Source organism: Martes martes (genome assembly GCF_963455335.1).
Source record: "Martes martes genome assembly, chromosome: 6".
NCBI lineage: Eukaryota > Metazoa > Chordata > Mammalia > Carnivora > Mustelidae > Martes > Martes martes.
The window spans coordinates 95161252-95233340 of NC_137893.1; the positions used below are offsets into that span (position 1 = coordinate 95161252).

Consider the following 72089-nt stretch of genomic DNA (forward strand, 5'->3'; position numbering starts at 1 on the left):
TCATTTGTGGCTTGTTTGCACTCTATTTAATCATATATATATATATATATATATATATATATATATATATATATATATGGTTTTGCTTTCTTTACAACTTTGAGATTTACTGTCTTCTAACACAAAGACCAAAATACACCCAGGACCAAGCAGATCACCCTATTTTATCCACCCTGTGAGATTATTCTCTCTCCATCCACCCCTTTTTATTTTTTTTTCTTTCTTTGTTTTTTCTTTTTCCTTTCTTTTTTTCTTTTCTGTTTTCTTTTCCTTACTTTCTTTTCTTTCTTTCTTTCTTTTCTTTGTTTTGTTTTTTGTTTTTTTTTTTTTTGGTTTGTGTGTGTGTGTGTGTTTGTTTGTTTGTTTCTGACCTCTTTGGTTTGTCTACTGTGTATATCTTTGGGTCATGGTTGATATTATTTGATTCTGTTCACTCATTCCATTCTTCTCTGGGAAAAATGACTAGAAGGAGGAATTAAGAACAACAACAACAACAAAAACGAACAGAGGTAATACTGTCTGTTACATATCTAATCAATATAGATATAAGTAAAATGTCAGAGCTGGAATTCAGGATAACAATTATAAAGTTAGTAACTGGGCTTGAAAAAAGCATAAAAGACACTAGAGAATCTCCTAGTGCAGAAAAGAGATCTAATCAAGTCAAAATTAAAAATGCTGTAACTGAGATGCAGTCTAAATTGGATGCTCTAACAGCTCAGGTAAATGAGGCAAAAGAGAAAGTAAGTGACAGAGAAGACAAGTTGATGGAAAGGAAGGAAGCTGAGGAAAAGAGGAAAAATACTAATTGTTCATGAGGGGATGTTTTGAGAAATCAGCGATTCTACAAAACAAAACAATACCAGAATTATTGGGTTACCCAAAGAAAAGAAAGTTTAGAGGGCCAGAAGGTATATTTGAAAGAATCATAGCTGACAATTTCCCTAATCTGGGGAAGGAAACAGGCATTCACATCCAAGAGATAGAGAGAATTTGTCCCCAAACCAATAAAAAGAGATCAACTTACTAACATATAATAGTGAAGCTTGGAAATTTCAAAGAGAAAGAGAAAATCCTGTAAGTACCTTGAGACAAGATATTCCTAACCTGCAGGGGCAGGGACATCAGACTGGCATCAGACCTATCTACAGAGACCTGGCAGGCCAAAAGGGCTGGCATGATATATTCAGGGTATTAAATGAGAAAAACATGCAACCAAGAATACTTTATCCAGCAAGGTTGTCATTCAGAATGGAAGGAGAGATAAAGAGCTACCAGAATATCTGAAAGAATATACAACCACCATGTCAAACTTGGAAAAAATATGAAGGGAGTCCTGCAAGCAAAGGGAAAGCCCAAGAGTAACACAGAGCAGAAAGAAACTGATAATCTTCAGAAAAAGGGACATTACAGGTAATACAATGGCACTAAATTCATATCTTCCAATAGTTACTCTAAATGTAAATTGACTAAATGTTCCAACCAAAAGACACAGGATATCAGATTGGTTAAAAAAGGAAAACTGATCCATATGCACTCTCAGGAGACTCATTTTAGACCTAAAGATACCTGCAGACTGAAAGTGGGGGTGGGGAAATATTTATCGTCCTAAAGGGCATCAGAAGAAAGCTGGGGTAGAAATCCTTATATCAGGGACGCCTTGGTGGCTCAGTGGGTTAGGCCTCTGCCTTCCGCTTGGGTCATGATCTCAGGGTCCTGAGATTGAGCCCCACATCAGGCTCTCTGCTCAGCGGGGAGCCTGCTCGCCCCCCCCCACCTGCCTCTCTGCCTACTTGTGATCTCTGTCTGTCCAATAAATAAATAAAATTAAAAAAAAAGAGAAATCCTTACATCAGACAAATTAGACTTTAAACCAAAGACTGTAGTAAGGAATGAAGAGGGACACTGTATCATACTTAAAGGGTCTACCCAACTAGAAGATCTAACAATTATAAGTATTTGTGCTCCTATTTTGGGAGCAGCCAGTTATTTCAACCAATTAATAACCAAATTAAAGAGGCATATTGATAATAATACAATAATAGTAGGGGACTTCAAAACCCCAATCATACCAATGGACAGATCAACTAAGCAGAAGATCAACAAGGAAACAAGGGCTTTGAATAACACACTGGACCAGAAGGACGTCACAGATATATATAGAGCATTCCATCCGAAAGCAACAGAATACATATTCTTCTTGGGTGCACTTCAAACTTTCCCCAGAATAGATCACATACTGGGTTTCAAATCAGGTCTCAACCAATACCAAAAGATTGGGATTATTCCCTGCATATTTCCAGACTGCAATACTTTGAAACTTGAACTCAGTCACAAGAGGAAATTTGGAAAGAACTCAAACACTTGGAGTTAAAAAGCACCCCACTAAAGAATGAATGGGTTAATCAGGAAATTAAAGAATTTAAAAATTCATGGGAAGTAATGAAAATGAAAACACAACTGTTGAAAACCTTTGGGATACAGCAAAGGTGGTCCTAAGAGGGAAGTACATTGCAATACAACCCTCTCAAAAAATTAGAAAAATCTCAAATATACAACCTAACCTTACACCTAAAGGAGCTGGAGAAAGAAGAGCAAGTAAAGCCCAAGCCAAGCAGGTGAAGAGAAATAATGAAGACTAGAACAGAAATCAATGAAATAGAAATCAGAAGTACAGTAGAACAGATCAACGAAACTAGGAGCTGGTTCTTTGAAAGAATTAATAAGATCGATAAATCCCTGGCCAGACTTGTGAAAAAGAAAAAAGAAAGGACCCAAATCAATAAAATCATGAATGAAAAGGGAGAGATCATGACCAACACCAAGAAAATACAAACAATTTTAAGAACATGTTATGAACAACCATATGTCAACAAACTAGGCAATATAGAAGAAATGGATGCATGCTTGGAAACTTATAACCTACCAAAACTGAAAGAGGAAGAAACAAAAAATCTGAACAGACTCATGACCAGCAAGGAAAGTGAAATAGTAATCATAAACTGCCCAAAAAACAATAATCCAGGGCCAGATGTCTTCCCAGAGGATTTCTACCAAACATTTAAAGAAGAACTAATACTTATTCTTCTGAAGCTATTTCAAAAAAAGAGAAATAGAAAGGAAAGTTAACAAACTCGTTCTATGAAGCCAGCATCACTGTGATCCCAAAACCAGATGGGTCCCATCAAAAAGAAGAATTACAGAGACCAATAACCCTGATGAACATGGATGCCAAAATACTTACCAAGAGAGTAGCCAATAGGATCCACCAGTACATTAAAAGTATTATTCACCAAGATCAAATGGGATTTATTCCTGGCTGCAACGATGGTTCAACATTCACAGATCAATCAACATTAATAAACAACACATCACATTAATAAAAGAAAGGACAAAAACCATATGATACAATACATGTTGAAAAAACATTTAATAAAATACAGCATACTTCCCTGATTAAAACTCCCCACAGTGTAGGGATAGAGGGCACATACCTCAATATCATAAAAGCCATCTACAAAAAGCTCACAGTGAATATCATGATCAATGGGCAAAAACTGACAGCTTTTCCCCTAAGGTCAGGAATATGACAGGGACGCCATGCCCACCGCCACCACTGTTGTTCAACATAGTACTAGAAGTCCTACCCTCAGCAATCAGACAACAAAGAGAAATAAAAGTCATCCAAACTGGCAAAGGAGAAGTCAAACTCTCACTCTTTGCAGATGATGTAACACTTTATGTGGAATCCCCAAAAGACTCCACTTTAAAATTGTCAGAACTCATACAAAAATTCAGCAAAGTGGCAGGATATAAAATCAATGTACAGAAATAAGTTGCATGTTTATACAGTAACAATGAGAGAGAAGAAAGAGAAATTAAGGAATCGATCTCACTTAAAATTGCACCAAAACCCATAAGACACATGGGAATAAACCTAACTGAAGAGGTAAAGTTTCTGTACTCTAAAAACTACAGAACACTTATGAAAGAAAATCCGTGCTCATGGATTGGAAGAACAAATACTGTTAAAATGTTTATACTGCCTAGAGTAATCTACACATTCAATGCAATCCCTATGAAAATACTAGCAACATTGTTCACAGGGCTGGAACAAATAATCTTAAAATTTGTATGGAACCAGAAAAGGCCCTGAATAACAAAAAAAAAAAAAAAAAAAAAAAAAAAAAAAGTTGAAAAAGAAAACCAAAGCTGGTGGTATCACAGTGGCAGACTTCAAGGTCTATTACAAAGCTATAATCATCAAGACAGTATGGTACTGGCACAGAAACAGACACCTAGATCAATGAAACTGAATAAACAGCCAGAAATGGACCCTCTATTCTATGGTTAACTGATCTTTGACAAAGCAAGAAAGAATATCCAATGGATAAAAAGACGGTCTCTTCAAAAAATGGTGCTGGGATAATTGGACGGCTACAGATGGAAGGATGAAACTGGACTAACTCCTTTCACCATGCACAAAAATAGACTCAACATGGGTGAAAGACCTAAATGTGAGACAGGAATCCATCAAAATCCTAGAGAACAATATATTGAAATAAAGGGATTGAATTTCCAAAAAAAAAAAAAAAAATCCTAGAGAACACAGGCAGCAACCTCTGTGACCTTTAGCCGCAGCAACTTCTTGCTACATATGTCTCTAAAGGCAAAGGAAAACAGCAAAAGTGAATTATTGGAACTTCATCAAGATCAAAAGCTTTTGCATGACAAAGGAAACAGCAAAACTAAAAGGTAACCTACGGAATGGGAGAAGATATTTGCAAATACCTTATCAGATAAAGGGTCAGTATCAACTTCTACAAAGAACTTATCAAACTCACCTCAAAACCAAAAAATCCAGTCAAGAAAGGGCAGAACACATGAACAGGCATTTCTCCAAAGAAGACATTCAAATGGCCAACAGACATATGAAAAAATGTTCCACATCACTTGGCATCAGGGAAATACAAATCAAAACTACAATGAGATACCACCTCACACAGGTCAGAATGGCTAAAATTAACAAGATAAGAAACAGCAAATATTGGCAAAGATGTGGAGTATCCCAAAGATACAAATGTAGTGATCCTAAGGGGCACCTGCACCCCAATGTTCATAGCAGCAATGTCCACAATAGCCAAACTGTGGAAAGAGCTGAAATGTCCATCGAAAGATGAATGGATAAAGAAGATGTGGTATATATATTCCAGTGTGTGTGTGTGTGTGTGTGTGTGCGCGCACACACACGCGCGCACAATGGAATATTACTCAGCCATCAGAAAGGATGAATATTTACCATTTACATCCAGATGGATGGAACTGGAGGGTATTATGCTTATCGAAATAAGTCAAAGAGAGAAAGACAATTATCATATGGTTTCATTCATATGTGGAATATAAGAAACAGCCCAGAGGATCATACTGCAAAGAAAGGGAAACTGAATGGGAAGTCATCATAGAGGGAGAAAAACCATGAGAGACTCTTACCTATAGGTAACAAACTGAGAGTCGCTGAAGGAGAGGTAGGCAGGGAGATGGGGTAATTGGATAATGGGTATTAAGGAGGGCACAAGATGTAATGAAATTCTCAACTGATACATTTTTGAACTGATTTGCACTGATATATTTTGAACACCAAGTCTGAAACTAATGATGTACTATGTGTTGGCTAAATGAATTTAAATAATTAAAAAAAAAAGAAAAAAAAAGAAAGTACATTCTGTTGGGGTGCCTGGGTGCCTCAGTCAGTTAGAAGTCTGCCTTTAGCTTAGGTCATGATCCCAAGAAGATGAAAAAGTGGACAAAAAACAAAACCCATCTATATGCTGCCTACAAGAGACTGATTTCAGACCTAAAGACACCATGTCAAACAGCATGGGCTGTTTGTTTTGCTTTTTTAAGGCCAAAGACTCAGGTTCCTACCTCTGGGCTTTACCAGAGACAGAGACCACTGATTTCTAAAAATTCCACACTTAAAACAGTCCTGCTGGTTGTAAGAATTCATGAAATCAGCCCCTCTTGATTTCAAAGGCAAATGCTATGAGGATTCGTCCTCCGTATTCATGACTTCCCCAGTATGAAATGTTTTTTGTCTTTCTTCATGTCACTGGCTCCCTCTCCACTGTGGCCAGCCATGGCCCATTTCATTCACAAACCATGTCTTCACAAGTCTTACCTTCTTTGATGTGGCCTCCTCTTTAGTTGTGGAGTTTGTTCTGCCCATCTTTGGATCATTTTCTGGGTTATTTACACTAGTGGGAATGTTATCTAGTTGTATCTGTGTTATATCTAAGCCAAACTTAGGCTCCTCCTCGCCTGCCCTCTTACCCCAGGGTTAGATACAAGCAGTCCAGTGGGGAGCAAGACTGGAAGCTAGGTCTCTGAATACCTAGCCAGTGCCCTTTTCCACACTAAATGTTTTTTTTTTTTTCTTCTCCTTTTTTTTTTTTTTTTTTTTTTTTTTTGTTCCCTGCATTGGCAGTATACTTAAAATGTGAACAAAGTAGTGCAAATTGAGAGTTTTGCTTTATTCCTGAGAGGAGATTCCAAATTGGAAAAATACTATAATACTATTTTCCCCTATAACATAGAGAGCATTCAGTAGTTCATATCTAGGTAAAGAGTTAGCTGGAGAATTTTGTAAAATATTTCTAATTAAGATGAAGAAGTTACCTTCTATTCCTAGTTTTTTGAAAATTATTTTCACTAAAGGTGTTGGTTTTTATTAAGTGCATTTTTTTGTATCTTTTTTGATGACCACATGATATCTTTATTTTGATATGGTATATACATTGATTGATTTTTGAATATTGAAACATTTCATTCCTGCAATAACCTCACTTTGTCATGGTGTATAATCTTTTTTATATGTTGGATCTATGTTCGTGAGAAACAGTAGTCTGTAGTTTCCTTTTCTTGTGTATCTTTGTCTGGCTATGGCATAAGTTAATGCTACCCTGAGTAGGGAAATAGTTTTCCTGTTTTCTGTCATGATATAAAGAAATATTATCCTGAGATTGCACAATCTAAATTTTATATTTAAGGTACATCCATAATCTAGTGAAATTTAAGTCAACCTCTCTTCTACTCAATAGTCTCTTAACTGGTTGCTAGCTTGCACTCTTGTTCTTTTACAATTTATACCTCATCATATAACTATCTTCTTTAATATATTCTCATGGCTTGTTATCCTACTTATAACAATATCCCAACTCTTTATGTATCCTAGAGCACAGCATGTGATTAAGTTTCTGCTAAGCTCTCTGGCCTGCTTTCAAAATGATCTTTACCTTGCTCATTCTCCTCCAGTCATTCTATGGTTCTTGCCTTTCCTCAAATATGCCAACTTTATTCCTACCTCAATAACTTTGCATTCACTATTCTGTTTTCTCCTTTAAATCATCTTATCCATTGTTCTCTTAACTTCTAGTGTGATTCTGACGCATAATTAGAGAGGATGTACCTGACATTCTTATTAACATTTTCCCAGTCTATCCTCACTATTCTCTATTCTGTTGCCCATTTTAGTTCATAGCACTTACTGCTTCCACTATTATCTTATTTATTTGCAAAGTAACTTCCTTCCTATTCCCCTTATGAAAGTGTGAACTCCATGGAGTTCAGAACTTGGTCTCTTTTGTTTTTCAAGGTCCCTAATTAAACACCTGAGACATTTTTCAATAAATATTTGTTGGATGCAGGAATGAAATGCATTACATTGTGAAGAGTATTATGAAAGAAAATACAAGGAACTATGAGAGAGAATGAGGTGAATTCTTCAGATTAAATGCACAGAGGAATCTCTTGGATAAAATGACATTAAATGTGAAGAAGTTATTCTAGCAAATAATAAAAGGATGACTCATCCAGACAGAGCTAACAGCAAACACAAATGCCTATAGGTAAGGAAAATCTTTTTTTTTTTTTTTTTTTTTTCACATATAGGTAAGGAAAATCTTAAGGAACTTGAGAGAAATAAGGTCATTGATCATTATTGGAGCATAGGAACTAAAAGAGAGTGGAATGAAGTGGGATTAGAAAGGAGCGTATAAAAAATCATTCAACTTCTTGCAGATTGGTGTAAAAGTATGAATATTATCTAAATACTTAAGAAGTCGACAGAAAGGTTTTGAAAGTAGACCAATTAGGAAGCATTTCTCTTTAGAGGTTAAGAAATGTGCTCCAAAAATAACATCCAGGAGCTACATTGGTGGTCTTGAACCTCTCCTTGCTTTCCCTTTACCCCATGACTAAACCTGTCCTTGAAATAATTTGTGAATCCTGACACTGCATAAGGATGTGAATCTAATATGACAAACCAATTATTGGTATATCTGAAAGGTCTATGAAAAAGATAAAATCAAATATTTAGCAATGAAATAAAGAAATTGACACTGGGTAAGGGAGTGGCTGAGAAAGAATAACCAGATAATCAGGAGAAAAAATTTCCAAGCATTATAGAGCCAAGAAAAAAAAAAAAAAAAAGGTGTTCTTGTTGTTGTTTTAAATGCATTTTTTATTTTGGAGTACTTTTAGATTTACAGAAAATTTGCTAAGATAGTACAGAGAATTCCCATATACCCTTCACCCAGCTTTAGTTTCCCCTAATAATCATCATCTTGCATTACTCTGGTACATTTGTCAAGGCTAAGTAATGGGTGTTACTATCAAAACCAATTCAGACTCTATTCAGATCTCACCATTTTTTTCCACTAATGACTTTTTTGTGTTCAAGGATCTGATCCAGGAGACCACAGTCCATTTAGTTCTCATGTTTTCTTAGTCTCATCTGGCCTGTAATGCTTTCTCAGAATTTCCTTATTGCTCATGATTTTTACATGAGCAACAGATAATCATGGATTATGTTATTTTTAAATCCTTTGTATGAAAGATATTTCTGTAAAATAAAAAGTAGATCCAAGAGAAAAAGACTTATTAATTGGAATAAAATTTGTAGCTGACATGCTTACATCTGTGCTTATGTCAAATCTAAGTAGATGATGCAGTTCTCCTTCCCTTAGCCCTGCTCAGTCTATATTGACATTTAGTAAATTTTGTCTTCACATTCACAGGAGGCCTTGCAACTTTTCTTGACAAAATCATGGTCACAACCATAGTTTTTCTTTAAAACATTACAGTTAGAAAATTCATCTGTATGTTCACAACTGTTGGCTGGAATAAAAACAAAGAAATTAGTCAGTTCATTATTGTTTTCCTCCATAGCAGCAATGCAAACAATAAATTCAATGTAAATGGGGAGAAGACAATTGAGCAAACAAGTTGGTATAACACTATGATGCAAAGGGACACATTAATCCGTCACTTCTTTTAAAATTTGAGCTTTCTGGAATGTTTCTAAAATGAATTGACATATTTTCTTTTCTCAGAAAATAAAGTAAAATAAACTTAAATGAGTTTCTCTACAATTACACTGTCCAAAGTTATAGCCTCTAGCCATGTGGTTGTTTAAACATAAACTTAAATTAATTAAAATTACATAACATTAAAAAATAAATTTTCAGGTCACTGGTGATACTTGTTACACGTCAAGCACTCAATAATCAATTTGTCTAGGGGTCACTTTACAGGACAGTGCAAATATTGAATATTTCCATTATTGCAAAATATTTTATTAGACACTGTTGCTCTATCCAGACTCTAGTGACACTAGTCTTTTTTTCAAGAGTAAAAAAATCATTATGAGACGATGTAAATGTTAAAACAGGAAGGAATTTCACTTTGATTATCAGACATTTCTACTTTGAAGATCCTCATTGGCCACAAACTCAATAACTCTCAAACTAAATTCATCATTCTACTCCCAAGTGTGGCGTTTCTTTGGAGTCACTCCCCAACTCCCAACTCAATTTCCCCAATATCAGAGAAATGAAATTCCTAGTTTACTAAATAATTCAAACCAGGAACTGGGAATCAACATGGACTCAATGCTTTTTACTTTTTATCAGCATTTACCAAGTACAAGAAACAAATACCAGTTTTGCTACTTCCTTCCTATTGTTCATTACTGTCCATTTCTCTTCATTACTTTTGTCCTAATGCAGTAAAAACATCCATTTGTTTTTTGAACCCCCATTTTCAACAGTCTCCAAGCTGGCTTCCATTCACTACTGCCAGATTTTCATAAAACACAATTCTGATCTCATTACTTTTCTGTTGAAAAATCTTTCAGTTGGTTGCTTATTGCTAACAGGATAAATTCCAAACCCCTTAACACATAGTATTCAACAGAGGAGTAAATATTTTCTTCTTTAATAGATGTATAGCTTTGATATCATTCAATATTCTGAATTAGAGCTACACAATTCACTCAGAAAGAATGGTGCAGATCAATCTAGTGAATGCATTTGAAAGGTAAAAATTTCAGTTAATGGGTTAGCTGCATTGTTCATAATAATTTTTTTCAATTTAATTTAATTTAATTTAATTTTTTCAATTTAATTTGTGTTTGAGGTCAGCCTTAGTTTTATTTATATTATAATATTTAATTTTAATTATTTAACTCATTGAATTTTACACATATATGTATTTTTACATTGCATTCACACTAGATTTATTTACTTTTGGTGGCTTATGAGGTTTTTCTTTTTTAAATTAAATTAAATTTAATTTTTTTTCAGTGTTCCAAAATTCATTGTTTATGCACCACACCCAGTATTCCACGCAATACGTGCCCTCCATAACACCCACCACCAGGCTTAATAATTTTGATAATATATCACAACTAAACAAAAATACCAATTCTTTGTATTTAAATCCATAACACTAAACATGAAATATTATATGACACTAAATTTAATCTTTTGCTAAAATATTTTGAGGCTTCTGTGAGCTAATAATGCTATATGCAGATTTGATTGTCATTTTAAAAGTATGTAAAAATTACTGGCAAACTCAAGTGTGAGTGCTTATTAAATTAAACATGAAAAAAATTAAACTTGATTATTCTAAGCATACTGAGGGGAAATGAAGAATTTAGTATGATGAACTCATTAATTATATAAAGACTGGTGTCTGAACTGATCTGTGTCTGTTCTCACACTGTTATATCTTGTACATATTTTCTCTTTATAAAATATCACTTTTGGTGTAATTGCATTAACTTTGATAGAAAAAAATATTTAATTGCAATGAATTATTTCCACAGAAACATTTTTATATATGTCCATATGTAACAAGTGCATATACATTGATGGTAGATGTTTCTTTAGGTTACACATGGTAACAGGAATTTCATTGCAAATAATACATAGACACTGTGTAAAATTTTTGATTAGACACATCTATTGCATACTTTTATTTTTGTCTTTTGCATGAAGATATTGTTTAAGTTGGTTACAATCAGAGGTTTTCCTAATTCTTAAAAAAAAAATAAAAAAAGGAGTCTATGGCTTTTATGATATTTAGGTATGTTCCTTCTATCCCTAAACTGTAGAGAGTTTTTATCAAGAAACAATACTGTATTTTGTCAAATGCTTTTTCTGCATCTACTGAGAGGATCATATGGTTTTTATCCTTTCTTTAATTAATGTGATGTATCACACTGATTGATATGTAGATGTTGAACCCTCCTTGCAGCTAAGGAATAAATCTCACTTGGTCTGGTGAATAATCTTTTTAATGTACTGTTGGATGCTATTAGCTAAGGTCTTGGTAAGAATTTTTGTATCCACATTCATCAGATGATGCTCTATGTAGACAATCCAAAAGACTCCATCAAAAATTTGTTAGATACAGGAATTCAGCAAATTAGCAGGATACAAAATATTGATTTTGTTGATTTATTATTCCTATTTCTAAGCACTAAAAATGAGGCAGAAGAAAGAGAAATCAAGGAATTCATCCCATTCAACTGGACCAAAAAACCTAAGACATTTAAGAATAAACCTAATCAAAAGGTAAAAGCTCTGTACTCTGAAAACTAGAGAACACTTATGAAAGAAATTGAGGAAGACAAAAAGACATGGAAAAACATCCCATGATCATGGACTGGAAGAACAAATATTGTTAAAATGTCTATGCTGCCCAGAGCAATCTACACATTCAATGCGATCCCTATGAAAAGACTATCAACATTGGTGACAGAGCTGGAACAAATAATCCTAAAATTTGTATGAAACAGGAAAAGACCCAAATAGCTGAAAAAAATGTTGAAAAAGAAAACCAAAGCTGATGGCCTCACGGTGCCAGACTTTAAGTCTTATTACAAAGCTGTTGTCATCAAGACAGTATGGTATTGGCACAAAAACAGACACCTAGATCAATGGAACATAACAGAGACCTCAGAAATGGACCCTCAACGCTATGGTCAACTGATCTTTGACAAAGCAGGAAAGAATATCCAATGGAAAAAAAAGGACAGTCTCTTCAAAAAATGTTGGGGAAACCAAACAGCCACATGCAGAAGAATGAAACTGGACCACTTTCTAATACCATACATGAAAATAGACTCAAAATGGATGAAAGACCTAAATTTGGGATAGGAATTCATCAAAATTCTAGAGAAGAACATAGGCAACAACCTCTTTGACCTTGGCCACAGCAATTTCCTGCTAAACACATCTCCAAAGCCAAAAGAAACAAAAGCAAAAATGAACTATTGGGACTTCATCAAGATCAAAAGCTTCTGAAGAACAAAGGCAACAGTCAGCAAAACTAAAAGACAACCAATGGAATGGGAGAAGATATTTGCAAAATATGTCTTATCCGATAAAGGGTTAGTATCAACATCTATAAAGAACTTATCAAATTCAATACCTCAAAACCAAAATCCAGTCAAGAAAGGGCAGAACACATGAACAGATATTTACCCCCAAAATACATAGAAATGGCCAACAGACATATGAAAAAATGTTCCACATCACTTGGCATCAGGGAAACACAAATCAAAACTACAATGAGATACTACCTCACACAGGTCAGAATGGCTAGAATGAACAAATCAGGAAACAGCTGATGTTGGCGGGAACTCTTTTTCACTGTTGATGGGAAAGCAAACTCTGGAAGACAATATGGAGGTTCCCCAAAAAGTTAAAAATAGAGTTACCCAATGACCCAGAAATAGCACTACTAGGCATTTATCCAAAGTCTCCAAACATAGCTATTCGATGGAGCACATGAACCACAATGTTCATAGTAGCAATATCCACAAAAGCCAAACTATGGAAAGAGCCCAGAAGTCCACTGGTAGGTGAACTGATAAAGAAGATGTGGCATCTATATCTATATCTATATCTATATCTATATCTATATCTATCTATACATTAGAATATTACTCAGCCATCAAAAAGAACAAGATCTTGCCATTTGCAACAACATGGTTGGAACTAGAGGGAATTATGCTAAGTGAGATAAGTCAATCAAAGAAAGAGACACTATATGATTTCACTCATATGTGGAATTTAAGAAACAAAACAGATGAACATAAGGAAGGAAAGGAAGGAAAAATAAAATAAGTTGAAAACAGACAAGGAGGCAAACCATAAGAGGTGCTAAACTCTAGAAAACAAACTGAAGGTTGCTGGAGGGGAGATGGGTGCAAGGATGGGGTAACTAGACGATGGGCATTAAGGAGGGCACTTAGTGTAATGAGCACTGGTTACTATATGCAACTGATGAGTCACTAAATGCTACCCCTGAAGCAAATAATATGTTAATTAAACTGACTTTAAATAAATAATTAAAAAGAGAAGAGGTACCCATAGAGAAAAAGAGAGTCAGGTTATTTTATTATATATATTAACAAATGACATCAAACTTACTGCATAGTCCATTGACACAGTGCTGAGGACAGCTGGCACAAGTTTTTCCTTTCAGGTAAGGGGTATGTATCTTGCTAATAAGATTACCACTGAAATTTGAAATACAAAATGTCAAACATTTTTCATTTTTCAGTTTAGTTTATACTTCCAGGGTAGCATCTATCACCATATATACCTGAATATTTGGTCAATGTTTTTCATCATATCAAATAACTGAAGAACTAAAATTCTCAACATATACTCAGGTATCAGTGTAAAGAAAATAACTTACACATTCACTCATGTCCTTGACCATAATTTCACAGCCTGAACAACTGAAATGGGATTAATAGGGTCTAAAATGTTCAGAGTCCATTTTAACATGACATTCTTTCTTCCCAAAAGATTTGGTCAGATTGCTAAATTAGTGAACCCCAAGGTGCTGGATAGTGATAAAACATATCCTTTAGAGAGACAGCACAACTTGGGAGCGAAAGGGTTGCAGTATGTAAATGCTTAAAGTTACATATAATTTTATATTAAAAAATGATAATTTCTATAATATGAGCTAGGGAAGGTAAAGCCCCTGGATAATTTTGGCTTCAAGATGGTGGTATTGAGGGCACCTGGATGGCTCATTGGGTTAAGCCTCTGCCTTTGGCTCAGGTCATGATCTCAGGGTCCTGGGATTGAGCCCTGCACTGGGCTCTCTGCTCAGCAGGGGGTCTGCTTCCCCCCCCCACCCCCCCCCCGCCTACTGCTCTGCCTACTTGTGATCTCTCTCTCTCTGTCAAATAAACAAATAAAATCTTTTTTAAAAAAGATTTTATTTATTCATTTGACAGAGAGAGATCACAAGTAGGCAGAGGGCAGACAGAGAGAGAGGAGGAAGCAGTCTCCCGCTGAGCAGAGAGCCCGATGTGGGGCTCGATCCCAGGACCCTGAGATCATGACCTGAGCTGAGGGCAGAGGCTTTTACCCACTGAGCCATCCAGGTGCCACCCCCCCCTTTTTTTTTTGAAGATGAAGGTATCAATTTGGGGCACCTGGATAGCTCAGTAAGTTGTCTGCCTTCAGCTCAGGTCATGATTCCAAGATCCTGGGGTCAAGCCCCATATCGGGCTCCCTGCACCATGGGGAATCTGCTTGTCCCTCCCCCCTTCTTGTTCTCTCTCAATCACTCGCTCAAATAAATAAAACCTTAACAAAAATATGGAGGTAATGATTTTAAAGTAGTTTTTGATGTGTGTTTTTGGTAGTAGGGATGCTTAAAGGTTTTTGAATGTCTAGAGGATGTGTGTGTGAGATTTTAATGTTTACAAAAAATGGGAATGTTAGAAAAAACAGTTTTATTAACACTAATCACTAAGGTATATTGGTCTTACAATAACTAACCTACATCTCATTGATGAATATTATTCAAGAGAGTCAAAATCTCAATAGTACCATTTGGGCCAAAAATACAAAGTCATGCACCTGAATCTCACTCCGTGCACAGAATATAATAACTATGTGTGAGTCTCTGGAAAAATGTGAAATAAGACACAAACATGTTCTGGAATTTCTCTCATTTCTGCTTTTCCTCATTATTCACTCCAACTCTCACTTCAGATGACTAGCTCCAGATCCTCCTCTCTTAGAGCCAGCCAGTGAGTTTGGGTGCATTCTCCTAGGACCTCTCAATTCTTTTTCTTTTCTTTTCTTTTCTTTATTTATTTTTAATGTATTTTTATTTATTTATTTATTTATTTTTAATTTATTTGACAGACAGAGATCACCAGCAGGCAGAGAGTCAGGCAGAGAGAGAGAGAGGAGGAAGCAGGCTCCCCGCCGAGCAGAGAGCCCAATGTGGGGCTCTATTCCAGGACCCCGGGACAAGGACCTGAGCCTAAGGCAGAGGCTTTAACCCACTGAGCCATTCAGGTGCCTAGATCTCTCAACTCTTTCTAGTAAACCTTAATAAAAGCTTGCAGGAAAATGATGTTGAAGGTCATACTTCTCACCCTGGAGATCCATATGCTCAGGTTATCTACAGTCTCAAATAAATCCTGTAGGAGCCTTGGTTCTAGGGGTCCTCCTATCTCCATTGGCAAGAAACGTCAAACATTAAAAGAAATTAATGTTAACAAAGATATTGAGATTAGATCTTCAGTATATCCACAGAATTTATTGTGGGTAAGTTCAGACATAATCCTTGATGAAATAATATATTTCCTGCTATAGGTCAAGACCTTAAAGGATGGTTCAGTATAGAGATTTTGTGAAAACTTCTGAAAAATAAAGACAGGATTTTGTTCTTTTCTGGACCCTGAAGTACATTAAAGATCTCTTGAAAAACCTTTGAGCTGCAAAAGAATGAATAATCTGTGAGGTAATAATGTGGGTGATTTTTTAGATAAATGGGACAAGGGATATTTTAGCAGGAGAAGCTAAAATCTCAATCTGCCATCCCCTACTTGCCACTCCACCACCATCACTTCTTAACCATCAAGCTGCCACCCTTCTAAAGTGTGAAGTTAGTGAGAACCGATGATATCAAATCTAGAGTATTGCTCATGTAATAGCTGTGGGCTCAAGGAAAAGGCAACTGATAGAAAAGATGGCACTTTGTAACTGAGAAAAGAGAGTTTCAGATTTTATACTTGGAATTGAGAACCTGGTCTCTTCCCTGAGAAGTTGAATGTATCTCAACTTAAAAGGCATTTCCAAAGATGTATTCCTTCTGGATGGACCAAGAAGGTATCATGCTAAGTGAAATAAGTTAACAGTGAAGTTAGTGAAATGCTAAGTGAAATAAGTTAGACAGTGAAGAAATAAGTTAACAGTGAAGTTAGTGAAATGCTAAGTGAAATAAGTTAGACAGATAAAAACAAATACCATGTGATTTCATTTATATAGGGATTCTAAAAATAATAATAATAATAAAATAAAAAGCACAAATATACCATAAGTACAAGAACAAACTGATGTTTGACAGAGAAGTGACAGTGGGGGGGGGGTGGGCAAAATAGTTGAAGGGGAGGGGCACCTGCGTGGCTCAGTGGGTTAAAGACTCTGCCTTTGGCTCAGGTCATGATCTCAAGGTCCTGGGATCAAGCCCCTCATTGAGCTCTCCGCTCAGTGGATAGCCTGCTTCCCCCTCTCTTTCTGCCTGCCTCTCTGCCTACTTGTGATCTCTCTCTCTCTCTGTGAAATAAATAAAAAATCTTTAAAAAATTAAAAAAAAATAGTTGAAGGGGAGTGGGAAGTACAGGCTTACAGTTATGGAAAAAGTAAGTCATGGGAATAAAAAGTAGAGCATAGGGATTATAGTCAATAATATTATAATAGTTATAATAGCATTATATGGTGACTGGTGATAGCTACAGTTGTGGTGAGCATAGCATAAAGTATAGACCTGGTATTATGTCATACACCTAAAATAATATGACATTGTGTATAAACTATGCATCATTTAAAAAAAAAGATTTATTGCTTTCCATTACTGAAATGTTTTATATTCTAGTTTGTATACTATACAAGAATTTTAAAAATATTAAATTGCACATAGGATTATTGCATGAAACTCTAAAGTATATACTTACGCAGGACAATATTGGCAAACATAATAGTATTTTAGACTCTCTTGATTGGGACAATAGGCAACCCCACATCCAACATGGTAAGAAGAATACCAAACAACCTAAAATTCCAAAAAGGAATATAGGAGAGTACATTAAAGAAGAGGGAAAATACTGCAAAAAATAGTAGCAACTGTAAAACTGAAAAAATGATACTATCATAGTTTATAGCCAAGGACCTTTTGAAAATATTTAATTCAATTATTGAAGAAAATCACAAATTTTAAAATATTAAATCTCAATGTATCTTTACTATTTTATCTATTTCTAATTTTGAAAAAAGTATGGAGTATGCTTCCTTACCGAGTTTTGCAAGTGATGGAAAAAAAAAAAAGACAACTCTAGATGAAGTACCAGCCAATGCCAGGACTATCATATCTATTCATGCTCTTACCCAAATTGAACATTAGACTTGGTCATAATTTAGAGAGGCTTTCATGTTAGAGCATTTGTGGTCAAAGTATTTTCATTTGTTTGTCTTACCTGGGTGTAATGTCCAACAACTGCATTGGAACTCTTAGGTCCTACACCATAGACAAAATCATGGTGCTCATCATACCAGTTTTGGATTGCATCTGACCAGGAAGCAGGGTAACTTGACATAAAGAGATTCTCACCACATTTTGTACCTAAAGATAAATGGATTATTCTTGAGGAAGCAATAAAACATGCAATGGCAAAATAAATCAGCTACATGGATTCACTCATATGTGGAACATAAGGAATAGCACAGAAGACCAGAGGGGAAGGAAGGGAAAACTGAAGGGGGGCCGGAGAATCAGAGGGGGAGATGAACTATGAGACACTATGGACTCCAGGAAACAATCTGAGGGTTTCAGAGGGGAAGGGGGTATGGAGATGGGGTAGCTCAGTGATGGGTATTAAAGAGGGCACATGTTGCAATGTACACTGGGTGTTATACACAAATAATGAATCATGGAACACTACATCAAAAATGAATGATGTACTCTATGATGACTAACATAATATAAAAAAAATCAACTACATGCATGCAAGGATGTTGCCCTTCAAACACACTGTCTATATTTATAATTGTAGTACGTAATTAAAAGGGCTTCCATCCTTCTCAGCTCTAAAGCTGAATGGAAGATAGATCTGTCTAGGGGCACCTGGGTAACCTAGTAGCTTAAGAGGCTGGCTTTTTATTTCAGCTCAGGTCATGATCTCAGATCATGAGGTCAAGCCCTGTATCAGGCTCCCCACTCAGCAGGGAGTCTGCTTGGGGTTCTCTCACTCTCTCTCCCTCTCTCTCCCCCTCTGCCCCTCCTCCTGCTCACACTCTATTTCTCTCTCTAAAATAAATAAATCTTTTTAAAAAGTTTTTATTTATTTATTTATGAGAGAGAGTGGGAGCACAAGCAGGGGGAACTGCAGGCAGAGGGAGTAGTAAGTTGCCTGTTGAGCAGGGAGCCCAATGCCAGATTTGATCCCAGGACCCTGGGATCATGACCTGACCCGAAGGCAGACCCTTAACCAAATGAGCTACCCAGGTGTCCCTAAAATAAATAAATCTTGAAAAAAAAAAAGAAAAAAATGATTGGTTTAGGATGCAGAGACAGGCATCAACATGCAAAAGTTTGCATAGGTTACAAAGACCTTATTATTCAAAAATAAAAAATATTAAAAATCTTATTACTCAAAAATATTACTTAAAAAAAAGGCTACTTCTCCACATTGTAATGATGCCTATGCTCTCAGCTTTGTACTGTAAATTCTCAAAAAGCAGTGACCAACTTTCATTCTTTTTCTCTCCTTCTTGTCCACCCTCATCAGAGATTTTCACATATTGGACTCTGTCTAAATGTTTATAATTATGATTTTTGTGTGACCTTCGAAAAAGAGTTCTATAGGCAGTTTATTAGAGCCTCAATTAACAGGCAGGTGACATCAGGAGGGATGGCAGATTTCAAAGCTTTTGGAGTCTCTCTTAATCACGAAATCAGAATGTTATAAGGCCAATCTTCCTCAGAGAATTAGCCAAGAAGAGCCTTGCAGAAGGTAACATCAGCAAGATGGGGAAGTAGGGAGCCCCAGACTCTCATTTCCCTAACAAATACACAGATTCAGCAACAATTTCCAAACAAATTGCCCTCTGTGGGAAAACTAACTGAAAGACTCCTTGACCAGGGAAGAATATGAACCCAGACTCACTAAAGTCTATAGGGAAACTGGGACACCCTTTGCTAGAATGCCTACCCTCAGCACAGTGCCTCCCTTATGAAGAGGTCCCCTAGCTCCCAACTTCTCCCAGGGGGAAGGAAGAAGTTGATTCCAGTGTCCAACATTCCAACTTTCCCTAAGGAAACTCCCCAGATGGCTCACTTCTGTCTTGATAGTTTTTGAGCTCTGACAGTCAGGCACAGGCTACCCTACCTGGGGAAGAATGGAGATGATGGCTTGAGCTGGTAGGTACCATATCTCCTCCCCTTGGCTCAGTACAGAGCAAGCAAATGAATAATCTTAGTTCTCAGCTTCCTCCTGGGGAAGCAAAGAGTTGATTGGTGGGTCCAGTCCTCTAATTTCTCTAATGCTGCCCAAAGAACTGACATCTGCCTTGCCAGTCTTGGAGCTCTGAAGTTTTTTGCAGTGTTGCTCCCTGAGGGAGAGCAGAGATGGTAGTTTGGATTGGTAGATGCCATAGCTCTTCTCTCCAGCTCAGTTTAGAGCAAGTCAACAACCACTACTGCTGCCTGTTTCTCCCTAGAGTGGGGCAGATTTGGTCTATGCATCCAATGCTACAAATTTTCCAGAGGCTACCCCAAAGACTGCCAAAAACAGTACTTGTCTCTCTGAGAATGCTAATAAGATCTAGCATAATCTAGCTGCCTGGGACAAATGAGAAGAGATAGAGATTTGGGTTCACAGATGCCTCAGCTTCCCTTCCTAGTTCAGCACAGAATGAGCAGATAAAAAACCCAATTTTCAGCCTCTTCCTGAGTAGGAAAAGAGTTGAATGAAATGTTCAAAGATCCATCTTTTTCAGGGGGCTGCCTGAGGAACTGACTATAGATCTTCTCTGATCACAATGAACTTGAATAGATATTTCTTCAAGGAAGATGTACAACTTGACAACAGGTATATAAAAAGCTTTGGGTAACATGGACATTTTAACAACATTGGTTCTTCTCAATGGGCTAAAAATACTTTCTTCAATAAGTGGTGATGAGAAAATCGGACAGATACATGCAGAAGAGTAAATTTGGACCTCTATTTTATAGAACTCACAAAAATTAATGCAAAACAGATTAAAGATTTAAACGTAGGGCTTGAAATTGTCAACCTCCTAGAAGAAAATTTAGGGAAAAACCTCTTTGACATTGGTCTTAGCAATTCTTTCCTGGATAGGACACTAAATGTACAAGCAACAAAAACAAAAATAAATTAAGTGGGCCTGAATAAAACTAAAAAGTTTCTGTACAACAGAAGAAAAAATCAAGAAAATGAAAAGGTAATCTATGGAATGGGTGAAAACTTTTACATAGCATATAATTAAGAAGTTAATTTTCAAAGTACAAAAAGTACTCATACAACCCAATAGCAAAAATTAACTCCTTTTTAAAATGAGCAGTTTTTTTGTTTATTTTTTCTATTTTTTATCACTTTCTATTTAGCATTTTACATTTATTTATTTATTTATTTATTTATTTATTTTATTATTTCCAATGTAGTTAACATATAGTGTTATACTAATTTCAGGTGTACACTATAGTGATTCAACAATTTTCTACATCACTCTGTGGTCATCACAAATGCACTCCTTAATCCCCATCACCTATTTCACTCATCCTCCCACCCACTTCCCCTCTGGTAACCATCAGTTTGTTCTCTATAGTTGAGCCATTTTCTTGATTTGTCTCTTTTCTTTTCCTTTGCTTATTTATTTTGTTCCTTAAATTCCGAATATGAGTGAAATCATATAGTATTTGTCTTTCTCTGACTGATTTTGCTTAGCATTATACTCTCTAGCTCCATCCATGTTGTTCCAAATGGCAAAATTTCTTTTTTTATGGCTGAATAATATTGCAGCATATGTTTGCATGTGTATATATACATCTTTATTCATTCTATCCTATAAATGGACACTTGGGTTGCTTCCATAATTTGGCTATTATAAAATAATGCTGCTATAAACATAGGGGTGCATGTATCCCTTTGAATTAGTGTTTTTGATATTTTAGGGTAAATATCCAGTAGCACAATTACTGGATTGCAAGATAGTACTATTTTTAACTATTTGAAGAACCTCCATACTCTCTTCCACAGTGGTGGCATCAGTTTGCACTCCCATGAACAGTGCATGGGGGTTAATTTCTTCCTGCATCCTCTCCAACAGTTGTTGTTTATTGTGTTTTTTATTTTAGCCATTCTGGTAGGTGTGAGATGATACACCTCACTGTGGTTTTGACTGCATTTCCATGATGAGTGATGTTGAGTGTCTTTTCATGTCACGGCTGGCCACCTGTAGGTCTTCTTTGGAAAAATGCCTGTTCAAATCTTCTGCCTATGTTTTGAGCAGAAGACATGAATAGGTATTTTTCCAAAGAAGACATACAGATGACCAACAGGTATTTGAAAAGGTGCTCAACATTATTAATCGTCAGAGAGATGTACATTAAAGTCACAATGAGATATCACCTTACACCTATTGTGATGTCTATTACGAAAAAAAAAGAGACAAGTGTGATGGTGAGTGTAGAGAAATCAGAATCATGTACACTGTTGGTGAGAATGAAAAAATAAGTGTAGCTACTGTGGAAAACGGTATGGCATTTCCTCAAAAAATAAAAGTAGAACTACAAAGTGATCCAGCAATACCACTTCTGAGTATTTATCCAAAAGAATTGAAATCAGCATCTTTAAGAGATATTGGCACACTCACATTCATTGCAGCAGTAGTCAAAATAGGCAACATTTGGAAACAACCTAAATGTCGATGGACAAGTGAATGGATAACAAGATCACACACACACACACACACACACACACACACACAATTATCATTTATCTTTAAAAGAAAGGAGGAAGTTTTGCAACATGTGATAACATGGCTGAAATTTGAGGACATGATGCTAAGGGAAATATACCAGTCACAGAGAGATTACTGCACGAGTCCATTTATATGAAATATCTAAGAGTCAAATTCACAGAATCACAGTGCAATGGTGATGGCTGAGGATGAGGGAAAGGAGAAATGGGACTTACTAATCAATGAATTTCAGGTAAGCAAGGTAAATAAGTTCTAGGTATCTGCTGTACAACATTGTTCCAATATAGTATTTTTAAAAATTAGTCAAAAGTGTAGGTCTCATGTTAAGTATTCTCACTACAATAGAATTTTTTAAAAAAGCATTGTTGCTACAATAAAAGTAATAAAAAATAATAAAATATCTTGCAGCTCAGAAACATTTGTCTCTTGGGGCGCCTGGGTGGCTCAGTGGGTTAAAGCCTCTGCCTTCCGCTCAGGTCATGATCCTAGGGTCCTGGGATCGAGCCCCGCATCGGGCTCTCTGCTCAGCAGGGAGCCTGCTTCCCTTCCTCTCTCTCTGCCCACCTCTCTGCCTACTTGTGATCTCTGCCTGTCAAATAAATAAATTAAAAAAAAAAAACAAGAAAAAAAAAAAACATTTGTCTCTTTTCAGCTCTCACTTAGTATTTACATTTTGGTGGCTTGAAATATAATGTCTAGATGCTGCTTAAAGAGAATATAAAATGTTCTTGGTACACAGTCTATGCAAATTACTTGACTATTATCAAAGAGTAAAAACTGAATGAACATACACAAAATATTCACGATGATATTAAAAGTTTAAGTATTTTTATAACAAAATTTAGGAACTAATCTCATAATTCAGTATATTTATGAATACAAAATAAGGAGCTATTTAAACACCAAGCAACTAAATTTACAAAAGGGCAGTGGGTTAGAAATCAATAAGCTTGTCTTTCTCTGACTGAGTTATTTCACCTAGCATAATACCCTCTAGTTCCATCCACATCATTGTAAACAGCAAGATTTCATTCTTTTCATTTCATTCACTCATTCAAACACTCATATGTGGAATTTAAGAAACAAAACAGGCAAACATAGGTAAAGGGAAGGAAAAAATAAAATAAGATGAAAACAGAGAGGGTGGCAAACCATAAGAGATTCTTGACTATAGGAAACAAACTCAGGGTTACTGGCAGAGAGGTGGTGGGGGGTTGGGGTAACTGGGTGATGGGCATTAAGGAGGGCACCTGATACAATGAGCACTGGGTTTGTATGCAACTGATGAATCACTGAATTCTACCTCTGAAACTAATAATACAGTATATGTTAATTAAATTGCATTTAAATAAAATATTTAAAAAAACAAATCAGTAAACCTGGTTAACTTTCCAGTACATGACACAACTTCAGGATGTGTTCCTTGGTCTTTTCTCCCATGTCCCTGAGCTTTGAAGCTGGAGAAATGATGCTACATGACTCGTTAACTCATGAGCTCGTTGAGAGGAACAAATGAAGTATGGCTTCAGAAATTATTTGCATAATGTAAACAGTCAAGAAGCCCAAAATACTTATAATTCTCTCTCCCTCTACAGACAGTTCGATTTTAAAACAAGCAGTATAAGCAACATTTATTTACTAAGTCTTCTTACAACATTCCAGAATGTTCCATTCTATTTGATTTTTCCAATGATATTTTATTTGTTCATTTATTCAACAAATATTTACTCATCTACATACTGGTTTTTCGGTCCTCTGGCACACTGTGTTCTAAAGTGCACTTGTTTGCCCACTTTTGGGCATTTGCTGCTGCTTCTCTGCTCCATTCCTAAAAGCCAAAAGAAAAAAAAAATACACTTAAAGCTTCAACTCCAATGAAACATATGCTTTATAATCTGATTGGTAGGTTGATTTGCACTACTTTAAAACTTCTATAGGTATATTAATTGTCATCGGTATGATGAGATCTTTTTTGTTAGGGAGGTATGTGTGTGTTTATCTGCTCCAATGCCCATTTCCACATGAGGAGAAGTTCTTAAATGATGTTTCTACTGAGAGAAACATCTAATACAATATCTGACAATTTATGATAGTACAGGAGCCACACCTAGGATTTTTAGTAATAGTTCTAGTCTAAATACTCATCAATATGTGAAGTCTTTAAATTATATTTCAATATAATAAACTGGTCCAGATTACTCCCAATTCCACCTATAGCCCATCGCATTCAAATGGGAGACAGCTAGCATTTATAGATTGTGTCTTGGAAAGTGGACTATTATTTACCCCAAATGACACTGATTTTGAAAGAAAGTAGATAGGACAGATAGTGACAAAAAGTGCAATGGCTTCACATTTGATGTCTGAAGATCTGTCTTCTAATTTTGCCTTCCTGACTTAATAGCCCTTTAAACTTGACAATTACTTTGCCCTGCCCATAATACAGTTCAAATGAAATAGCAGAATGGAAACAAAACTTCATAAGCACAAAGTTCTGAAGAGATGCCAGTTACCAGCCGCCTGCTCTAATCACTGCTGATTCACACCACTAGCCTTTATCACTACCTCTTACCATCTTTAGCATGTTGCTGGCAGGTGGAGAGACTGATTTCCTTAGTTCATTGTGTTTTTTTACAATCTTTTCTTGGACTCGCTTTTGAGTGGTTAACAAAGTTGTAAAGGATGGATCCTAAAGGGAGATAAAATTAAGGTTATCTTTTTAACATTTGTTAAAATTGCATTTAAGAGTGCATAAGTGAACTCGAGGGAGCCAAGATCATTTTAGAAAGCATTCAAGTCAATATTAGTTGTTAAGCATTGCCAATGAACCTGAGCCAAAGCTATGACAAGTAGGAAAGAAGTAATTTGAAGTTTTGAGAATGAAGATGGCGTTCATGGCATGACAAATTGAAATCTCCTCTGAGGCCACCAATGTCAATTTCTAGTTTCAAGGGAATTCTTACTGTATCTTTTCTAGCCATATGAGAGATAATATTTTATAATCATAAAGGAACACATAGAAACATTAAGATATTCATTCAAATTCACAGGCTGCAGCAGATGGGACGAGAGTAGACCTCAAGATTCATCCTAGATGTTAAGGAAACTTTGACCTGATATGGTCTGTATTTAGAGGAATAATGTATTTAGGGAAGGGATGTTCAGGTTCAAAGTGTATTTAGTAATCATAAAATTACTCTTCCTATTATGGTAGATTTAAGGATCTATTTTATTATGATCCGATTTCATGGGGTTACTCAAAAGATAATTTTGCAGTATTAAAAAATTCCAAGGCCATTTAGAAGGAACAAAATCACCCAATTAATGGGCCATTGCTGACTCTGTTCCTTTTTTAATAACAGCATAAACTATTAAATCAGCTGCTGGGGGCATCTGGGTGGCTCAGTGGGTTAAGCCTCTGCCTTCGGCTCTGGTCATGATCTCAGGGTCCTGGAATTGAGCCCCACATTGGGCTTTCTGCACAGCGGGGAGCCTGCTTCCCCCCCTCTCTCTGACTGCCTCTCTACCTACTTGAGATCTCTCTCTCTCTCAAATAAATAAATAAAATCTTTAAAAAAAAATCAGCTGTTGAAATTTTGGTATATTTTATCATTGTGCATGTAGTGGGGGGAGGTGTCTAGCCTGGAGGTAGGGTAGGGTGTGTGAATTTTTCCCTCAAGATTGTCTACGGCCATACCACCCTGAATGTGCCCAATCTCATCTGTTTCCACAAAGTCTAAGATATTTGATAACTTAAAATTACACGTGAGTGTTATGTGATATGAACATGACCAAGAGTTTAAAGTCTAAGTCTAAACAGACAGGGCCCTTCATTTCTCCTACTTGCTTTTATGTTCCTAAGGACAGGGACTAATAGTGAATTTTTTTTTTTTTTTTACTTGAATTTCATTGTACTCACAGATCTGGCACATTCCCAGCTTCTAACTCTTAAGCTAGAAAGGATACACATGTGAAATATTAGCAGTGACCCATCTTTGCTTTACACTAAAGCATAAAATAATATCCTTGGATATTTCCCATTGACCCTCAAAAATCTGCTTAATAGAATTTCATTTCAAAACACTCCAAAATTTGGTCCCTGAGAAAGAAGTAATTATTTCCTCCTTCTTACCCTATCTTATTTTGTAGATACGAATCCTACTGAAGACATGTCTACTGTTTTTAAATGAGTTTCAAGAAAGTTTTTATTGGGTGACAGGGAATATGAAAAGTGTTGAGCATTAAATGGATCTAATAAGGTATCTATCCTTTAAAAAAAAAGATTTTATTTATTTACTATGTCAGAGAGACAGCACAAGCAGAGAGAACAGCAGTCAGAGGGAGAAGCAAACTCCCAACTGAGCAAGGAATCCAACACAGAACTCAATTCCAGAACCCTGGGATCATGATCTGACCTGAAGGCAGATGCTTAACTGACTGAGCCACTCAGGCATCCTGATATCTATTCCTAAAGAATTTATTTTGATTCTTTCTCCCTCTCTCTCTGCTCATCCCTGCTCTGCACTGTCACTCTCTCTCTCTCTCTAAAATGATTAGAAAAAAATCTAAAAAAAGAATTCATTTCAATAGACTATATGACATGAATAATAATTACAATACCATACGATAACTGAAGTGATAGGTGGATTCTGCTAGATACATAAAAAACAAGGGATCAATTCTTGATTCAGGTTAGGAAAGCTTTGTAAAAGATGGTTTGGATTGAGGTCATAAAGGATGAATAGTGTTTTCTATTAGGAAGGTGCAGAAGCTGGTGCAGCCAGTCTGGAAACATTATGGAAGTTCCTCAAAAAGTTGAAAATAGAGCCACCATATCACCCAGCAATCACACTACTGGGTACTTACCCTAAAGATACAAATGTAGTGATCTGAAGGGGCACATGCACCTGAGTGTTTATAGCAGCAATGTCCACAATAGCCAAACTATGGAAAGAACCTAGATGTCCATCAGCAGATGAGTGGATAAAGAAGAGGTGGTATATATACACAATGGAATACTAAGCAGCCATCAAAAGAAATGAAATCTTGCCATTTGCAATGACATGGATGGAACTAGAGGGTATTATGCTGAGCGAAATTAAGTCAATCAGAGGAAGACAATTATCATATGATCTCCCTGATATGAGGAATTTGAGAGGCAGGGCGGGGGTTGGGGGGTAGGGAAGGAAAAAAAATGATACAAGATAGGATTGGGAGGGAGACAAACCATAAGAGACTCTTAATCTCACAAAACAAACTGAAGGTTGGTGGGGGGGGCCGTAGGGATAGGGTGTTTGGGTTATGGACACTGGCGAGGGTATGGACTATGGTGAGTGCTGTGAAATGTGTAAGCCTGACGATTCACAGACCTGTATCCCTGGGACAAATAATACATCATATGTAAATAAAAATAATTAAAAAAAAAAGAAGATGCAGAAAGTTGGGGCACCTGGGTGGCTCAGTGAGTTAAGCCTCTGCCTTTGGCTCAGGTCATGATCCCAGAGTCCTGGGATGGAGCCCCCCGTCCATTGGGCTCTCTGCTCAGCAGGGAGCCTGCTTCTCCTGCTCTCTCTGCCTTCCTCTCTGCCTCCTTGTGATTTCTTTCTCTGTCAAACAAATAAAATCTTTTAAAGAAGAAAAAGAAGGTGCAGAAAAAAAAAATACAGGACAGAAGGTATGTAGAGAATCTGATTAGCAAATATTTGGCAGTGCAAAAGAGAAAAAATATATCTATATTTTAAATAATTTTATAAATGAAGACCAGGAGATGGACCAGAGAGATAACAGGGGATTGGAAAGGACCATGAAGAAAAATCTTTAGGGGGCACCTGTGTGGCTAAGTCTGTTAAGTGTCTGCCTTTGGCTCAGGTCATGATCCTAAGGTCCTAGGATTGATCTCTCCTGAAGTTAGGTTCCTGCTCAGTTTCTCCCTCTCCCTCTACCCCTCCCACTGCTTGTACTCTCTCTCTCTGTCAAATAAATAAAATCTTTTTAAAAAAAATCTCTAGGAAAGAGATTGGGAAGATGGTAAACTTTTTGAATGAAGATATAAGTGATGCATAAATTGTCTTCAGATTGAAAATTAATTATAATAACATAATGACTATATTTCTGAATACCACCTGAGTATTGGCCTAGTCTAAAGTCTGATCTGTGGAGTCTTAGCTATTCTTGTTAGCTCAGAGTTAACGAAGAATAAGGGAACAGACAGCAATGACCAAACTTCACATTCAGGGTTTTTCTGATCAGAAGATAGACACTTTATATAGACACCTACCCACCAAACATTTAAGAGAAAGGTTAATTTTGTTCTTAAGATTATTAAAGTGAAACAGCATATTAGAAATAATTAGATCATCTTATTCTTTATATACTAATTATAAGACCATGAAAAAAATCCAAATACTTAATCCCCTTACTAAAGTTTATTTTTTTTTAAAGATTTTATTTATTTATTTGACAGACAGAGATCACAAGTATGCAAAGAGGCAGGCAGAGAGAGAGGGGGAAGCAGGCTCCCTGCTGAGCAGAGAGCCAGATGTGGGGCTCGATCCCAGGACCCTGGGATCATGACCTGAGCCGAAGGCAGAGGCTTTAACCCACTGAGCCACCCAGGCACCCCTAAAGTTTATTTTTTAATTTAAAAACTAGGTATAATTATTCTTATACAGTGACTATGAAAATAAATGTGGTGATATATGTGAAGAAGTTTTTCTAATTTGAAATTATATAAATATATTATTAATTTTCTAGGAGGATCACATTGTAATGAATTAAATAAAAGGAAATCAGAAAACATCTCTGGACAAGGTGATAGAAATATAATGATAGCATCAAATGTAATTCTAATTTCTGAGTGGCCGCTTTGAAAAAGAAAAAAATAAACAGATTGAATTGATATTTATTATATACTTATTTATCTAATAAATTCAAAATATGTTTTCATCATGCAATCAATATTAAAATTACTAATGAAATATCTTACCTTCCTTCTTTACTAAGTCTTGAATTGTGCAATAGTATATATGCAGATCTTAGTTCCGAACATCTTTATTTCCAGTGTTCAACACCCTCATGTGGCTAGAGGCTATAAGATTGGTCACCACAGCTTCAGACTTAATTGTGTACTTGAGCAACCAGTGAGTACTTTGTCATGTACCAGACTCTCTACTCCTTTTCACTTATGGAAATTGATCTAATAGCTTTCTATGTATAGGTTGCTTCAATTATTCTGAAAATATTTCAACCTTGACCATACCTGACCATTTGCAGGAACGAATGGAAGCAGCACAACAGCCAGGAACAGCAACTCCAGGAATAAGACCATTGCTGGGAAAACAAAACAAAGGGAACAAAGACCTGCATTGGATTGTTTAGTGTGTGAACTTCTGAGGAATACAGGGGGAAACCAAAACAAAACAAGGTAGTGATTTCAGTTGTTCCAAATTCATTAGTAATATAGCCAGAAGAGATTTGTTACATGATGCCACTAGAATGATAATGAATTCACCCAGAAGCAACCCTCCAATGGGGACCTAAGAACAAAAGGAAGTACTTGATTGAAGCCTTTGACGTACACATATAAATGTCAAGTATATACTGCCCATTTCACCCTAGTTCCACTCTCTTGCCTATGTAGCTACTCTCTGGTTCTAGGAATGGCTTCTTCACACTCAGAAGTAACATCTCCCAAGTGTTAGTAATACGGGGGTACTATTGTATTAGGTCTTTCTGGTTTCCTTAAACCCTTCTTAATCCTTTATAAATATACCTTCATTAAGATCTTTTCAAATCACTAATGATCACTTGCCATTTCTTTCCTGCCATGAGTTTTAAGATAACAAAAGAAATTTTATTGCATAGTGATACTGACAACCTTCATGTGTTGGGAGATATACAAAAAGATGATCAACTCTTGGGAAAGTGCCTCTGATTTTGTCAAATGTATTAGTTGCTTTTTTGCAACCTTGTGTAGCCAAATGTTTGGGCATTATGATGATTAGTGTAAGAGAAGAGGTATTAAGTCACTTCCTGACGGTATCATTGCTAGATAGCATATGGCTAGGACAAAACCCAAGTTTCTCTTAACCTCAAAATGCAGTTCCCACCAAATTGTATTATACTTTTTGGGGCATGGAGTTCCAGGTAAGAATGAGAGAATTTAATGAATGTACTGCCTTGACAAAAAAGGTTTACATTGTTATAAATATTTTCATAGCTATTAAATAGCTGGTTTACTAAACACATTTAGTAGATTACTAAACACATTTGACAAAATTAGAAATTAGAAAAAATTAGAAAAAACACAATATTAATAATTAAGTCAATCTTTTTCTGTTATTCCTCAAATATAAAATAAAGCTCATAAAACTTATTTCAAATAATATTTTCTTAGGATATCCATCTTGTGTTGAAAATATTGAAAAGATAGCCTTTATATATGTAATTTTGTTGATACAATGGAGAATTTTATTGGCAACTTAATGAGGTATTTTTGTCCATTTAATAACTAGAATAGGAAGGGAAACAACTGGAATGAAAATCACAAAATTGGCAACATATTCCTATAAGGGTCCCATAAGGGATACAAATTATGCAGGAGTTTCTACAATGCTTTGGAAATTTAAACTCTTCTATATCATTATGATATCATTTATAACAATAAAAAGTTGATTTTGTTTATACTATAATTTTTAGGTAGAACAGAGGAAGAGGTGGGAGAATAAAATGGAAAACTGAAGACAGAAATGAAAGAATATGGAGAGAAAAATTAACTTCATTCTGTATAAAACAAATACATAAACCTAGTGTCCACAGAAGGCATTTTTGTTTCTCAGAAATACTTGGTCCCATATGGAGCAAACTTGAACACCTAACCTTGGTGCCTGGTATGTGAGAATGGAAAGAGTGCACTATAGGTGTTAAGAAACCTGGGTTTTTGTTATTGTCATTAACTCTATTTTACCCAGCTCCTCTTCAACTAGCTATATGAAATTGAAAATCTTTATCAAGTTAGACTACAGTGACATAGGATCACTTCATACAGTTCTTGAGAATGAGATAAGTAATGTTAGAGCAATTTGAAAATATTTTAAAAATCACCATATACATACATAAGACATACTGTCTTAGCATTAACATTAGTGTTACCATTTGGGATGCTCGTGCCCTCAGCTGGGAGCGTTGACAGCAGGAATCTCTCAGCACTTCAGCTGATTGACTGAAGCCTCCCATAAGACTATACCACAGCTTCACCTCACCTTAAAGTAACTTGATTCTCTTTCCATCCTTCCTAGGGAATTCATCTCATATTCTTCAACTTCCTGTGTCTCAGATTTTGTTACCTGGGGAACACAACCTGGTACATTATTCATTAGATAATCTTTTTTTCCCCCATAACTCTAGTCAGGATGGGCTCCTCATTAATAACCTCATTATCCTTTGAGCATATGCCCTTTATGCCTTTGATCATGTTAATCCTTAACCTGGATTTTAGCCACATCCTTCAAGACTGTGAACATTTCTGAGTCCCCTCTCCAAAGAAAGTCATAGCTAACTCCCAAAACACTAACCTTGTCTCTGCGTAGGAACAGTTAAAGCCCACCCAGTAAATTTTGATTTTATTCAATTTTTCTGATTCATGTTCATGGTCTTATTTCCCTCAATTTCTTTACGTTTGATTTTTTTCTGAACTACATTGTGAGTAACTATGGCTAAAGACGGCTCACTCTGTACTTGCTCAGTGATGGAGTGATAGGAGCTTGCAAAGTCTCCAGGACTCTCTCCTACACTAGTCTCCTTGGGCATGCACATCCCTCTGTCATGGCCTCAAGTGGGCCTCCTGGAAAATGTGAGAGCAAAAGAGAAAAAAGGATCCTCCCTTTTTTTTGCAAGTCAGTGTCAGTCAGGTCCTGTTCTTTCCTTTAATAGACATCCATCAGGTTTTCCACACTTTATCCATGATAGCATGCTTGATATTATTAAGCATGGTCAAGTGAATACGACAGGATTCCTGCCCATCCTTCGTCTTGGCATATCATTAGGGGAGCCCATCATTCTAGTGCCCACACTGTGAACTTGTTGGATTTTCCCATTTGTGAAAAAGTAAAATGTAAAGTTTTATCTTCTTTTGCCTTGATCCATTCTGGGACTTTGGAGAAGGACAGGGAAGGACCCAGGATAAAGCAAGGCTCTGGAAGTAAATATCTCAGATACAGTAAATATGATAAAAACCTGTTATCTGCTGTAAGAGCAATGCATTTAGTTCTACCTCATGTCTCACCCCCAGGGGACTCCCTAAATAACAAGTGTAGATAGGATATGTTTTATTTGCACATCCATTTGGTAGAGTTACAGAGAAAGCATTAGGACGAATTAGGAAAGTAACTGCCTTTTCCTGTCATTTACTTAACCTGTAGACAATTTCTAAATGTGTATCATTATACATCTCCTCTGTTATTTCCTTAGGAACAAACTTTGATTCTTTCTAAATCATTTCCCTAAAAAGAGTTATTTTGCTACATGCATGTCACCAACTCTCTTCTTTTATATAGTTTTTCTGCTCTGCCATTCATAATTTTCTCTTTTTCAAGAGATCAGTAATTACTCATAAGTGTGACTAGCAAAAAGTCAAAGACTTTTCAAAGATTTACAATTCAAAGTGTTGATGGTTTACTGCTTATTACAGACAGCAGGAGACATTGTGTCTTTCTGAAGCATAAAATTACATATACAATTAAATTATAGCATATTGCTGCTTCTTTACATTAATGTTAGGACTACCATAAATTTGAAACACTCACTTGGAAATAAATAAGTTGTTCTCTCTAATGACATCATATCACTGCTTATTAATTAATAAAAAACATATATTTACAAAAATTATACAGGCATACCTTGCCTGAGAAGTCTGTTTTATGGAAACAAAGATTTTTATGATCAAATAAATTTTATATCAGAACAGTAAGAATAATTCAAAAATTTAAAGAAGAATAATTCAAATTAGAAAATTTATTGGTCCAATTCATCTCATTACTGTACTAAATAAAAATCATGCGACAAAATATGTTGTGAAATTTAACCCCTATTATAGTTAAAAATAAGAAGAAGGAAGGTAGAGATTATTAATTTGATAATGGAAATATAACCAAATATCTCTAGCAAATATAGTTATTGGAGAAACTCTAGGTGAATTCATTTAATATTGAGACCAAAAAGAGAGTGAGCAATGTCACTAGTACTGTTCAACATCATATTGGAGAGGTCCTCATCAAAGCCGTATGAAAAAAAACACACATTTGTAAGTCTTGTAAAGGAAGAGCTAATATTAGTATTATTTAAAAATGATATGGCCATTTGCCTAGAGAATACATCATAATCAAAAGTTTGCAAAATGTAATATCAACCAATAAAAATACCATTGCCATATGTTAACAACACTCAAGTAGAAAATAAAATTAAAAGGAAAACATACAACTCATAATAGTATAAAAAATATATTTTATGAAATAACCAGGAATAAAAAATCTTTTTGGGAAACAATTTTAAAACCCCAGTAAAGGGCATAAAAGTAGATCTGCATAAATTGAGAGATTTTCATTCTTTTAAATAGTATGTGTTAATATAATACAGATATCAATCCTAATTAAATTAATATAAAAAATCTTTATAATTCCAATAAAAATTCTGATTGGCCCATGAATAACTAATATACCTTTTATAAGAAGGATTAATTTGGGTATCTTTTCATATTAGTTATTAAAATAGGCTTCAAACATGTATTGACCAAATTTGGGTATTATATTAGAATGGAAAAAATGGGCCAATGAAGGTAAATAGAAAATTTAAGACACAGACCAAACAAGGTAGCATGAAAAACATTAGAGGAAGAACAGATTGTCTAGCATATGGTTTTGGGAAAATTACCTTGTTATGAGGAGAAAATTAAAGCCAGAACCTTCTTAAGCATTACCAATAAAGGTGAATGTGGAAGGAGAGGGATTAAATTCATAAATAGATAAAATGCTTTATTTTTTTTTAAAGATTTTATTTATTTATTTGACAGACAGAGATCACAAGTAGGCAGAGAGGCAGACAGAGAGGCAGGCAGAGAGAGAGAGGAGGAAGCAGGCTTCCTGCTGAGCAGAGAGCCCGATGTGGGACTCAATCCCAGGACCCTGGGATCATGACCCCAGCCGAAAGCGGAGGCTTTATCCCACTGAGCCACCCAGGTTCCCTAGATAAAATGCTTTATATGCAAATTTTCAGGGCCATATTCCTTTGCCCTTAAGTGAGCCACACATAATGAATTCATATGGTGATTCTGGGTTTTGTGTGAAGTACTGTGTCACTCTTTATAGGCTCATTAAAACTCCTAACAATCTAGAGAGTACATAATATTACTCAATACCCCAGTTTACAGATCTGCAGTCCCAAGATCAGATTTTTAATAATGCAATGTCATGTAGTTGCATGCAGAAGAACCCGGGGATAAACCCAGACAGTTTGGCCTTATAGCCCTAGCTCCTGAAAGGAGGGGATGGAAATGTTTCAAACAATTAAACCAGAAAAAATACCATTAAAGACATCAGCACAGGGACATCTGGGTGGCTCAGTCAATTAACTGTCCTACTCTTGAATTTGGCTGGGGTCATGACCTCAGGGTAGTAGGATCCAGCTCACTCCCCCACCCACATCAGCTCTGGGCTCAGTCCAGAGTCTGCTTGAGAATCTTTCCCTCTCCCTCACTACCTCCTCCCACTCTCTCTCCCTCTCTCTCAATAAATAAATAAATAAATTAATTAATAAAATCTTTAAAAAAATAAAAGCATCAACACAAATGTGTATAATGTGTGCATTATGGGTAATCAGACATTTATGTATCAATCAGCACAGAAAAATATTTGATGCAATCTTTTCAACCTTATATATTAATCTTCCTCCTGGTCACTTTCTTTCATCTCAACCACTTGTCTATACTAAAGGAAGCAGCCGATGACACTATACAGAGTTTGCCAAACTTCTAGACTTCACCACCTAGGATGTCTGTAAAGATACCTAAATAATAGTAGCCACCTTGACAGTTCCCAAAAACAAGTTTTTTTTTTTTTTTCATCTTTACATATGATTTTCTGCTCCTTACTTGAATTTACTAAATGGCATTATTAGAATTATTAGCACTATCTAATTTAGATCTTGCTTTAGAGGTCTGACACTCTTCCTCCTAATTTACTTCTTCCCCTTACAAATCTGACCTCAGTTCAGGGGCACAAACTGACCTTCCTACCCGACATTACGGAGTAGTTCCTGGCTTTGCAACTTGTCATTGCTTTAATTTCCTTTGATGATCCTCCAGAGGGTGAGTCATTCAAGCAAATGTAGGCTTTGGTTTTAACTGGCAAAAGACACAACACCAGATCTTCTCTGGCACAGTAAAATCCTCCCTAAGCTCCCTGGACAGCAGTTAGCCATAGAGAAGAACATTAATAAAATATTTTGAAAGTCAAATCCTCCCTCTGCAGGGTAAATAACTCCTTGTATGTTGTCACTAGGTATCACTTCTTATTTGCCAAAAAAAAAAAGTTCTTTGTGGCAGTAGCTTCCTTATATAAAATATCCTCAGTAGATAATTATATTCAAATCTTCATATAAATGTAGCTGCTTGTGTAGATTAACTTTGGATCGGAAAACTTCTAAGTCTTCTGTCTTATTTTTGGTTTGAGTGAATTTCATGAGGGAAATTTTATTATGCTGATAATTGCTAATGGAATTTTTTTTATCTCTATCATTTTGTTTTGATAGATTGAAAATTATTAGCAATAGCTTCTGCTCCTTATTTTAATAATGTCTGTATCAACACATATCTATATATGTGAATATTAGTAAAATTATTAAAATGGAAATAGGTGACACATATATCCTTAGTTTTTCATTTTTCTATTAAAGGCAGTTCTAGTATAATTGTTTGCAAAAGTCATAGATATGGAAATTATATACTTATTTTACAATGAAAATTGAATTTTAATTTAAATATTAATTTAGCTGAAAGTGCATTTGGAATAGTAGAGCTACATGTTACTTTCTGAGCTTAAAAAGAGTATAGAAGTTAAGTTCATTACTTTCAGTAAAGGTTATTAACAGAGTTTTGAAAATCATAGATTCTTATACAATATATCATTTACCACCAAAAAAGCATAAATAATATTTGCACGATAAAATGTTCACCTTAAAAAATACATTACTTACTGTTGATTCTCAGAGCCAGGTGAAACATCGGCTCTATCTGTAGGAAGAAGGAAGGTGGAGAGATAGAAGGTTAGAGCAGTATATATATATTACCCTTATTTCCTGTTTTTGGCCAATTATGGTTGTGCAAGTAAATCTAAGTCAACAGGTCTGAAACAGGATTTGTCATACCAATAGTCTCATTGCTGATTGTCTAACTGCAGTTTTGGCAATATCTTGTGATTCTCCACATGCCTTTTTTTTTTTTTTAAATGGCTTTTCTTCAGCTCAAGTGATGTCCTTAGATGTCCCTTTTGCTGTGCATTTATTCTCAAGTGCTCCTTTGGTTCCTAGAACTGAATTCTCTGCAGACCTTGGGTGGAGCGTATTTAATGTTTCCTGCGTCCAGAGGAAGGCAGGTAGAAGACTGTGTGCAGAGCTTTTCCTCCCGTGGAGCTGGGAAAGATGTTTCCTCATTTAAAGCAAATGCCTTTCTTCTGGATATTTCCCAGGATGCAGAATGAGTCCATAAATTGACACATTTACTTACTGGGAGCTCTGACATGGCCAGTGCTATGGAAAATCTCACAGAAACTAAATGTAGACACTTGTTTGTATGCATGCATTTCTGCAAGTAAAACTAGCTTTGGTTCAGTGTGCATGCTGTGTGGTCATTCTTTATTGTAACAGGACTTGATTTGTACAGGGTATCTAAAATTAATGTTGAATTTACTGTACTTATTTTTAGACTTCTAAATGTATTTGTTTATATTGGAATTTGGTCCATTTTCTAATGGAAAGAATAACCTAGAAACTTTGATTTAAGGAATGCAGGCAGGGGTGGAGGGTGTATCTCACACAAGCCTGTTTTACTGTGTTCCTTTCTTTCTTTTTCTTTTTTTTTTTTTTAAGATTTTCATTTATTTATTTGCAAAAGAGAGACAGAGTTAGACAGTGAGAGAGAGAGAGAGAGAGAGAGAGAGAGCAAGCATATAACCCAGGAGGAAAGAGAGACACAGGTTCCCAAACAAGCAGAGAGCCGGATGCAGGGCTGGATCCCAGGACCCTGGGATCATGACCTGGGCCGAAGGCAGATGCTTAACTGACTGAGGCACACACGTGACCCCATTTTACTGTGTTCTAAAGCAAGTTGCACCTACTTTGGCATCCTTTCAGGCTTGGTCCTGCAACATGAAGTTATGACAACATTAACCTAACTTTTCATATCGAGTTTGTACTTTTCTCACTTAGATAATTTTAAGGCAGAAAGATTTTATCTCCTTCCTGTGAAAATTTTAAGGCCTTTAAAATAGACAATGCAATGCATTCTGATTCTAACTGGATAGACTTGCTGCTTTCAAAAAACAAATTTAGTTGTTAGTATGTGTGTTACATGTAGATGCTGTGTGGGTGTTCCCACTTCTTTGCATCTCCTTAGGAGGGTTTGGCTCCAAAACATTTTTTAAACCTCATTCTTGATTTCCTGATTTTCAGGTTCTGGACTTCTTCTTAGCAGATAATATTAGGAGTCCTGATAAAGCATGTGGTGATATGAGGGGCCCAACAGAAGGAGTATCAGCCAGCGTGTCTTGAGAAATGGTTCAAATGGTCAGTGGTAAGTCAGGGCTTCTGGACCAGGTGTGTACGTCAGTGTTCCTCACTGCTTGGACCACACCTGCCCAGTGGTTCAGCACTGTTTAGGAATATGGGTTTTGGGAAAATCCTCCCTTTCTGCTGCATTCCTGATGGGGAGGTGGTAGCTTCAGGTATTATGTGTAGTTAATGGGACCAATTGAGAAGTTGGCTGTTTGGGCCTAGGATATGTTGACTCTCAAGACTCACCAAGTAATTTGAGATAAACCATCACGATATGTTCACTGTACTTGTAGCTTGTTATAACCTCTGTACTATAAGTAAGTTGTATGCATTTAAGTTCAGGTACAACAAGGTTGAGAGTTTCTGGAATGTTAAAACAAGGGATTGGTTCAAGGTGTCATGTGGTTGAAGCAGATCATTGACCATGTTTCCTTCTCTTCCAGGGTTGTTAGGTCATAACCTGGGCCTTGGAAATCTACCATCTAAACTTTTTTATAGCTTTTCTTTCTCCAAAAGTGGATCCTTCTTTAATGTAAGATTCAAGTAGAGTAGAAACTGTCCATGTGGCTCTGTTTGTTTGGGGAGAGTGGTGTTTTTGTAGGCTTCATAGGATTGCCCCTTTTCTATAGAAACATTTGGAATACAAACTTTGAAACTGTTCTCTCCGTATTTAAAAGGTTCCTAGAACTTTGCTGATAGTCATAAATTTGTATGTGGAATGACTCAGGAAGCCCTCTTAACAACCACATGAGATGAGTACTCCTGTTACTTCATTTTATAGACGAGAAACAAAGGCACATGGAGTTATAGGACTTGTCCAAGGTCACATGGTAGAGTGCATGGGACCAGGGATGGCATTCTTTCCTGATAGTTACCTGAGTTCTATCTACACTTATCAGTTAGGTCCCCTTCCCACAGTAACCAGAGGTTTCAACAGAGGCAACTCTGTGACTAATCGAGGCCACTGGAATCCTGCTGCCAACAGTAGGGTCCTTTTGAAGGTGATTTTCTCTAATTTCCCAGGAGAATGAATTGAAAAATTCCTTGCTCACACTGCTTCTGGCCAGACCTGGGCCAGGTAAGAGGGTCCAAGTCCACACGTGACCAACCAGCCTAGGAGGGGAAAGAGGAAGCTCACAAACCAATGGGAAATCAATTATTCCTGTCAGCACATCTGTTGCCATGGTTAAACCCAGAGAGGTCCGTGCCCGTGGAATCCTCCTTCTGATGGGAAAGACATACTTTCTGTGTACAAGGTGTTTTCACAAGACTGTTCAAATTGTGTACGTGACTTTAAACAGAATTGTCATTTCAAATTTAACTATTGCATATTTATTCTTTTGAGCCCTTTTACTCTTAGAATCTATCTACATTTTTGGCTATCAATACAGATATTCTCCAAACAAGACATACGAATGGCTCACAGACACATGAAAAAATGTTCAACATCACCAGCCATCAGGGAAATACAACTAAAAACCATGATGAAATACTTTGACAATTCTTAACCAAAGTATTCTCTGTACAACTTTAGAGTTTTCAAGATTACTTCTGTAAGAGTAAAGCTAAGCTTACATTTGTGAACTATACAGATCTAAAATAAGTAGTAATCTACTGGACCTTATTTTAGAGAATATTTTGGTCTTTTATCTTTGTAAATGGAAGTACATAGGGCCTTTCATCACATAATGATAAAAGACCCCAAAACTCATTAGTATTTTTAAGTTCCAAGTTCTTATGATATTAAATTTTTACTTTGTTTGTATAAAATTCAGTATATAACAATGATCTACATACATACTAAATTATCTTCATTTGTTTCTGTTCATCTGTGGAGGGTTTTACTTAACTGTTCCAGACTTACTTCTATATCTCAAAAATGAAGAGAGTTAGACTAATAATTTCTGGCGCTCTCTACCTCCAAATTGCATGATTCCAAATACTGAGTTTTATAAATGAGGGAATATGAATTACTGAATCATATAACACATTCATAGCACTGACAGACATTTCTGAGTGCTCATGTTAGTATGTAGATTGCACAATGTGGTGAGTAATTCAGTAATTTCTGTTCATATTCATGTGTATGCTAGCTTTATGAGTTATGTGGTTAAAATGTACTAGAACTGACTGGTGCCTGCTCAACAGATATAACATTTAATTACAGTTCATCATTAAGTTACATAATTGAATATTACTCTAGATGTTCTTTATAAGAGAACTTAGAACGCAAGATAGATTACACCATAAAATAAAATAAAATAAAATAAATAAAATAAAGTAAAATAATAATCAAACCCTGTTAACCAGCTGCCATGTGTCCAGTTAGTTCCTAAAATGTATTTTATTTTTACATAAATGTGAGGTGAGATGAGAGCATAGCTGAATCAGCCACTTGGATAAAATCGCCTTGGAAACAACATCTGTGCACCCATTTTCTATATTGGATTGGCAGTTTGACCTTAAGCTTCCAAAATGTTTGTTTGCAACCACCTTTGTTCCCTCATCTGCCATGATTAGTTTGTCTTTTTCTATACTGACATCCACCATTGTCATTGTTGGTCCTTTATGACCCATCCCTCCCAACTTTATCAGTGAGTACCTTTCATCTTGTTCTTATTTGCATGTACAAACTTTATGTTAAAAGAGGAAGTCATTTGCTCCTGTTTCTATATTTCAAATCCATTCCAATGATTCTACTGGAACTTGCAATAGAGTATCTTAGTGACCATTGCTATTAAACACTACATCTTGTTTAGAGAGTGTTGCATTTCTTACTCCTTAAAATTAATCTTCTGTTCTTGGGTTTTACTCAGTATACTCTAACTGGATTGGCTGTAACATAAAATAAATAAAGCAGAGCTTCCCTCCATCCCTGACCAGCCCTCCTTTCATCTTAGTCACAATGACAACTGTATTGTCATTTCTGTGCTGATCACAGAAATTAACTAATCACTGGAAAGATGAATAGGATTCCTACCTGAAAGCTGACCTCTCCTGGCCCAACTCTCTATGACTTTCACTTCCCAGTAAACAACTACCCATAGCTTACTGACTAAAAGCAGAATCTTTGGAAACTGTCAGCTTTAAGGAATCTTCTCCAAGCCTCAGTTTTTCTCTTCTGTAAAATGTAGATTTTCATATGATAGGTTGCTTTGATGATTAAAAAAATTATTTAGATAAAACTTTTAAGACAATCCCTGACATGTAATACTTAACAAATAAACATTTTTACTGTCTTCTCTCAAGTGTGATATTTGCTGAACACATAAAATATTTACTGGACACATCAAATATTTCCATAAATGCATTTCATTTGGTTGAACGGTTAATGCAGGGGTATTTATAAGAACAATTTCTTCTTTTAGAGGTCATAGGAAAGAATCAGTATAATTTAGTAAGAAGTTCAAGTGTTTATGGCCCAATTCTATTAGAGACCATTAAGAAAATGAATGATCATCTCTGCGTCCTTGCTAAGAAACTGAGGGCCATAGACATAGGTGCATTTTAAAATTAGCATTATTTCATAAATAAAGACATGTTGCAAATAATCATCTGTAGTGACTCTTTCCTTTGTCTTAGAAGATGTTGAGCAAGATAAATAAACAACCTAAATACCAGGGAAGGTTTTTCTGGTGTACAGGAAGACTGAGAGAGTGAGGGGGGAAGGGAAAATAGCTTGTTCATCCTCTATCCTCTTCACTAGCATATATGGGCTTCCCATTGCTGAGTGCATACTTCTTTTCATAAAAACTCATAGGTCATAGCAGTCAAACAATTTAAAAAGACTCATGATTATACATTACTAATTTCATAGTAGACTTTTTGTATTTTGAGATTTCAGAAGTGCTTAGAAAAGCTAAGTGGGCCTCTATAGTATCTAATATATTAACTTAGAGAAGCTTGACATCCTTTATGTTTGAAAGTCCCTTAAAAGAGAGCACAACTGTTCATCATCCATTGGGGACAGAGTAGTGGAGCATGGATGATAAAGATGCACTGAGGGGTGATTGGGTCAAAATGTTTGGATTTAAAACCATGCCTTTTTTTTTTTTTACTATGAAGTCATTTATCTGTGAATTGTACTATGGATAGTATTCCTAATCTCTGAGGTTATTACACTAAGAAAAAAATGTGTAAAAGTAGGTATTTCATAAAACTATAATTTCATATTAGAAAAGGTAGATGTCACTGGGCAGTGTTACACAATAAGAAACTAGTCCATCAGATTAAAATTACAGATAATTAATTTTTTCCCTCAAAGGGGAAAGGCACCCCCATAGACAGTAATCTTTTGTCTACATATCATTCTTTTTGTACATATTAAAATGTGTGCAATCCTGACATGACAGTTTGTTCATTCAGCCACTTCTGCCTGAAAAACACCACATTTATGCTCATCCTGTCCTCCTTAGATGTAGTTAAATCCAAGTCATTCAAAGCAGAGTGCTTGGTTAGGATAGAGGGTTTTTCACTGCAGTAAGTAATAGTTCCCAGGGTCCTCTGGAATATTTCTGAAAACTCTGACACTGCCTTGGTGTCATTAGAGCCTGCTCCATCATTTCAGTCAAGGACAGTCTACATTCTGCTTTTTCCCTGCCTGGGTCCTTTGGCTCTGACATATGTCACTTCATTACATTTCCTGAGGAAGAGCGGTCATGTTCAGAATGTGCTCATGTGACCTGACATCTTGTGTTCTTTCCAACGGTACCAGTCCATTTAGTCACCACAGGTAGTAATGCAGTTTAATGAACAGTCATAGCCATGTAGATTACTATGACAATTACACAAAAGTAATTTCAAACAATTTCTCAAGGAGGATTTTGTTTTCTAGCCAGTTTCTATAAGTCGGCTAAAAAAAAAAAATGCAGGTGGAATTGTCTGCAATTCACACATTACTCACTAAATCTCTTCATCTCCTTGAGTTCCCCCCACTCCATCTTGTCATTCTTTCTGTTGTCCTCACTTAACTTCCCAAGCTGCAAGAAGAGAATAATTACAATGTCCTTGAAGCTTTCTATGTGGCATGACACAAATGGTCAGGTCATACTTACTTCCCCAGGGACACTTCAATTCTTGGTTATTTTGTTCAATACATGCACTAATACCTAAGCAATAAAAACAATATATGATATAGTGAGCACCTATCGTAGGTATAAATTATTCCATCTTCTGTGGAGTGAAAGAGAAAAGATAGTAGACAATCCATTTGGACATATTCATCCAGTATTCCTAATGATAAACCACAATTAACAAGAACACTGATTTTTTTTTTAAGATTTTATTCATTTATTTGACAGACAGAGATCACAAGTAGGCAGAGAGGCAGGCAGAGAGAAAGGAAGGGAAGCAGGCTCCCCGCTGAGCGGAGAGCCCGATGCGGGGCTCGATCCCAGGACCCTGGGATCATGACCTGAGCCGAAGGCAGAGGCTTTAACCCACTGAGCCACCCAGGCACCCCTGATTTTTTTTTTTTTAAAGCTTATACATCTGTGTACTGTTGTACATTTTGTTTTGCTTTATTTCATCCTCAACATACAGAATCAGAATCTCTGGAAGTGGAGTTCATATTTCAGCATTTTTGATAAGCTTCCTAAGTGATTCTTAGATTTTAGGAACTCTTTCAAAGGCCATACATATGGGGAGTCACTTGAAAAGTTTTCTAAAGCTGGTTAGAATGGCCTTATAATTTATGATACTTTGAAGCTGAAAGAAGACAATATTAAAAATTATTGTTCAGGGCAAGCTATGTATATCAGGGACTTCCCAGACCAAGAAGTACTATTATTCTAGTAAGAGCTGAATACTAAGGCACATGTTTTGAATATAAAATCCAGGACAGACTAAAAATTTTGAAATGTGTCCTAGACTGTTATCTCCATATTATCCTGACCCATATCGAGTTAGAACAGCAGATTTTCCCTCCAAGTTATTGCTACTCCCAGCTCATCAACTGCATTCCCAGTACCACTGCTCTAGATCAAGCCCTCATTTAACTTCTAGATCAAGCCTTCATTTAGCTTCTAGATCATGGTGTTGGCCTTATAACTGCTCTTGCTCTCCATGTTTGTCTTTCTTCCATTCTGTCTTCCCATCTGATGTCACAATAATGATGCATAAATGATCATTTTATTATCATGCTTGGAATTTGTTCATGTTTCTATACGATTTAATCTATAATAATAAACAGACTAAAAAATAAAATACATGCCATAATAATATTGACATGAACAAGAAATTATACAGTATTAAATGGAAACTTATTTAGCCATTGTAAACCAAAACTTGAAATACCAGTTAGCAAATTGCTACTCCTCTTACCCTTTCAAGTGCTCCTTGCTCCACTGCAGAACTTTCTTAACATCTGCCTTCAGAGCCCATGTGGACATTCCCACAATCTGGTGATAAACAAGGCTAGGCCTGGCACGGCATGACAATGTCCTCTTGGACCCAGCTCCCCTGTTATGGCCTCAAAGAGCTCTACTAGGTCAGTGCCTGTGTGATACACTTAGAACAATCTTTTCATGATATACAGTTTTTCATGATTTGGCTCCTTCATACCTCATGTGCTCGAGGGTCCAACTTCTCCCAGTCTGCTTCACTGCTCTGGAAAGCCACATCTTCTCCCATGTCTTCATGCTTGTGCACCTGCTTTGTGGACCACTCTCTTTCCCTACTTACATTCTTCCCAAACTCTTACTTATTGTTTGTATCCTAGCTTAATTTTTTGTGTGTGTGATGGTCTTCAGTAGGTCCTGTAGGCATATTTCAATATGTTTCCTATGCTCCCATCTTATTTTGTACATATCTCCAACTCAATAATTTTTAAATGTGGCTTTTTATATAAATGTTCATTTCCTTTCTGAACAGTAATAATCTTGACCCTTGGATTTTCAAATATATTTGTCCCCAGTTCTTAGCTCTTTTACTGCATGTAGTATATGTCACCATATATTGACAAAAAAAATAAAGAATTAATAAATAAAGAATGTTTGTTGGAAAGAATACACAATTTTTTTTAAAAAGTTGGTTAAGATTTGTCAGTGAGGTTTTTAAGAATATGATGAATTTTGAGCTGAACTTTGAAGCAGTAAGGGATATGGGGGTTGGAGATGAGGGTGATTCACGTTCCCAATGAGGCCACCAACAAAAGCAAAGCACAGGAAGAGAAATGAGGACATAGGTGAGTGGAGAATGGCAACACTGGGTTAGTAAGCAAATGGCAGAGAAGGAAGAGAATTATCTCAAAACATTGTACTTCAGTTTGAGGAGTTTAGAGCCATACTACTAGAACCAGTAAATCCAAAAGCTTTATCTCCTCACAATAGACTTGGATTTGTAACAATTGGAAGTTTGTTCTTCCCTGGGGCTTGGTTCCAAGACCATACAATGTCATCATCTGTGTCCCAGAAGGATGCAAATCCGTGTTAAGTATTAACTAATCTTTCTGTGCACTCATAATGAACTCTCTGAGTTCATTGCATTCACTCAAAGGTCAACTGATGGCTGCTTGGGCCTGCTGGTTTATTGTTCCTTAAGCAAATGGTTCTTTGTCAAATGTTAATCCCTCTAAATTAAGGCCCAAGGAATAAAGAAATCCATTTAGTGACTTATGTGGATTTGCTACCCCTGGCACAGTTCCTTGCTCTTTGCCATGTGACCTTTCTATGCTAGTTTTAATAATTCACTGGTGTTTAAAGATCACCTGTGACTCAGCAGGACCCAGTTCTTATGACTACAAAACCATATTTCTGATTCTCTCATTCAGGAAAATACCTCATCTGGTTTTAATATAAAGCTTATAGAATAATTGCAGTTGTCTATATTATTATTTCTACCTTTCTGAGGTTAGAAATTGTCTCTAGAATACTCAGAGTGAAAGCAATCCAGTCTTGATCAGGTTAAATAAATTCTAGTCCAAATTTTATTTTTTCTTCCTAGTTATACAAAATTGTAATGACCTATGCTCATTTCATTTCATCTGAAGCAAAAGCAAAAGTTTTTAGGCCAATGGGATCCTAGACTGGGATTAGAAAACAAACTATAATTATAGGTCTACCCATATGAATAATTAATACTAATCCCTTTGAGTGGATTCAGATTATGTTATTTACTCAAGTGATACTGTCCTAGACAAATTTCCTTCTTACCTGGTGTAAGGCCACTTCTGTTCTGCCTGCTGGACAAGTTTATATATATAATTACCACATGCTGTTCTCTAGTATTCTAGATTTCCCTCTTTCTTGAGTTGGGTCTCCAGCTATTCTTAGTTATTTATCCATGTGCTTTTACTGCTTGAAGGATACTACCTCCATCCCCACCCCAAGCCTAGGGAAAGATTGAGTAGGACACGACTTTTCTACCCATGTTTCTCAAGATTAGTTCTGAGCCAACTTTTAAATTACCCATTGCTCCTCTTCATTTTATTGCCTAATCTGATTTTTTTTTTTTTACTTTCCCTCAATTAGCCCCGAACTCAGAAGTCTTCTCTTCTACTAATAGCACATGTGATTCCCATGAAAATCACACTCCCCCCCCCCCCAAAAAAAAAGAAAAGAAAATCACACTCCCTCTCATGATGATGCTCCAGCCACATGAGACTTCCTAACACTTCAGGATAAAAGTTCACTTTATGCCTTCTGGGCTCTCTGCCTGGATTGCTCTGGCCTGGTCCTAACTTCCAGTCATAGCTTCATGACTAGCTTCCTCATGTCTTTCAGCTTTTAGCTCAAATATTAGTTTTTTAGAAAGGCCTTTACTGACTCCTGTAGACTCTTCTGCACATACAGGCTGAACATAAATTTGTTGGATAAGTGACTAGTCCAATCTGGTATTAAAAATGTCATATTTGAGAAAATGAAAAGATGTTGAAAGTACTGGAAATGTGTGGATGAGATGAGAAGGTCAGAAATACATATTGATTTTCCACATTTGTTTAGCACTTAACAGTTCACAAAGCACCCTACATACATACATCATCTGAATTTTTGAACCTCCATGATGGAAAAGTGTTGCTCTGTCCATTTCATAAAAAATGGAGGCTCAGAAAAGTAAAATAAAGTCTTAAGATCATACAGTAATAAATAGAAGAAGTTGGAAGTTGAAGCATACTCTCATCTCCAAATTTAATGGTTTGTCTTCTGTGACGTATTGGAGTCCCTGACTTAAGTTGTGTGATCTATATAGGTAAAATATCAGCAACATTAGGTGAATGGCAATTATCACAGTTGCACATTTTCATGGATGGATATTCAAATTCCTTTCCTGCTGCAGAACACCAAATGTTCAGCCTTCCATGCAACTCCGGTGTAGCCTCTTCTCAGTTTGACCACCAACTGCTAATTCATGCTTTAGGTTTTTTTTTTTTTTTTTCTATAACTGGGGTTAATTATGTACATATTTCATGGGGTGGTTGAGAGAATTAAACTAGTCTATACATGTAAATCTTTTTCAGAACATAATTTAAGACATGAAAACTCTTATGATTATTGTCATCATTGTTATAAGTACAATTGTATATGTTTAATAAGGATTTTCCTTCCTCTTGAGAAAACACTAAAAGTACAATATATGTGACAGTTTTGTCTGAAATTAATTTTTCAGGCCTTCTATCATTAATTGAATGAAAGAAGAGTTCTTCTTTATTTTTAATCTTTAGACACTTGGTTGAACATGGCTTGGCCCTTGGCACTTTTCTTCTGAGGTTGCAGCCAGCCCTAAACCAGAAGTGTTAGAATGCATCTAACTGATCCTGGATTTGTTTTGTAATTATAAGTTGCAAAAGAATAAGGTCTCACTGTGAAATACATCAGAACTTAAGTAAAATCATATTTCACTGATTAAAAAGGCATTTTAAAAAAGGGCATTAATTATCATCTGATTTATTTATTTATTTGAGAGAGGCGGCACAGAGGGAGAGTGAGAGGGAGAAGCAGACTCCCCACTAAGCAGGGAGTCTGATACAGAACTCCATCTCAGGACCTTGAGATCATGACCTGAGCAGAAGGCAGATGCTTAACCAATTGAGCTACCCAGGAGCCACCTATCATCTGATTTCTAACCCAGTTCTTAACATGAGTAAGCACAGTCCTTCTTGTCACTTTACACAGAGACAAGAAATTTTCTGCATTTGGAACTATTCTATACATTGTGGGTTTGTAACTTTTCATAATTTGTTTTACTAGGGTTATGTTTGCTTTTTTTCTCTTCACATTGCTCCAAAGTAGAGCTTGCTCATGGATTTCACTAATATGTAATTACATTTTGAATATTGAGGTCTTCAACCAGGAGAATAGAGTCCACTGGCAGATGCCAATGCTGTACCTTGTAGAAAGAATTCTTGGCCCATTTCCATGATTTGGTTCTATTTGCAAGGGAATTGCTAGGATTCCTGGTATGAAGGGAAGAGCAGTGATTATGTTCTCCTTAGAGACTTTATACTCAGAAACTTTCTTCCTCATGCTCTGACTTTCCCTGAAATCTTTAATAAGATTGCATATAGAACTAATCAATAAGAGAAATGAGAAGAACCACATGGTCCTCTCAATTGATGCAGAAAAAGCATTTGACAATATACAGCATCCATTCCTGATTACAATGACTCAAAGTATAGGGATAGAGGGAAAATTCCTCAACTTTATAAAATCTATCTATGAAAAACCCACAGTGAATATCATCCTCAGTGGGGAAAAGCTGATAGCCTTCCCTTTGAGATCAGGAACATGACAAGGATGCCCACTCTCACCACTCTTTTTCAGCATAGTACTCAGAGTCCTAGCAACAGCAATCAGACAACAAAGGGAAATAAAAGGTATTCAAATTGGCAATGAAGAATTCAAACTCATTCTCTTCACAGATGACATGATAATTTACATGGAAAACCCAAAAGACTCCACCCCAAACTACTAGAACTCATACAGCAATTCAGTAATGTGGCAGGATACAAAATCAATGTACAGAAATCCATTGCTTTCTTATACACTAACAATGAAAATATAGAAACGGAAATTAGAGAATTGATTCCATTTACTGTAGAACCAAAACCATAAGATAACTGGGAATAAACCTACCCAAAGAGGTAAAGGATCTGTACTTAAGGAACTACAGAACACTCATGAAAGAAGTTGAAGAAGACACAAAAAGATGGAAGAGCATTCCATGCTCATGGATCAGAAGAATAAACATTGTTAAAATGTCTATACTGCCCAGAGGAATCTGTACTTTCAATGCATCCCAATCAAAATTCTACTGGCATTTTTCAAAGAGCTGGAAAAAACAATCCTAAAATTTGTATGGGTCCAGAAGAGACCCTGAATTGCTAAGGAAATGTTGAAAAAGAAAAACAAAACTGGGGGCATCAGGTTGCTTGATTTCAAGCTTTACTACAAAGCTGTGATCACCAAGACAGCATGGTACTGGCACAAAAATAGAAACACAGACCAGTGGAACAGAGTAGAGAGCCCAGATTTGGACCCTCAATTCTATGGTCAAATAATCTTCAACAAAGCAGGAAAAAGTATACAGTGGAAAAAAGACAGCCTCTTCAATAAATGGTGCTGGGAAAATTGGACAGCTATGTGTAGAAGAATGAAACTCAACCATTCTCTTACACCATACACAAAGATAAACTCAATATGGATAAAAGACCTCAATGTGAGGCAGAATCTATCAAAATCCTAGAGGAGAACATTGACAGTAACCTCTTCTACATCAGCCACAGCAACTTTTTCAAGATACATCTCCAAAAGCAAAGGAAACAAAAGCAAAAATGAACTTTGGGGACTTCATCAAGATCAAAGTTTCTGCACAGCAAAGGAAACAGTCAACAAAACAATGAGGCAACCCACGGAATGGGAGAACATATTCACAAATGACACTACAGACAAAGGGCTGATATCCAAGATCTATAAAGAACTCCTCAAACTCAACACACACAAAACAAACAATCACGTCAAAAAATGGGCAGAAGGCATAAACAGACACTTATCCAAAGAAGACATACAAATGGCTAACGGACACATGAAAAATGTTCTTCATCATTAACCATCAGGGAGATTCAAGTCAAAACCACATTGAGGCATCACCTTACACCAGTTAGAATGGCCAAAATTAACAAGACAGTGAACAAGTGTTGGAGAGGATGTGGAGAAAGGGGAACCCTCTTACACTGTTGGTGGTAATGCAAGTTGGTGCTGCCGCTTTGGAAAACAGTATGGAGATTCTTTAAGGAATTAAAAATAGAGCTCCCTATGATCCTGCAATTGCACTACTGGGTATTTGCCCCAAAGATACTGATGTAGTGAAAACAAGGGCCACCTGTACCCCAGTGTTCATAGCAGCAATGGCCACAGACACCAAACTGTGGAAAGAACCAAGATGCCCTTCAACAGATGAATGGATAAAGAAGATATGGTCAATATATACAATGGAGTATTATGCCTCCATCTGAAAGGATGAATACCCAACTTTTGTATCAACATGGACTGGACTGGAGGAGATTCTGCTGAGTGAAATAAGTCAAGCAGAGAGAGTCAATTATCATATGGTTTCACTTACTTGTGGAGGATAAGGAAAAACACGGAGGACATTGGGAGATGGCGAGGAGAAGTAAGTTGGGAGAAATCGGAGAGGGAGACAAACCATGAGAGACTGGACTCTGAGAAACAAACTGAGGGTTTTGGAGGGGAAGGAGGTGGGGGTTTGGTGAGCCTGGTGGTGGGAATTATGGAGGGCACGTATTGCATGGAGCACTGGGTGTGGTGCATAAACAGTGAATTCTGGAATACTGAAAAGAAATAAAATAAAACAACAAAAAAAAATGCACAATTTGACCACTTTGGGGGTTGGGGAAAAAAAGACTGAATAATTAAGAAGCAAAACCTTCCTACAGAAATTTCAGTAATGCATAGTCTGATACAGTGGTTCTTAACCCTATGGACCCAACACTTCCATTTTGTTTATTTATTTTTTTTGTACATTATATCTCCTTTACTTACTTATTTTATAACTAGAAGTTTGTTCTCTTTATTCCCAATGCTTCCCTTTTATCACAAAATCTTTTTTTAGCATCTCCTTTATTATTTTAAAAGAAATTCAGGGAATAACATATTCAGGGAGGGTTTCCCCTAGAGTATGTGAAGCCTTGAGAAAATACTTTGTGTGGGACCCCTTTCTACATAAACCATTCAGCTCACCTAAAATCACCATGTAAACACCATTCTATTGGCCCAATATCATTTGATCCTGTAAAAAACAAAAACAAACAAACAAAAAACTACACTGATGGGTGGGAGCTGTCTATTCACCAGGCAGCTCATCTGAAACTAAGGTCTTGCCATGGAGTGTGAGGCACCCTATGGGTTCAGTTGTGTTTCTTTAGGGGGAACCTATACCCCATGTATGGGGCTGAGCACTGGAGAGCAGCCCATAGGGGAGTAATAAGTACTGGGACCCACACTTCTGGGAGACTTAGATATTTTCAAGGGTGTTACTCTATACCACAGGAGCACCCTTGAGACCCAATTAAAATACATCCATGGGGCAGGAACCCTGCCAGCTCATGTCTAAAAATAGTATAAACCATATTTCTAGGCATAATTTTTTAGGAGATTGTTATTAATAATGCCCATGTATAATGTAACAGGAAAATAAAATTATTCATAATAAATTACACATATTCAAATACAAAAATTTTTATGAGTGGCTATACCAGAAGACTTAATGAAATTGTCAGATGATCTCAGCCTCTTTTGAGGATACATTTGGAGTTAAAAGAATAAGAACATGATCAGCCATTCAGTACAAGGAGTATAGGAAATGAAAGAACAGTTGTATAGATGGACACCAGAACAAAATAAAGTTGGGATAGTTAATGAGGAACCTGATATATCAGTATATGATCAAAGAAAGAGGTAAATAAACTTAATGAATTTATCATTATGTGGCAAGACAAATTAAAGACTGGCAAACTGAAGAAATGAAAAGTAAGAATTTCTTATACGTGAACTCAGCATTATTTGTAAATGCATTGTTAAAATAACTGTGCTATGACATAAGTCTCAGGGGACCACTGCGTTTTGAAGTGAAAATTCTAAGGCTCCTTCCTGTGCCTGGAATGGTCTTCAGTGCTACTTTGGAAGAGTGCTCAAGCCAAACCAGTTCCTGTATGAGCCCAGTTCCCATTCTCTGCTTTGATTTATTGTCCAACCCTTTACATATGGAATGGAATTGAGGAAGCATCCTAATACTTGTACCTGTTATCTTGGGATCCCAGCGTATGTCCAGGCACACTCTCAGTCTCTGGTGGTTTTTTGTTTTTTTTTTTAACTAACATATAATGTATTATTAGCCCCAGGGGTACAAGTCTGTGATTTGCCAGGTTTACACACTTCACAGAGTCTCAGGTGTTTTAAACAACCTTGCAAACCTTATTCTTGAAGAGGTAATGGGGACCGTAGGATAGGTTAGAAAAGTAAACAGTAATTCAGGAGCCTATGGAGAATTTGTGTGACACTTTGCTTGAGATGGTATCCAAATAAAATTGAGTATGATCTCTAACTCCAGGTAGACAGCCTGTATTGTATTATTAGAAAGTTGACAGGGGCTAATGATTTTAAAATTTTAAAAGAGATGGTATGGGACAAAGGTTCAAATATCTCCCAGTTTTCTTGTTCATTCTGGTCCTGTGTAGACAGTAGAATCAGAGATTCAGCTAAGGGATGCCTAACTCACAGATAGTCTATTAATTTCATTTCATATTTTGCTTTTAAACCCTGAGCTTTCCTGAAAATTATTTAATTGGTAGAATATTATTAGCATACAGTACTCATTGCACATGATAAAGAAACTATGCATTATTTTTAAAATCAGAAAAATGTTATTTGCTTAATTTGTTTTTATTCAAATGAAAATATTTTAAGAACTGGTGGTAAAACACAAAAGAAAAATAATGAAGATTTGTTTTGTCTTCAGGATATGATGTTCATCATGATATTAATTATTCTACTTTTAGATAAGGATAATTTCCAGTTATTGAAAATTCTTTGTGGAAATAAATGAAATAAACTGTTCTTTATATATGTCAATCTGAAGATCTAGACAAATAATTGTCTGATTTGATTCTCTCTTTAGTCTCATTCTTGTCCCAGTTGTAGAAAATGTCCTTGAGCTTGGAAGCCTTGTGATTCTTTGGACCATAATCATTAATTATTGACCAGGTAAATAGTACGTCATATTCTTGCAAAAAATACACTTTTATAAATTTTTCTGGCCTTTCCCATGTGTTTAGTGAACCTGGCTGAATTTTGCCATTATTTTGGGACTTTCCAAGTTTGGTATATCTTCTAAAGAACTACTAGCATTACTCTTCTAGAATATTTTGTTCCTATTTAGATAGAAATATGGGAGGTACAAACACTTATACTTTTCTGCATTTCCGCAGACAGAAATGTTGCCTCAAACTATATAATTGACATTATACCATACCATCTAGTGCATTCCAGCCTCGGTTATATAATGCAAATCATACAGAAAGAAGGAAAGGAGGCATAAATGGTACTTCCTAGTTTAGCATAAACATGTCAGATGTGCGTAATACTATGGTCCTATAAAATCATTATACTGGTGCTTAAACAGTGTGGTTGACTCAGGAAGGAAGACAGTGTTTTCTTTAGTTAGTTCCACTTGGAGTCCACTGCTGAAATAGAGAGAATCTCCATACCTAAGAAATGAGATGAAATGACACCAACATTAATGACTTTATACACATGTAATGCTGTCATTATAGTGTAATGGGTAAGCATGTATCAAGAGTTTGGAATATAAACTAAGAAACAATTGCTTATGTTATTATAAGTGATTGCAAGAATGAGTTCTGAAACACCACTGGGTGCCTTCAAGATGTTCACAACCCAAATATCGACACGTTAGGAGTAAATGCTCTAAATGCTCTAAATTCATTGTTAGTATCATTCAAGCCTCTCAGTTATTTTTTATCTTGTTCCCACTGTAGTCTTGGCTCTGTCTGCAGAATCTCGGTATATTTAACAAAGTTTGGCTTACCTTCTCAGTTTGACCCTGCTCCAAGTAGGATAGTGGAAGTGTGGATTTCTGTTTGGAATATCTCTTGCAAAATAATAACTCTAGATCACCTCCTTTCAAATTACTTCTGTCTTGTTGGCAAGATTTTCTGCTGAGTATCATCTTCAGATTTGAAATTCTTAGTCCTCCTAAACATGTAATCAAGCTTGTACTAGTTATAATGTTCTTTCCAACCTAGGAAACCTCAATCATCATGAACTTCTTAGAAGCACAGGACACACTCCTACAGGACAACTAGTTATTTATTTTGGATATTTATCACTTCAAAAAATTCATAGGCATAGTTTATGTCAGTTTGGAGGGAACAATTCTAATTTCTCATGTCCTATAGATCTTCAGTTTCCTCACTAAGCACTAAGTCCAAGACTGTTCTGTTTGCTAAATAGTTTTTTTCTCTGCCATTCTGCATTCATTTCTGAATCTAAATTCTTGAAGGTAAATAAGTGGTTTGTTAACATTCACTGATGCACATGTGGATATAATCACATGTATGAAACAGAAATAGATCAGTTTGGACCACCGACAATGTGTTTTCCAAAATGCAGTAAATATAACAGGACTAGATGAATAGTTTTGAGAGAAGTGTAGATCCATGTAGTTTTATGGGAATCCTCCAATGCCATGTGTGTACTCTTTCCTAAAAATGATCTTTCTGAGACTGTATCTACAGATTCTTGCTGATTTTGTGTTGACTGAAACTTTGTGCTGATTTGCCTTCCTTAAGTTTCTGCTAAGTGTCTCTTGCCCATCTTGAATGGTGAATTGCTTCAAGATGTAGAACCTATAAGGACTCTGCAAAAGGGTAATCTAAATTATAGGTATCAGGGAAAGTCTTCTTTAATTAAGGCACCAAAAGGAAGGTGCAGAGATAATTTTATATTCTCTTGAATTTCTACACTCAAGCATTAAATATTATAAATATTGTAAAAAATCCACTTTTTCCTGAAGTATACTTGCTACACAATGTTACATTAGTTTCAGGTATTTCTACATTAAAAACCTTGCTCACACTTACGTGGTGATGTTTAAAAGAAATTTTTAACCTCAAGGGGCCTAGTCTGTGAATATTTTAACGAGAAATTTATTTTTCACAGACAGTGGAAGCCTCCATTCTCAAAAAATTATAAAGGTAACGGCAATCTCAAAGGTAATTTTTTCTCTCGGAACAAAAAATAAAACCTTTCTCGATGGAGCCATATGAACAAAAATGATCAGTTATTTGAAAACTGATAGGAAATATTAGAAAACAAAATATAGATATAAAAATATAGATACAGGGGCACCTGGATGGCTCAGTGGGTTAAAGCCTCTGCCTTCAGCTCAGGTCATGATCCCAGGATCCTGGGATCGAGCCCCACATAGGGCTCTCTGCTCGGCAGGGAGCCTGCTTCCTCCTCTCTCTCTGCCTGCCTCTCTGCCTACTTGTGATCTCTGTCTGTCAAATAAATAAATAAAATCTTTTTAAAAAAATGAAAAAAAAATAGATACATGTGTATGTATCTATATATATGACTTCTTTTTTATGCTTTATTTTTATTTTTTATTGATGTATAGTTAATACACAATATTAGTTTCAAGAATATAGCTTCTTAATTTTTTCTCTCACGGCTCTAAAAATCTTTGTGGATCATTGTTTTAGCCTACCTGAATGAAACAAAGACCCTATGAGGGACACCCGGGTGGCTCAGTCAGTTGAGCACCTGACTCTTGATTTCGGTTTAGGTCATGATCTCAGGGTTCTGGGACAGAGCCCCAAGTCAGGCTCCGTGCTCAGCGGGGAGTCCACTTCAGGATTTTCTCTCTCCCTCTGCTCCTTCCCACACCTCTCAAATAAATAAATCTTTAAAAAAAATAACTAACTAAATAAATTTTTTAAAAAATAAATACCCTATGGGATGGTGCTCCATAATGGTTAGAGCACAGACTATAGTCTCCAGTACTCAACCCTAGACAAGATGCTCATTCTTTCTCAGCATAACATTTTTTTACTTTTTAACAGGATGACCTTACCTGGTAGTATAGTTCTAAGGATTAAATGACTTACCCCTGACGAAGTGCTTAGTCCAGGGGTTAAAGTAAGTTCTCAATAAATTGAGTCTATTACTAACCCACGTGAAAAGGAAGGGCAGTTATAATTTGTCATTTAATTATTGATTCATTTAATAAGAACTTGTTGAGCTCCTACAGTGTATCAGATAAGGTTTTATGTGTTGCAGATGCCCAAATCAATAAGACATAGTCTCCTCTTCAAAAAATTATTTGGAATACATGCAAAACCAGGTTAAAAAAAAAAAAAGAGTAATCTACAGCAAGCTATCACATAAGCAGCTCTCTACTAAACTATAGTAGTCCTTGCTCTTCCCTTGGCTACAGATCAATGGAAGTTGTACTACACCTTCAAGGTATCAGGTAAAAGAACTAAAACCAAAAAGAAAAAAAAAAAAAAGTGTATGTCAGAACTTCGTTAGCGATATAGTGGCCCTTTTCATCATGAGGGAACAGAATGTGTTAGAAATTTGACAGTCCAAGCAAGTGTTAAACACTGAGCAGATGCCTGGAGCTCAAGGAGAGTAGACTTCAGTGTACTCCAGAGCATATGCAGTCCAAACATTGCCAAGGATAGTGCAAGACTACAGGTGAACAAAGGGCTTGACATGTTTTATGGCACCAGACTGAATTTATTTAATATATATGGTTTCCTTGAAACCGTAAATATTATTATTTTATTTTATATCTATATTTATATTTATTTCATATTTTATTTTTATATTTAAATATTTATATTTATAAAATATATATTTTATATTTATATTCATATTATTTTATTATAATTATTATATTATTATACATTATATCTATTAATACTTCTTTCCAATGGAACTCTGATCTCCTGAAATGTTCTTAATCCTAAAAGTGGCAGTATAGATAAACCACCTTTCTACTTTTAATGATAGAGTGTTTAGAACTTTTGTCAAACACTGATGAGCACTGTAGAAAGACAATCTCCTGTAGTCTTCACACGCGCACACGCACGCGCGCGCACACACACACACACACACACACCTGATCTATCTTAAAATAATTTCCATTTTGTAGACAAGGAGTTAAGGATGTGTCTGTCTTCCCCCTGTTAAAGCTTGCAGAATATGTATTATCAACTTCCTGCGACTTTCCATAAAGACTTCCCACTTGTTATATAGAAATTCTACTTTGTGTTTTCTTTGATAAACGTATATCTTGACTACCTTGTATCCTGACTAGTTTGCTTGCTTTTCTGTAATGTGTTATGTTAAATGAAATATTGAGTTTCTTTTGACAGGAAAAGTAACGTCCTGGTCGTGAGAACGGAGTTCCTGCTGCACGGCAGTTCACATCAGGACTTTTATGTTCTCATTGTGCAACTTCTACTTTATAATTTGTCTTTGAATATCATATGAATCACACTTTCAATTTACAAATCTCAGCATTACCAAGAGAAACCTCCTATGTGCTTTGTGCTAAATACTGAGCTGGCCCTGGAATAGAGCCTTGAGTAAGATGTAGTCCCTGACCTTCAAGATCTGGAGGAAATGGATGTGTAAGCAAAGAATTCCAATAATGTAAAAGAGTAACTCAAGAAGTTTGCATGAAGAAGAAAACACCCCAGAGGTGTGATCCATTTGTCTGATTAGGAGATATTGAATTAGTGGATTAGGAGATATTGAAGTAAAGCTTCTTTTTAATATCTGGGCCTAGCCAGATAAATCCACTTTCTTCTTAATTGTAGATAAAATTTTCTTGATTGAAAAAATGATCAATTACCAATTTAAACTGTACAAGAATATACTATGATTATTTTTGTTTTTGCTATCTGCAAAATAGAAAATAGATTGTTTAGTAGCACCTTTATCCATAGCTATAAGATGCCTACAGTACCTCTTCTCATCTCAGCTGTGATTGACAAAGATGTTTCCATTTTTTGGCAAATGCCCTGTATAAGTAAAAATTGTCCCTGGTAAAGACCATTAGTCTAGAGACTAACCAATGTAGAAATTGTTACCTGTAAGTGAGATGCCTTAAAAAAAAAAAAAAAAAAAAACAACTCAAAAAACATGGCATTTGCTTAGATGTCAGGTGGAAGGAAATGGGTAAAGTGGCATGGAAGGCTGGAAGGTGCTGATCATTTTCTACTGTGGCATTTGGTAAAACTGCTTTTTATGGTACTGTAGTAGGCGGAACACATTCCTATAGAGCCTAAAGCAATGGGGAAAGTGTTTAGAAAGAGGCAAAATATCAGTATGTTTGGGATGTTACATGCTGTTTTAAGCAAAATACCACAATTTAAAAAAATAAGCATATCCAGGAAATATTGGACAATCTCCTTGTTGCCTGAAACCTATTTTAGGTTAGCCAATATACCAGGTACCTGAATTTTCTCAGAGTTGGAAAAATTAACTGTCTTAATCTCACAAATCACAAAAAAAGATTATCATAGTTTTACTCAAAAGTCTCCCATTTGGACTCCTCAGCCAAAAATATGAGGAGGTCACAGACAAATAATCAAGTTATAGGTGTTGACTTCCCACTCCTGCCTACTTTTTTAGAAGGTCATAAGAAAATGAAGAAAAGGAAAGTAAGCCCAACAAAGCCACCAATTAATTAAAAGCAAGAGTCAGAGGATGAAGAAACATCACTAGAAAACATTTTTAGGTGAGCTTCTTTTACTCAGGGATCTTGATTCTTCAGGAAGTTGAAAAGTCACTAGCTTGGCCTTCAGAGGTTTTCAACTGTGTGATATATGAAGAAATCCTTGATTTCTTAACACTGCCCCAGCGGAGAGGAAGCCAAGAAAGCTGTACAGCAGCCCAATGTGGCCCAACTCCCCAACATCTGCTTTGGCAGATGACAGGGAAGATGAGGAAACAAGGAAAATTTCCCAGGTGACAAAAGATGGGACCAAAAAAGGACAACGAATAAGAAACTTCCTCCCAGAGAACAAAACCAGTCTAACCACAGAAGTTCTTTCACTGCTGGTTCAGGGGGCTTTTGAAATTCTGAGCCAGTATCATTTATTTCACAATTGCAATGAACTAATGACTTTTTAAGGTCAGGGTTTTTAACTGCTGCTTTTCTATTTCTTTTCCACCATTGTATGTTGTGTATGGGTGTCAGAGGTAGGAGAGAAATAAACGGCTGCACTTTTCTGTTCACTAGACTGTGGGGCTCCTCACTGGACCACATGGAAAGATTATGCATCACCCAGAGATACCCAATTTTGAGTGGGATGCAGTAACTGGACTTTGATTATACCTCTTGGAGAAATGGTGCTTTCTTTATTTAGGAATGATATATGGATACTTGTACATGGGTACTGGGGGGGCCAGAATGACAGTCTATCGGAAGCCATTGCTGTCCCCTCAGTCTTTTGGACTCCTCCACTTTCTTTTAATAATAGACTCTATTGATTTTTAGTTATGCATTTTTGCTCTTATATTAACAGCATTGCCTATGCCAGCTCTTTATCTACAGAACTAGACAAAATATTTTCCAATAAGTATTTTAATTTCTTCTACATTTCTGAGTATTTTCTTATTCTATATTCTAATACAAAAGAATTTTTATATTTTTTATGACTATTTACGTATTTTTTTGTTTATCTTTAAAATCCAGTTTTAAGATTCAATAGTTGCATTATCTATTTATTAAACAATATCTGCTTTAAAAATAAAATAATTTCTTCTTTATTTAAAGCCCAGATTTGATCTGTAGCTCCCATTCTTACAGACACATATGTATATTCTCTTGTGCAGCCACACAAACACAGACATAATTCCTTTCTTGAGTTTAGTTTCTTTCCTTTTTTTTAACTTCTTGAGTTTGATAAATACCTCTCATTTCTCTTCTTCCTTATTTAGTAAGAAATGACCTTCTAGCAGAGCTTTGCTACCCAGGAATTCTTAAATGTAAATATTTTTATTGATTTATTTGAGCACTTTTATTGTTTAAAAGTTTGTTAGCTTCTACTCCAACCTTCCCCAACAACTTGGGTTTTGTCTTATTTTTCATGTTTCAAGTAGTAAAACAACAACAAACCTGGAGTAAAATATAAAAGAGAGATTAAGCTTATTCAACTCACTTTAATATGCAATTCAACTACCTATGAATCACAAGTTCAACTGAGATCTTGAAGAGAGCAGGCAAATGCATGACAGAACTAAAATGAGTTGCATTGTTGTATTGATGATAAGAGTTCCTGATAACTAATTCCTTAGTCATTTCCTAGGCCTTGGTAGGCGTAAACTCTAACAAAAGTCAAGATGTAATGTAGAGCACTAAGTTGAATTAAAGCCTACAGACAGGAAATAGTGGAAAGGAAAATTGTCAGCTATAGGTTGCTGAGGGCTTCCACTCCAGGAAGGACTTTACCTTCCAGGAGTTCCAGACTAGCACCTCCTCCAGTGCTCACATGGCTGACTTTATCTTCAGTGTTCCATTTGGCACAGCAGGTAGCAGTGTCACCACCTCCTATAATAGTGATGCAGCCCCTAGAAGTGGCTTTCACAATTTCATCCATAAGAGCTTTTGTTCCCTTAGCAAAGGCATCCCATTCAAATACCCCTACAGGACCATTCCACACAATTAGCTTGGCTTGGGCCACAACTTGAACATTCTTCTTATTGGTCTCAGGACCACAGTCCAAAGCCATCCAGCCAGCAGGTATGCCTGATGCTACAGTGGCATGGCCAACCTTAGCATTCTCCTCAAATTTGTCAGCAGTGACAAAGTCGACAGGAAAGGTAATGTTCACACCTTTCTCACTGGCTTTCGCCATGATATCTTTGACAATCTTGGCCCCCTCTTCATCAAAGAGGGATGCACCAATCTCCATGTTGTTTAGTACCTTAAGGAAGGTAAAAGCCATTCCACCGCCAATTATCATCTCATTGACCTTATCCAGCATATTTTGGATAAGTTGGATTTTGTCTGCTACTTTGGCTCCACCAAGTATAGCCAGAAAGGGTCTCTCTGGGTTTTCCAAGGCTTTGGCAAAATAATCCAGCTCTTTTTTCATCAGGAATCCAGATGCCTTCTGGGGCAGATCCACTCCCACCATAGAACTGTGGGCCCGGTGAGCAGTGCCAAAAGCATCATTGACATAGACATCCCCTAGTTTGGAGAGTGATGCTCGGAAGGCTTTTATTTTATCTGGTTCAGCTTTAAGCTTATTTCCAGAAGGATCTTGGCCTTTTCCTTCTTCCTCCACATGAAAGCGCAGGTTCTCCAGTAGGATAACTGAACCAGCAGCTGGGTTGGCACAGGCTTTCTCCACTTCTGGGCCCACACAGTCCTTTAGAAATAGAACATCCTTGCCCAGTAAGGATTTGAGCTCAGCAGCAACAGGCTCTAGTGAGTATTTATCTGGCATGGGAACACCATCAGGTCGACCTAGATGACTCATAAGAACTACTGACCTGGCTCCATTATCTAGACAGTACTTGATGCTTGGGATGGAAGCTTTGATTCTCTGGTTATTTATAATCTGGTTCTTCTTCATGGGGACGTTAAAATCTACTCTCATGATGACTCGCTTGCCTTTAACATCTAGCTTGTCCAAAGTTAACTTCTTAGAAAGAGACATCTTGACAATATAAAGACAGAAGCTGAAAGCTAGATCCCAATGCTGAAGAATCACTTTACTGCTGATGGTAGGTTGGATAGGTGGTGCTTTCCAACGCTTTTCCCCTTGGCCCGCCCCTTTCTTCTCATCACTGTCTTCCATAGGGCAGACATCCGTGAACTCGGGAAAAGGAAACCTGGCTCTGTGATTGGTTAATGGTCTTGTCCATTTGGATTTGGAACGTGTGGCCCTTGCAGATTCAAATTGCCAGTGCTGAGCGTGACCCCGGAGTAGTGGTACTTGGCTTAGAGTGAGAGCTGGGGAAGTGAAGAAACCCTAGAATAAGAAAGTTTCTGAGGGCGAAGGCTCCTGCAGGTTCTCTTTTGCCACATCTCTTTTGACACTTCCTCTTATTCTTAAAACAAATGAAGCGAAACGAAACAAAAAACCTTCAGCCAGGTCAAATCTTAATTAAACTGAGATACAAAAACTGTAGTACCAATAAAGAGATGGTTCTATGACTCCTTGTTTATTCAAGGCAATGTGGTATGCTTCTGTTTTTGTATTTTTAAATTTTTCTGTTATCAGCATAGCTTAGTGTCAGCCTTTGTCTTAAATATAATCTAGGGTAAGCAGGAATGATCTGTTTTTATTACCTTACTCTATTGTCAGACCACTGAGAAATTAGAAAATGCTTAGAGAAGAATGAAAAGACAAATAATACAATTAAATTTATGGGACACAAAAATGCAATGTTAAAGATGAATTTCTAGTTCTAATGCTTAAGTTAAATAAGATTTCAAATTAATCTAATAAGGGACTAGAAAAAAACAAAACTAAATTCATAGGTTGCAGAAGAAAGGAAATAATAAAGATTAAGACAGAGGTAAATGAAATTTAGAATAGAAAAAACAATGGACAAAATAAAAAAATAAAAATGTTATCCTTTGAAAAGATAACAAAATTGACAAACCTTTATCTAAACGGACTAAGAAAAAAAAAGGATTCAAATTACTAAGATAAATGAAAGTAAGGACATTACTACTGATTTTATAGAAAGAAAAATGATTAGAAGAGAACCCTATAAATAATTTTAGGTGAAATGGACAAATTCTTAGAAACACAAACCATACCAAGACGGAAGCATGAAGAAATTAAAAGAAAAAAAATCAATGGATTTATAACTAGTAACGTGCTAGAATCAGTAATCAAAAATTTCCTGATAAAGAAAAGCCCTGGACTTGATGGCTTTACTGGTGCATTCTACCAAACATTTAAAAAAGAACTAATATGAATTCTTCTCTAACTTAAAAAAAAATGAAGAGGAGGGAGCACTTCCTAACTCATTTTATGATGTCAGTATTACTCTGATACTAAAATCAGACAAAGGCAATTTTAAAACAGAAAACTGTAGATCAATATCTCTCATGAACATTGAAGCAAAAACCCTCAACCAAATACTAGCAAACAGAATTCAGCAGCATATTACAAGAATTAAACACCATGACCAAGTGGGACTTATTCCTGGAACACAAGGATAGTTCAATATTTGAAAATCAATCAATGTAATACACCAGATTAACATAAAGAGGGAAAAAAAACCCATGATTATCTCAGTTGATTCAGAAAAAGCATTTGACGAAATTCATCACTGTTTCATGATAAAAACATGCAACAAACTAGGAAAAGATGGAAAACCACCTGAACATTATAAAAGTGATATGTGAAAAATTCACAGCAAACATCATACTCAATGATGACTGAATGCTTTTACTCTAATATCTGACATAACACTTTATTAAATGTAGTACTGGAAGCTCTAACTAGAGAAATTAGGCAATAAAAAGAAATAAAACTTACCAAATTGGAAAGGAAAAAATTATCATCCTCTCTTTATAGAGGATGTCATTTTGATGCAGAAAACCTTTAATAATGCACCAAAAACCCCATTCAAACAAAAAAAAAATGAATTCAACAAAGTGGCAAGATATAAAGTCAACATTCAAAAATCTGTTGTATTTTATACACTAATGATAAATAATCTGAAAAGGAAATTGCAAAGTAATTGCACTTAAATAGTATCAATAAGAATAAAATACTTGAGAATTAACTTAATCAAAGAGTTAAAAGACCTGTAAAATAAAAACTACAAAACATTGCTGAAAGAAATTTAAAAAGACATAAATAAATGTAAACAGAAACACATTTTGTGTTCTTAGTTTAGAAATTTTAATATCGCTAAAATGTCAATGCTATCCAAATTTATCTACAAACTCAAAGCAATCCGTATAAAAATACCAAGAATGTTTTTGCAGAAGTAGAAAAACCTGTCCTTAAATTCATATAGAATTGTGAGGGACCCCAGAGAGCCAAAACAATTTTTGAAAAGAATAAAGTTGTAGGAATTGCACTTCCTTTCAAAGTTACCACAAAGCTATAGTTATCTAAACACTGTGGTACTAGCATAAAGAGAGACATATAGACCAATGGATTAGAATAGAGATCCCAGAAATAAACCCTCACATGTATGATCAAGTAATTTTTGGTAAGAATATCAAGACCATTAAAAGTGGAAAAAGACAATTTTTTCAATAAGTGTACTGGGAAAATTGAATATCCACATACAAGAGAATCAAGTTAGATCCTTATCTAACACTATACAAAAATACCACAAAATGGGTCAAAGGCCTAAATGCGAAACTTAAAACCATGAAACTCTTAGAAGAAAACATAAGGGCAAAAGTGTCATGATACTGAATTGGTAATAATTTCTTGGATCCGACACCAAAATCATACACAAAAAAGGAAGAAAAGTAAACAAGACTTCACAAAAATTAAAGAAGTTTGTTCATCAAAAAATACTATCACACAGTAACACAGTAAAAATGTAACCCACAAAATAGACAGTATTTTCATATCATGTATCTGCTATTTACCTAAATATTCAGAATATAAATAGAACTCCTAAAACTCAACAACAGAAAACAACCCTACAAAAATAGTCAAAGGACTTGAATACCCATTTTGTCAATAAGCACCTAAAGAGATGCTCAACATCACTAATCCTTAGGGAAATGTGCATCAAAACTATAATGAAGTGCCACATTTGCCCCTGAGGTGGGAAACTACCAAAGGAAGAAAGGAAAAAAGGGAGAAAGAGGGAGGGAAGGAAGGAAAGAAGGTAGAGAGGGAGAGGGAGGGAGAGGTAGGGAGGGAGAAGTGTTGGCATCAATGTAGAGTAAATGGAACTTTTGCACTGTGTTGGTGGGAGCACAAAATGACACACCTCCTGAAGAAAACAGTATGGTCGTTCTTCTAAAAATTAAACATATAACTACTATGTGATCCAGTAATTCTTCTTCTGGGTAAATATCCAAGATAATTGGAAATAAGATCTCAAAGAGATATTTGTATCTATTTTCATAGTAGCATTATTCACAATAGCTAAAATACGGAATCAATCTCAGTGTCCATTGATAGGTAAGTGAATAAATAAAATGTCGTATGTACTTATAATGAAATAAAAAGGAAGGGAATTATGGCACATGCTACAACATGGATGAACACAGATTTGAAGATATTTGCTGTGTGAAATAAACTAGTCACAAACAGAAAAACACTGTGTGTTTCCATTTGTATGAGGTACCTAGCATAGTCAAACTGATAAATACAGAAAGTAGAATGTGATTTCCAGGAGCTAAAGGCCCAGGGAAATGAGGAGTTAATGGTCTTCTGAGTACAGTTTGAGTTTGGAAAACTAAAAATTTCTGGAGGTGATGGTTGCACAATTATGTGAATATATATTATGCCACTGAGCATGAATGCCACATAATTTTAAAGTGATAAATGTGGTATACTTTATGGGAATCTCCGTACTATGAAAAGAGTAGAGGTTATTATTTGTATTATTTATAAATATTAGAAATGTAATTTACAAATGAGAATGATATTTTATGGTTTTGTGACTTCCTAGAAAATCAAATGTGTAAAGAGAGGAACTCAGTGGGGCAAGAACACATGTGCATTAAGACGGCAGAATGACTTTTAGTTGTTCCCACCTTTTTGTCACTCATGCTGTATCACTTAAACAATGTATGTATTTTCCAGCACATGAGTTACCTGTTTATAATAGTTAGTTGCTATGTTCTCATCCGATGATGTCCATTCCTTTTCCTGGAAATATTTAGACTTTTAACATGAGCTTTTAATTACATTTGACCATGAAACTGGATAATATGCCAATTTCATATTTCCTTCACAAATAGTCTCTGAAAAAAGGAAATAGGGATTATCATGCTCTCCCAAACTTGTAAATACTGTTCCAGGTTATTTCCTTTTTAAAATGTATCTCTGATCATATAAGCAACATCCTTTAAAAAGAGGCAAATTCAATAGTATCTTTGCTGGCAATGTTTTCTTTTAAAGGTGAGTGAACATGGGGGGCTCAGGTTTGGTGAGAAGCTAACAGTAGGAAATGATGTGCAAACTTTGAAACCAAATGAACTAACATTTTAGTCTATGCTGCTGCAAGCTGGTAGAGAAGTGTGAAAGCAAATCAGAGAAGCCTATGGGTTGTAACAGGGACTGTGACTTGTAAGCAACCACAGAGGTGTTCAATGCCCAAGGACCTTGGGATAAACATTTCTTCATTTAGCCATTCATTCATGGTGTAGGCTCTTGATCCTCTTGATCAAGCATGGTATTCAGGAGTGATCTGTCTTGCCCTAGGACAAAGAAGGTTCACATTGCTAATTTACTGCTCAGTGTCTCCACAATATCCCCTAGGTCTACAGCTGCATATCTGTTTCTCACACATTTACTCTAAATGCAGTCCCCTCCTGGATCACAGGTACTTACAGCAGAGTGGCCATGAACCTCAGTTCAGAATGGCCCAAAATATGTGGAAATCAGATCCAGGGGGTCCACCTGATGGTCATGCCTGCCTTCTTCTGCATTGTGTTTTATGTCTCACTTCTCAAAAATACCTCAACCCTTGGGGCACCTGGGTGATTCAGTTGGTTAAGCATCTGCCTTCCGCTCAGGTCTTGATCCTGGGGTCCTGATATCAAGTCCTGTATTTGGCTCCCTGTACAGCAGGGAGAAGACTTCTTCCTCTTCCTCTACTGCTTCCCCTGCTTGTGTGCTCTCTCTCTCTCTCTCTGTCAAATAAATAAATAAATACAATCTTAAAACAAAAACAAAAACAAAAAATCCAAACCTTATCCGAACTTCCACACCAAAGAAATTAAAGCAGCTTAGGAAAACCCAGGAAAATGTATTCATCTCTGGTCCTTGCCACATTAAACAGCAGCAATGGCCAGCTAAGGTACTGAGCTGCTTCTCTAGGGCAGGTAATCTAGGCCACCTGAATTTCTGCCTCACATCATGAATCTGGATAATTGAAAAGCATGAGATGAGCATGTTATGTCCCCAGAGAGAAAATAAGACAGAGCACAGAAGTTAAGCGATAAATGATTACAAAGAGACTTGATAAAGAAGGAAAACACATTCCATTAATTCATGTGGGACTAATTTTCATAGATTTGTAGAGGTTTTCCAATAAATAAATTGATACTCAGAGTTCTGTCCATTCACTTTGTGACTATGGAATGTATGAGAATATCCACAATGACATTTCGTGACACTTTTTAATTTTGTTATTTTTTTTAATATTGATACCCATCAGTTACAAATAAAGATTTTGCTAGAGCTAACACTTCAAGGAGGAGGTCCAAAGGAAAACAATGTTTTATTTTTTATTTTTATTTTTTAATATAAACATATAATGTATTTTTATCCCCAGGGGTACAGGTCTGTGAATCACCAGATTGACACATTTCACAGCACTCATCATAGCACATACCCTCCCCAATGTCCATATCCCCATCACCCTCTCCTGTCCCCCCTCCCCCCAGCAATCCTCAGTCTGTTTTTTGAGATTGAGTCTTTTATGGTTTGTCTCCCTCCGGATCCCGTCTTCTTTCATTTTTTCTTTTCCTACCCCCCCAAACCCCCACATCGCATCTCCACTTCTTCATATCAGGGAGATCATATGATATTTGTCTTTCTCCAATTGACTTATTTCGCTAAGCATAATACCCTCTACTTCCATCCACATTGTCGCAAATGGCAATATTTCATTTCTTTTGATGGCTGCATAGTATTCCATTGTGTATATATACCACTTCTTCTTTATCCATTCATCTGTTGATGGACATCTAGGTTCTTTCCATAGTTTGGCTATTGTGGACGTTGCTGCTATAAACATTCAAGTGCACGTGCCCCTTCGGAGCACCACATTTGTATCTTTAGGATATATACCCAGTAATGCAATTGCTGGGTCGTAGGGTAGCTCTATTTTCAGTTTATTGAGGATCGTCCACACTGTTTTCCAGAGTGGTTGCACCAGCTTACATTCCCACCAAGAGTGTAGGAGGGTTCCCCTCTCTCCGCATCCTCGCCAGCATCTGTCATTCCTTGACTTGTTAATTTTAGCCATTCTGACTGGTGTGAGGTGGAATCTCATTGTGGTTTTGATTTGTATTTCCCTGATGCCGAGCGATGTGGAGCATTTTTTCATGTGTCTGTTGGCCATCTGGATGTCTTCTTTGCAGAAATGTCTGTTCATGTCCTCTGCCCATTTCTTGATTGGATTATTTGTTCTTTGGGTATTGAGTTTGATAAGCTCGTTATAGATTTTGGATACTAGCCCTTTATCTGATATGTCATTTGCAAATATCTTCTCCCATTCTGTCAGTTGTCTTTTGGTTTTGTTAACTGTTTCCTTTTCTGTGCAAAAGCTTTTGATCTTGATGAAATCAAAATAGTTCGTTTTTGCCCTTGCTTCTCTTGCCTTTGGCGATGTTCCTAGGAAGAAGTTGCTGCAGTTGAGGTCAAAGAAGTTGCTGCCTGCGTTCTCCTCAAGGATTTTGATGGATTCCTTTCTCATATTGAGGTCCTTCATCCATTTTGAGTCTATTTTTGTGTGTGGTGTAAGGAAATAGTCCAATTTCATTTTTCTGCATGTGGTTGTCCAATTTTCCCAGCACCATTTGTTGAAGAGGCTGTCTTTTTTCCATTGGATATTCTTTCCTGCTTTGTCGAAGATTAGTTGACCATAGAGTTGAGGGTCTATTGCTGGGCTCTCTATTCAGTTCCATTGATCTATGTGTCTGTTTTTGTGCCGGTACCATAGTGTCTTGATGATGACAGCTTTGTAATAGAGCTTGAAGTCCGGAATTGTTATGCCACCAACCTTGGCTTTCTTTTTCAATATTCCTTTGGCTGTTTGAGGTCTTTTCTGGTTCCATATAAATTTTAGGATTATTTTTTCTATTTCTTTGAAAAAAATGGATGGGATATTAATAGGGATTGCATTAAATGTGTAGATTGCTTTAGGTAGCAGAGACATTTTCACAATATTTGTTCTTCCAATCCATGAGCATGGAACATTTTTCCATTTCTTTGTGTCTTCCTCAATTTCTTTCATGAGTACTTTATAGTTTTCTGAGTATAGATTTTTTGCCTCTTTGGTTAGGTTTATTCCTGGGTATCTTATGGTTTTGGGTGCAATTGTAAATGGGACTGACTCCTCAATTTCTCTTTCTTCTGTCTTGTTGTTAGTGTAAAGAAATGCAACTGATTTCTGTGCATTGACTTTATATCCTGACACTTTACTGAATTCCTGTACAAGTTCTAGCAGTTTTGGAGTGGAGCCTTTTTGGTTTTCCACATATAGTATCATAGAATCTGCAAAGAGTGATAGTTTGACTTCTTCTTTGCCAATTTGGTTGCCTTCCATTTCTTTTTGTTGTCTGATTGCTGAGGCTAGGACTTCTAGTACTATGTTGAACAGCAGTGGTGATAACGGACATCCCTGCCGTGTTCCTGACCTTAGCGGAAAAGCATTCAGTTTTTCTCCATTGAGAATGATATTTGCAGTGGGTTTTTCATAGATGGCTTTGATGATATTGAGGTATGTGCCCTCTATCCCTACACTTTGAAGAGTTTTAATCAGGAAGGGATGCTGCACTTTGTCAAATGCTTTTTCAGCATCTATTGAGAGTATCATGTTTCTTATTCTTTCTTTTATTAATGTATTGTATCACATTGATTGATTTGTGGATGTTGAACCAACCTTGCAGTCCTGGAATAAATCCCACTTGGTCGTGGTGAATAATCCTTTTAATGTACTGTTGGATCCTATTGGCCAGTATTCTGGTGAGAATTTTCGCATCTGTGTTCATCAAGAATATTGGTCTGTAATTCTCTTTTTTGATGGGATCCTTGTCTGGTTTTGGGATCAAGGTGATGCTGGCCTCATGAGTTTGGAAGTTTTCCTTCCATTTTTATTTTTTTGGAACAGTTTCAGGAGAATAGGAACTAATTCTTCTTTAAATGTTTGGTAGAATTCCCCTGGGAAGTCGTCTGGCCCTGGACTTTTGTTTGTTTGGAGATTTTTGATGACTGTTTCAATCTCCTTACTGGTTATGGGTCTGTTCAGGTTTTCTATTTCTTCTTGGATCAGTTGTGGTAGTTTATATGTCTCTAGAAATGTATCCATTTCTTCCAGGTTGTCGAATTTGTTGGCGTAGAGTTGCTCATAGTATGTTCTTATAATTGTTTTATTTCTTTGGTGTTGGTTGTGATCTCTCCTCTTTCATTCATGGTTTTATTTATTTGTGTCCTTTCTCTTTTCTTTTTGATAAGTCTGGCCAGGGGTTTGTCAATCTTATTAATTCTTTCAAAGAACCAGCTCCTAGTTTTGTTGATTTGTTCTATTGTTTTTTTAGTTTCTATTTCATTGATTTCTGCTCTGATCTTTATGATTTCTCTTCTCCTGCTGGGTTTAGGCTTTCTTTGTTGTTCTTTCTCCAGCTCCTTTAGGTGTAGGGTTAGGTTGTGTATTTGAGACCTTTCTTGTTTCTTGAGAAAGGCTTGTACCGCTATATATTTTCCTCTCAGGACTGCCTTTGTTGTGTCCCACAGATTTTGAACTGTTGTGTTTTCATTATCATTTGTTTCCATGAATTTTTTCAATTCTTCTTTAATTTCCTGGTTGACCCATTCATTTTTTAGAAGGATGCTGTTTAGTCTCCATGTATTTGCGTTCTTCCCAAATTTCCTCTTATGACTGAGTTCTAGGTTCAGAGCATTGTGGTCTGAAAATATGCAGGGAATGATTCCAATCTTTTGATACCAGTTAAGACCTGATTTATGACCCAGGATTTGGTCTATTCTGGAGAATGTTCCATGTGCACTAGAAAAGAATGTATATTCTGTTGCTTTGGGATGGAATGTTCTGAATATATCTGTGATGTCCATCTGGTCCTGTGTGTCATTTAAGGCCTTTATTTCCGTGTTGATCTTTTGCTTGGATGATCTGTCTGTTTCAGTGAGGGGAGTGTTGAAGTCCCCTACTATTATTGTATTACTGTCGATGTATTTCTTTGATTTTGTTATTATTTGGTTTATATAGTTGGCTGCTCCCATGTTAGGAGTGTAGATATTTAAAATTGTTAGGTCTTCTTGTTGGACAGACCCTTTGAGTATGATAGAGTGTCCTTCCTCAACTTTTATTATAGTCTTTGGCTTAAAATCTAATTGATCTGATATAAGGGTTGCCATCCCAGCTTTCTTCTGATGTCCATTAACATGGTACATTGTTTTCCACCCCCTCACTTTAAACCTGGAGGTGTCTTTGGGTCTAAAATGAGTTTCTTGTAGGCAGCATATTGATGGATTTTGTTTTTTTATCTATTCTGATACCCTGTGTCTTTTGATTGGGGCATTTAGCCCATTAACATTCAGGGTAACTATTGACAGATATGAATTTAGTGCTATTGTATTGCCTGTAAGGTGACTGTTACTGTATATTGTCTCTGTTTCTTTCTGATCTACTACTTTTAGGGTCTCTCTTTGCTTAGAGGACCCCTTTCAATATTTCCTGTAGAGCTGGTTTGGTGTTTGCAAATTCTTTCAGCTTTTGTTTGTCCTGGAACCTCTTTATCTCTCCTTCTATTTTCAATGATAGCCTAGCTGGATATAGTATTCTTGGCTGCATGTTTTTCTCGTTTAGTGTTCTGAATATATCATGCCAGTTCTTTCTGGCCTGTCAGGTCTCTGTGGATAGGTCCACTGCCAATCTAATGTTTTTACCTTTGTATGTTACAGACTTCTTTTCCTGG

The 72089-nt window shown here is 36.3% G+C and overlaps 2 protein-coding genes across 3 annotated transcripts; both read right to left on the reverse strand.

Annotated features, from left to right (window-relative positions):
- Window positions 1-8507: 8507 nt before the first annotated feature.
- Window positions 8508-36682, reverse strand: LOC308344192 (cysteine-rich secretory protein 2-like). Of its 2 annotated transcripts, none has more exons than XM_080805687.1 (8): window positions 36633-36682; window positions 29647-29717; window positions 24961-25077; window positions 24129-24216; window positions 17864-18009; window positions 17345-17442; window positions 13782-13870; window positions 8508-9174 (listed from the first exon to the last, which is right to left on the reverse strand). In XM_080805687.1, exons 1-8 carry the CDS (start codon window positions 36658-36660, stop codon window positions 9047-9049), a joined length of 765 nt encoding a protein of 254 aa, XP_080661813.1. In that variant the 5' UTR covers window positions 36661-36682; the 3' UTR covers window positions 8508-9046. The 2 variants fall into 2 exon arrangements, with proteins under 2 accessions (XP_080661813.1, XP_080661814.1); XM_080805688.1 differs by lacking the exon at window positions 36633-36682 and adding an exon at window positions 31649-31860.
- Window positions 36683-60669: 23987 nt separating this feature from the next.
- PGK2 (phosphoglycerate kinase 2) lies at window positions 60670-61923 on the reverse strand (the record flags this gene model as incomplete). Its single annotated transcript, XM_080807135.1, has 1 exon — window positions 60670-61923. One exon carries the CDS (start codon window positions 61921-61923, stop codon window positions 60670-60672), a length of 1254 nt encoding a protein of 417 aa, XP_080663261.1.
- Between the last annotated feature and the right edge of the window lie 10166 nt (window positions 61924-72089).

What these genes read in the sequence shown, in the direction of transcription:
- LOC308344192 (XM_080805687.1), bottom strand. Translation starts at nt 36,660, where the DNA reads ATGTTTCACCTGGCTCTGAGAATCAACA. An exon ending in CCTGGCTCTGAGAATCAACA is followed by an intron (nt 29,718 to 36,632) that starts GTAAGTAATGTA and finishes TTGTTTTCCCAG; the next exon opens with CAATGGTCTTATTCCTGGAG. An exon ending in CCAGCAACATGCTAAAGATG is followed by an intron (nt 24,217 to 24,960) that starts GTAAGAGGTAGT and finishes TTTGGCTTTTAG; the next exon opens with GAATGGAGCAGAGAAGCAGC.